General features: G+C 34.8%; 1 protein-coding gene across 1 annotated transcript; it reads left to right on the top strand.

The window, feature by feature from the left end:
* Window positions 1-19,606: 19,606 nt before the first annotated feature.
* Window positions 19,607-71,206, top strand: LOC150101088 (inactive dipeptidyl peptidase 10-like). The gene is made up of 16 exons (XM_090402162.1): window positions 19,607-19,699; window positions 33,288-33,402; window positions 39,170-39,268; window positions 41,854-41,963; window positions 42,187-42,261; window positions 47,135-47,187; window positions 47,283-47,361; window positions 48,905-49,048; window positions 57,356-57,505; window positions 57,709-57,782; window positions 58,021-58,305; window positions 63,460-63,654; window positions 63,973-64,130; window positions 68,232-68,369; window positions 68,845-68,918; window positions 71,066-71,206. The coding sequence occupies exons 1-16, from the start codon at window positions 19,607-19,609 to the stop codon at window positions 71,204-71,206; spliced, it is 1,983 nt and encodes a 660-aa protein (XP_090258288.1).
* The last annotated feature ends 883 nt before the right edge of the window (window positions 71,207-72,089 follow it).

Here is a 72,089-nt window from a genome sequence, read left to right as displayed (position 1 = left end):
TTCCTTTTGTAATAAAAAAAAATAATTTCCTTTACGGAAATCACTTTCTATGAAAGGAGGAAGACATTCAACCAATGTGTGATTTCGATAATACTTTCGGTTACAAACAAGAAGATAAAAATGTACTTAATTGTAATTTAATGTGCAAAGACCTGTAAAATTCATTTTATCCGTTTGTCAGGACACACATAAAACTGATTCTAATGAAATTCAATAGTAATAATCGCTAAAACAATATGTCGCGATTTTATTGTCTGCAACAACAAAAAAAAAAACTTTTTTTGTTGCAGACAACAATTCAATTGACTCTACAGTATGTAAACCAAAAGATGGTTCTCGATTCAATTGTTGTGGTAATCATGATAATGAATGACATCATAATACAAAATGATATTGCATTGTTAACGTACAATAGTGCAAACATTAAGTAACAAAAACAGTATATTTTTTATCATATTCACTCACGAAAGATGTTTGCAAAGCATTGTAGGCTTATCAGTCGTATGGGATTTATTACAACAATATCTTATGAATACTTTGTTACGACAATGGATTGATACTTTATTATGATAATCATTTAAACAATGCTTAATTTAATGCCTTATTTGGTTTCATGAGTTCGCATATGTTAAATGTCTTTTATGGTATGGCTTACATTCTTGGTTGATCGTTGTCATCAAACGCAATTAATTACTGAGACTGTATGCAGCTAGCAAATGGTGGTTTGCTAAATGTAAAATCAATTAGTTGGATTGAGTTGATTAATTTAGAGTTAAAACGAACATGGCAATAAATAGCCATGATTTTTTGAAACAATTAACGGCTAATGATAATTGTAAACGCAGATTATGCATTTCGAGGTTGCTCTCCAATTTCAATCAAAAAACAAAAAAAAAAGAAGAAAAAAAACACTGATTTTTCCCAAGTCTATTCTTACAAATTTAATAGAGTTAGTGTTGTATATATAAGAACAAAACAAGACATTTATTTACAGTGTTTGCTATTTGATCGATTGGTTCTCTGCAGGGAATTCTAAGCAATTTTAAGCGTCCTGATTTGTTACTGAGATGGAATAAATAGGACACCCAATCTGTAAATAATCCCTTATCGAACTGTGTAGTACACCACATCCCGCTATTCTGGGCATTTATATAAATTTTATGGAAAAATTTGTTGTCAAGGATATGTCAGATTCTTTACTGACTTATACTCTACGAGAATGTCAAACTCTTAAGATGTACAGTTTTTATTAGAAAATGTTAGAAATGCGTGTTATAGACAAGATTGTTCGTAATACTCTTTTCTAAAACTGTTTTAAACCTGTTTCTATTAATCCCATACAGTTCAAAGACTGATCACGAGGGGGGGGACCTAAACATAAATATTTAAATTAACATAGCACCAAATTTAGCCTTGACTTCGTTTAGAATACGATTTGATCTTCATGCAACCTCTCTCGTGAAAGTAATCTGTCATCCCTTGTGTCAACTTTATCTTTCATCTACGTCACTATCATAACAAGCTTTAGCGAAAAAAAAAACCCAACAAGAACGCATTATTTCTATCTCCGTAAGTATTTTACACATTTTTATCACCTTTTAATTCTATTCGCGAAGAGCTTTTCATTCTGCATATAATTTTTTTGGAGAAAGTTTTTGAATATTTCTTCCATGTCCTTAACACTTAGAAACTTGAGAAACCTAAAACGAACAAATTCATCGTGTAGATGAATCCGAATACGCTTTTGTGGTAATGACACGTCATAATCCACGCAGACTGCATTATAATCAAATTTCAAGATCCAACTCTATCCTGAAGTTCTGGTTCAACAAAAGTATACTGAATTTCGGGGCCCCCCTTATGAATTATAGCGAGTAGAGCCTACTAATTTCACCATAACTCCGCATAAAGAACCAGAAATACCCGTTTGGTCCGTGGTCGTCATGCATAGCCGTTTTTTCCCATCAGTGGCACAATTTCCCTTCTTTCCAACTAGAACGAATGCTACAAACTGCGAGATTTTCATCAAACAGAGAGATTGGCGATGGGTGCAGAGAATGGACTATTACTGATATCCTACTAAAGTGGCCTCTTTATTTTCTTACAAAATACTTATAACATTACTTGGGATTCTCTTTACCTTTCCCTGCTCTCTCTCTCTCTCTCTCTCTCTCTTCTTTTTTTTCTTAGCATTTTATCCGCGATCTAGTTCTTTATTACCACTTTCCTTTTGACTCCTGAGGACTTCTAGCTGACATCCATATCATTCCCTTTTCGTAACCATTGACATTTATCGCAGCATCTCAATGAAGTGGAGGATTCTTAATAAGCTCATGAACTGGTAGCCAAATAAACTTCAGTACTAGTTGCACTACTTAAAAGACACGACCTCCGATATAACGTATCGAAATACAAATGTAATTTTCCTGCTAGTGATATATAACAAATGATATCAATTTTTTTCACTTTTAATTTAAATAAGTATTTTTAATTAGTCAAGATTCAATGTACAGCATCGATGTTTCATGTCAGCTATTTTTCGGATATTGACCATTTGTGTGGAAAGACCCGGGTTCAACTCCATCTAGTTACGAGGAACAGTTATAAGGAAGCAACAGGAATTCTACTTGAAACTGGAAATTGTCCTCCCACAAAGCAGACGAAATGCATTCTCAGAGAGTTGCTTGAGCCTTAAGTTACTTGACCAGAGCGAATGATGTAGATTACGGGATTCAAGCTACTGCAATAGAGGCTGCTGAACTAACTGATCATCCAACATTTAGACGTAGGAAATGTGGCGATGTTTCATATAATACCAACGAATACGATTTTATAATTTTGTTCCCATTTTTTAAATCTTTTTTATCCATAAGGCTTCCTATGTTTAAAACAAATTAAATTTTTCCCCACGATTATAAAGCGAAGTTTATTATTCACATACTTGTCATACAAAAATGGAAGAATAGACAGAAGAATTTAAAAGAAGACGGATGCGGTGATACATAATAATATTCAACGGATGATTTATACTTTAAAAGAATACTTAGGTTAGTTGGATGACACGAGCTTTTCGAGTTTACGTACTGAAGACCACAATCGAGTCATTTACCAGAAGGCAGATGATTTCTTGGTTTATATATTTATTTTTTTTTTGGAGAAACTTGTCTCACATAAATAAGTAGGAACGGAGTTTCTGAGAACGGTATTGATAACCTGTTTATATTCACCTTACATTCTCTGCTAGAACACTGAAACTTATTTCCAGTGATGTATCACTAGAATGGCGAAACTTTTTATTTCTTTTCCGTGTTTGGCTGGAACAGATGATTAAACAACTTTCCACGTGACAGTCATCAAGTATCGCGTGGAGGGATGCAGCAATGTATTAAGATCCCAGGTTGCCTGCATAACCAAATAAAAATATTGCTAGCTAACTTACTGGGCAATTCTCATCGCATTGAGCTAATACAGAACTACGTCTTCATTCGTCCATTTTACGGCTTGTATAATTTTTTACGTTCTACTTTACCGACATCGTATTTTTGTTTGTACAATAAATCAACTCCAATTTTTGTACAGAAAAAGTCCATTTATTCAGAAAGGTTTTTGTAGCAGTAAAACCCGATATTCACCTGATCAAAAGTCAACCATTACAGGCTGATTTAGTCAGTCACTTTTTCCCAAACAGTGCACGTGATAAGGAAGTACAAATGAAGGTTGTAAGCATTGAGGGAAGACAGATTCAAGGATTCAACTCAAGAATGTAACAAAATAGACTTTGGTCGAACTTCAAATGTCAGTTTGTTAAAGTATTTAGCAAAACATTTGATTATTTTAGAACTTGAAGTTATTAAAATACTCATTCATATCTCTGCGATCTCAACTTTATAAAAATGCTTTGAAATTAATGCTTTTCTTATTGTAATAACTATATTCAGCATTCTGAGATGGAGTTTGTTCAGTTGTGGGATTAATCACTCCATTCGCTACCTGGAAAGGGAAAAAATATCCCCCTGGAGAGTGACAAGAATCGAAAGACTTCTGGAAATCCAGCATTACGTAATTGGCAGTAAGGCAACCTTATTCTAAAGGTCAAGATTGGTTGATTAAGAGCCTCTAAAATTCCTTGTTTCAGTTTGTTGAACTAAAGATTCCGATTTTACTTTGTTTCTTAGCATAAAATAGCTCCCGCTGTTACTCCATCTAACACGACCATAAGTACACAACTTCTACCGAAGTCTGATATGCAGCCTTCGTTCGCCTTAAAGTTCGTTTCCTTGAAGACAGAGCTAAATATATTCGTGGTCTCTATTACATACCCTTCCCCACATTCACCAGTTCAATAATGGCGATGTCTTCGTTGCATTTCCGTTTCTAGAAACACACAAAGTAGTGCCAAACCTGCAACATCTGTCAAACTGCTCCGTTTTAGTCATTGTGATTCCAATGTCATCACGTCGCTGATAGCTGTTAGTAGAACGGAATCGCTGAGAGAATCAATTAATGAGACTTTCAACTAAAATCTTTAGATGCTAACATTAGATATTCAGAATCTTCTGTAGGAGGGAAATGATCCAAAACAGCTGAAATACTGATTATAAAATGTACCATATTAAACGAATTTTCCGTTCATATTTATCAACAAAATACCCATAAAATAAATAAAAACAAATTGCAAATAGTTACTTCCGTATTTCTCAAACTCTTTTCTGATTCCTAGCACACTAGGATGATTTTAAGTGTTCTTCACGATGCGCATGCGTGGTCAATAGGATGACGTAATACCTTCCACGTTCACACCCCTTGTAAGCCAGACTCTAAGTAAACATGTCTGCTTATTTTCTACTTCTGATGTTGTTGGAGGAAGAACCGGACTCAAGTCGGTTACCAAGCAATTGTTAAAATTGAAACCTTCTGTGAGAAAAACCAAATGAATTTCGCAATGCTTTGCGTAATGTTTGATAAAATGGTACGGTGGATCGCATTACAGTGTCACCGTGGGAATCTCGTTTCCACGAGGGTCAGACAAGCATTAAAGACAGAGGATTCAAGAAGTGGCTGGTCATTGACAGCAACGGACGATACATACATCGGTGGTTACTGTCATCAACAGCCTGATAGAACAAAATCGGCTCAAAAATGTGATGAAGGAAACATTCTGGCTAGAGAAAGGTTTAAATTAAATAACAGAAAGTTGCAATTACGTTGCCCCCCCTCCCCCATTGCAGTTTAAAATAAGCAAATATAGGTTTTGAAGAGGGAACCTCAGTAGGAAGATATTGCAGTGATGGAGAGGTATCTATTCGGGAGATTTTAAAATATTTTAAAAGGATAAGTATTCACCTACAGCTTCCAAAGTTACCGCATCATAAAAATCCCCTTCCAGACACATTTCTGTTCCGATAAACACTACGAAATTTACTACACAAATATCTGAAGACTATTTAAACAAATACCCTAAAAATCTATTCTGGTTTTCTGGATTACTGCCATCATTAAAGATGAAAAAAAAAAGATTTTATCTATCAAGAGGTAAGAAAAGAAAAAGTACCGGATATAAAATAGATAAGTTATTTTCCCTGTTTTAAAAATATATAATGGTTTATTTTACTGCCCCTTGTGGTTTCCCAATGAGCACAGCGTAGCATCGAATTGAATTTTTCAAGTAATAAACTTCGACAGTTGATTCAGCGCTGTTGTTTCGGTCAAATCAATTGGATATTTGCATAAATATTCGATAATGTGGTTTTAATGCGTTTACTCAAAACCAGAGCGTCAACAGTGAGGAAAGCAAGCCTCAGGCTGTTGTCTTTACGTGGCGTTTTACTGATGAATTGTACATTGAACTAAGATAAGCAGTTGTGGTGCATTTAGGGCATTAATGTGTGCCTCTTCTATGAAATATTCAAGGAATTTGATCACAGAGAAATCTTGGTACGATGTTTCGAAACCTTCGATAGAATACTGATTCAACGTTAATTTATTACAAGCAATCTCTCTCTCTCTCTCTCTCTCTCTCTCTCTCACGTTATTAAGACAGATAAAAGCGAAATTTTGTTGAAGAGTTCTGAAAGTGACAATAATTAGAAGAAAATGAAATTCGAGTATGGTTTTAATTCTTCATTAACTTGACTATGTTTTTAACATTTTTAAAGAACTTGTTTAGTGCTACTGTCGTGATTATAAGTAATTGTTTCAGCCAATGTTATATAAATTACAAAAAAAAGAACACATTACATTCTTCTTTGCACAGTACTGTCAATATTGTCAATTCCTGTGTTCATCTCCAGTTTTTTTTTCCTGAGGCAATGTGTTTTTATTCTGATTATTTTACGTGGTTGAGATGTGTACTTTCGCTGTTGTGTAGTGAGCCGTGTCAATCTCTTTTGTGTCATTGCAGTAATTTTATCAAAACTGGGCGATTAACATCCATACGTTAAAAGATATGTTCTGGAAATGTCGACTGCAATTCAATGGTTTCTCCGAGCATGACGTTTCCATTGCACACAAATTCTTGTGACGATTTGTAAGTTGGCGAACGTTTCCATTATTTTGAAAGGATCGAGTGAAAGCAGTTAGATGATTCAATGGAAAATATTCGTTTAAAGAAATAGACTGTGAACGTGCAAGATATCGAGCAGATTCTATAGACAACGAGAAAATAAAAAAGGCAACACACGCAATAAGTATTCATTCTGGAGCGAGGTTATGAATAGAAGTGAACTCAGTGATATTTCCATCATGATTTGAAAACATTTGTAAACATCCAGGCTAGGTAAAGATTATTCTAGTCTTAAGGAAAAATGATGACAGGGATCAGGTATACCTTCCTGTTCTAATGTACAGGAAGTCCTCTTGATTTCAAAGGAACAGGAGAGAAAACTTGGGAAAATATGCAATTCTTCTGTATGAATCCAAAAGGCAGGACTACCTTAAATATTTTAGTCAATATTTATTATTATTATTATTATTATTCAAAATAATCGAATTTCGTTATAAATGTAAGATTATGATTTACTCGTTTTTAATTAAGTTGTAATTTGTAATATCAAGCAGTATCACTTGTCATACTCTCATCCACCTATTAAACTGTTATAACGTCCTTCTTTTATGTCATATTGTAAAAAAACGCCAGTGAAGTACTAAAGAAGCTCAGGAGGTTGGTTTCAGTTTAGAAGTGGCTACTATGATGAAATTATTTGTATTAATTAACGTTATTGTGATTGTTGTTGTTATGGCATTATGATCGAGTGCCAAGGCAAGAAGTCTGGAGGTGTTTGAGGGAAAAGAAGGTACCGGAGAAATATGTCAGGTTGGTGCAGGAGATGCACAGAAATGTGAAGACAAGAGTTCGAACCTGTCTGGGAGAGAAAAAGTTTTCTAGTGACAGTTGGCTTGCATCAAGGGTCAGCATTAAGTCCGTTCCTGTTTAACATTGTGATGGAGGTGAGAGAAGACGCGCCTTGGACTATGTTGTATGCAGGTATGCAGATGACATCGTGCTGTGTGAAGAATCAAGAGAAGTGGCAGCTAAACTGGAAAGTTGGAGGAAAGTACTGGAAGAGAGAGATATGAGACTGAGCAGAAGTAAGACAGACTATACAGGGTGTTCGGGATAAATTTGACAGTTTCGTAAGGAAAAAGAAAATCTTCTTTGTATCTATTAAATTTAATGAATTGACAAAAAAACATTACAGGCAGAGTTAATTACAATACTATCAACAAGATTTACTCAAAATAACCACCATTAGCATCGATCACAGCTTCAATTCTGCTTCGGAACCTCGAACAAGCTGATGCTACAGTCTCCCTGGGAAGGGCCGCAAAAACTGTTTTAATTTTATCCATTAACTGGGCTTTTGTATTACTGGAAGTGCGATTGGTGTCTTTTTCAACTGCGCCCCATACAAAATAATCCATGGGGTTAAGGTCTGGGGAGTTTGGAGGCCAAACATTTGGACTGGTGAAGTCGTAGAAATTTTCAGACAACCATTTTTGACTTTTCCCAGAGGTGTGGCAAGGGGCCGAATCCTGCTGCCATACATACGGCCTACCATTGGCTACCCTTGTTATCCAGGGCTTGACTACAGTTAGCAACTCTACGAACAAAGCCCGAATTCCAATGCCAGGGTTCTTCAACACCTGTTCCTGCAGATTTGCGAGGAATTCTGCTGTACGAACGCAATCAGATCGTCTGCTAGGGATCTTTCTTCTTGCTACATCCTCGTAGTCACCATTGCAAGTCTCTAGTTCATGCCTGATTGTTTTTACTGTATTCAGGGAGCATTGGGCAGCAGTCGTAATATCCTTATTTTGATGGCGGGCACGAATCATCATGATACAAGTTATTCTCTTCCATGATTCAGGTGGGTTCCAGCTATCCATCCTTTCTGACATCTTGTATATGAATGAAGAAGGGTCCAAACTTTTAAATGAAGAGAAGTGTGTGTTAATACATGTAACTTACGGAAAAATATAATTAATTATAAATATGTCAAATTTATCCCGAACACCCTGTATGTGTTACAAAGTGAATGGCAGCCAGGAGACAGATCTGCTGCTGGAAGGAAATGTCATTAGGAAGGTCAGCGACTTTAGATACTTAGGTTCAACAATGAAAGAGGATGGTGAGGCTGAGAAGGAAGTGGGATGCAGGATACAAACAGGATGGAAGAACTGGAGAGAGATGACTGGAGTCTATGCGATAAGAGGATGCCGATCAATCTAAAAAGCAAAATCTACAGGACAGTAGTGAGACCAGCTATGACGTATGTTATGGATACTGTGGCCCTGAGGAAAAATAACATCAGCAGGATGGAAGTAGCAGAGATGAGAATTGCGGTGTGACTAGAAAGGATCGTCTGAGAAATGACTATGTGAGGGGAACAGTGAAAGTTACGAACTTAGGAGCGAAGATACAGGAGGCAAGGTTGAGATAGTTTGGTCATGTGATGAGGAGGGAGGAAGAGTATGTGGGAAGAAGGTCATGCAGGTGGATGTGCAGGGGAGGAGGAAGCGCAGGTGACCAAAGAAAAGATGGTGGAGGAGGACTTCAGGATGAAGAACTCGAATGTGGCTAAAGCCCAAGACAGGAAGTTGTGGAAGAGACTCACCACAAACAGCGACCCTACTTAAGTGGGAAAAGCTGCACAAGAAGAAGTGGTTGTTCTTGTTGCCTCGAATATCAGAGGGAAATTTATCATCGCAGTTAAAACAAAAATGTCAGGAAAATAGCCGGATCTCAAATGGATCAACTTTCTGGTCTTATCATAGTTTATTTCTCTTTTGTTATATCGTATTCAGTATAAAAATATGAAATTTTGTTACTACTTATTTAATTTTTTGAAATGAGATGTCACTTATTGTCTTAAATTAAGCTGGCTGGTAAATTGCGACCAGTTGAACACACACACACACACACACACACACACACACACACACACACACACACACACACACACACACACACACACACACACACACACACACACACACACACACACACACACACACACACACACACACACACACACACACACACACACACACACACACACACACACACACACACACACACACTTGCCTGGAATCGCTCCTCTTTTTACCGTGATTTTGTGCGTTAACAAACAAGAAAAATGGATGTATAGAGTACCCACTAAAAGCTTGCACGGTTCTCTTTCTAACAGTGAGTAATTTACTCCATGGTTAATTTACTCCACCATTTTGCTTTTTATAGTTCTAAGCGCGTACTGCTGGTCAGACGGCATCTATTGTTTAGATACTCTTAAAGACATAACATAAATAGGATTAACTGCTATGGCAAGGGCTAGCACCCCTCCGTGCTGCAGCCGCTGGGAGGTACAAAGATCACACCTTCTGAAGTCTAATTCCATGGAAGCGTCACTTCTAGAAAAAATAAGTAAACTGTAAGTACATTTTCTTAAACTTTGTATCTTAGAAAGTGCAGCAGCCCTAGATTTGCTGCCTAACGTAGCCAAAGTAAGTGGCAATTTAAGGAACAATTAAAAAAGGACATTGGAACTGCAGTGAGTGAACTAACGAAGGTCATCCATAAAATGAAAAACGAAACCAAAGTATCAATAGAACTACAGACTATTATAAAAAACAACCAGGAACGGGCTAACCTATCTCAGGCTAATCAGCTATACTCGCAAGTCGTTAAAAACAAAGATAAATCTGAAAACAATCCTTGCTATAAATTAATAGCGAAACCGATATCACAACTAAATAATAAGGAAACTAAATCGACCCAAGAAAAATAAAAATTGGAATCACAAAAATGAAAAGTATTAATAACGGAGGAGTTTAATTGAATCAAAAGAAAAGACTGACATAGACTTGCTACATAACGAAATCTCTAAGGAATGCAAAAACGTTAGTGGCAAATCCCAGTAAGAAGCATTTTCCAAGGCTAATTATATATGATATTCCCAGTGAAATTGATACGAACAACGCATTTGACTCAATCCGCATGCAGAACGAAGAACTCTTCATTTGAGATACAAAGCTGACACAGAAATTCATCAGGACAAATAAACAAACACGAACGAGAGAAACTTAATTATAGAAGTTGATCCAACAGTGAAGACCAAATTGCAGAAAACCGGTGTTAAAATGTTGTGAACAATTTGCCATTGTGCAGACTACGTAAGTGTTCTGAGGTGTTTTAACTGCAATAAGTTTCACCATCATACACAAGACTGCAGGGGAAAAACCACTTGTCCATTCTGCTCTATGGAACACAAGTTCAGCGAGTGTCCACGAAATGAGTCCGAGATGAAGTACATAAATTGCCAAAATCAAAACGACTGCCAACCACGGCACTAAACAAAGACTGCCCGACATACAACAACTACAGACAGTAGCAGAAACAGCACTACATCCCTGATATGCCTTCAAATAAATCTTCAACACTCTATAAAGATTGTAAATAACTTAACAGAACTCATAAGTAGAACAAATATAGAACTGACATTAATACAAAAACCCTACAACATCAACAACAAAATATGCGGCTTTCCAAGTAATTTTAAAATATTTTCCAAAGGATCAGAAAGAAAAAGGGCTGCAATACTCGTGGTCAACTCTGAAGTCGAGGCAATATTAATTTCTCAGCACAGCAACGAGGACTCGGTACTTATCGAAATTACGTACAGAGGAATTAAAACTTTTGCTGAAAGTATGTATCTAAACCATCGCACCGACATAAAATACAACTTGAAAAAATGGGCAACATCGTGGATTTTACCACCAACCACGGCCTAATTCTAGGAATAGATAGCAACGCCCATTCGGTATTATGGTTTAACGAAAACACAAACAAAGAGGAAAAAATTTGGAAGAGTTCATAGCATCAAATTCCCTACAAATACTAAATGACGATTGCAACAGTCCATCATTTGAAAATACCAGAGGAAGCAGCTTCATCGATTTAACAATGGCAAACAACGCTATTTTATCCCGGGTTTCTGAATGGAAATGCGAAGAGGAAAGTTGTTCTCAACATCGCATATTAAGTTTCATTATCAGTATCAAAAATTTAAACGGAATACACCACACAAAATCGTGTTAACATCAAGTACTTCATTAATGAAACCAATCTAGAGATATTTGCTTAAGTATTAAAAACCAAATTTTCATGCCTAATCTCAGAACATCACTTTAATGGGATCAGCAAACAGCAGCTCAGCCTAGACAAGAACCTAGCCATCCGGGCATCAGCACAAACCGATTTAGACTTCCTCGCCTCTGCGCTTTCATCAGATCAGAAACAATCCAGCGGTCAAACACTCAGAACAGCCAAGAAGCTAAACATCGATGGAAGAATATCAGTACCTTGGTGGGAAGATGAACTAACAGTCCTAACAAAACGTGTTAACACACTCCGACGACTATACTAAAGAACATACAACAACCAAGATTTGAGAGAGAGAGAGAAGAACGCAGAACTACTATAAAGCCAAATACAGCTATCAGTCCAAAATTACAAATGCGAAAACAGAATCATGGAAAACATTCTGTACTGTTTCAACCGTATCGAATCCTTGGAATTGCATTTATAAATTAGCAGCAAGCAAGAATAAGACAACACCTATTTATCAACTATTAAGAAAAGAGATGACACCTACACTAAAAACTTAGTAGAAACTGCAGCTATTATGATCAACAAGTTTATTCCCGATGAATCATCAGATGAAGAAATCCACAAATCTTGTCTGTAAGTTTTGTGGATTTCTACAGACAAAGAATAAAAACGGATATAGGTAGATACGCCTAACGACGATTTATTTAAAACTAATGAAATCGAGTCAAGATCACTGGATCCAAGAAAAACTCCTGGAGAAGACGGAATAACCAGCGATATATTCCTAAGAGCGTTTGTCGAATTCCCCGAATTCATAACAACAGTTTACAACGAATGTCTAAAAAGAGGGCGATTTTTTTTATTATGGAAACGATCTAAAATTATATCCATAATCAAAGCAGGAAAAAAAACATCCGACGAAATTAGCAAATAGGCCAATTGGTCTCATAAACGTTGCTGGTAAGATGCTAGAAAAACGTCTGATAAACCGAATAATGCACTATGTCGACTCAAGAAACCTATTCATCAGCAATCAACACGCATTCCGACCTCAGTCCAGCACAGTAGATGCAATTATGCAAATAAAGAGTCTACAGAAAAAAAAAATGTACTACTGATCTCACTCGATGTGCAAAGAGCCTTGGATGCTGCGTTGTGGCCATCCATAATCAATCAATTAATAGATTTAAAATGCCTAAAAACTTACTCTACCTTACAAAACATATTTTTCAGACCGAAGAGCAACTGTGACACTAAAAACCACAACTGTAACGAAAACAGTCAAACGAGGCTGTCCGCAAGGTTCCTGCTAAGGGGCAGGTTTCTGGAACATCCAGTACGACTCGCTTTTAAGACTTCCTTTCACTACCGAAACAAAAGTCATAGCTTTCGCCGTTGATGCGATGATAATGATTCGGGGACACGATGACTTATAGTTAGCAGTAACGGGCAACGAAAAACTCTTTAAATTGCAGAGTGGGCACGCGAGCAAAAAAGTTACCTTCAGGTCTAAAGTGCTCCGCATCTCACAAAAAATCAAAACAACCTGTAACGGTCTTCCTAAACGGAGAAGTTCTCGAGGTAGCCAGTGAGCTAAAATACCTAGGAGTGATAATAGATGAAAGATTTACCTTCAACAAACACATCTGATATGTTGCTAAAAAAGCCTACAAACTGTAAACCTTCTAGCAAAGTCGGCAAGGATTAAGTGGGGATTAGGCCCAACGAGCGCAGAAAACAATATATACCGGAGCTATACTGCCATTGATATCTTATGCTGCACCTGCCTGGAAACATTCACTAAAATCAAAGATAAACCGACAAAAACTAAATAGAGTTGAACGCCTTATAGCCATACTAACAATTAAAGGATACAGGACAATACCTTGTGAGGCAGCTTGCGTTATTACAACTCTAACACCGATCTTCTCGAAAATACAAGAATTCTCTCTTATGTATGAAGTCACTTCCGGAAGATATAATGAAAATTACGACATCGATCCAAATTACTACGAACATCCGCTTCACTACAGTAGGTGGCCTCACAAAGCAAAGAAATATTTATTAAGGACAAGGAAAGCTCCGAAAGTGATGAATTCCATATATACGCTGACAGAGGCAAAACCGAAGGGAACGTTGCATACAACAGGCAGTCCAATATACAAGAACGCTGCTCTGGACTGCATCCTCTCTGTTCCAACAACCAAGCAAAACAACTTGCTATAGTTCAGCCCCTTACAAATTTCTGGGAATTAGAACTCAACACCTCTCAGCAAAAGACAGCAACAGTCTACAGCGATAGTAAAAGCACTACAGACGGCATAAAAAACCAAAACAACCATATAGCATTAATAGAACAGACAAGAAATCTGGTTCGGAATCTCACTCTAGAGGGATGGGAAATCAAGTTCTGCTGGGTAAACTCGCATGCTGGGGTAGCAGGGAACGAGAGAACGTATCAGCTAGCTAAAGAAGCAGCTAGATGGCTAGAAACAAATTACCAAAAATACTCAAAATCTGCTATAAAACACTTGCAGAAGAGAAAAGCCTAGACTTGTGGGAAGAAGAAGAATGGAAGACATCAAAAAACGGATGAACAACAAAAGAATCTTGTTAAGCATCAGAAGCAAACTCCGGCTGAAAAAACACACCATTTCCTCAGGTTTAATCACACTACTAACCGGACATGGAAAACTAACACACAACGTACACAGATTCCATATCCTGGAATCGCCATCATGCAGTTGTAGTCCACATCTTCAACAGACTATTGACCACATACTCTACGACTGTCAGCTACTAAACTCCATCCGGATGCCCCCCCCCTCTAATACTGCGTCATCACTTCCGGAGACAAGTGGCCAGAGACTTATCGAAAAGTATTACTCAGAATTAATAAAATTTGCCAATAAGATAAACTTCCAGTGCATGTAATCTAACATAAATTACTGATATTGTATGAATTATATAGTGTAAATATATGTATATATGAAAATATAAATGTAAATATGAAAATTGATACAAAAATGTAAATGTTAATCAGTACTTATAAGCTACATATAATATAAGCATTGTAATGCAATGGAGCATGTAGGAATAAATTACCTCCTGGTAGGGTTACTATTGGGAGGAAAACGCAAAACACACACACACACACACACACACACACACACACACTACTTCTGTACTCGTTTCAGATAGTGAACGCACATTCTTCAGTCTGAAATAATAAACGTAAGAAAGTAGCGCAATCAACAGTGAAGACACGATTACGTTAGAAACACCTGCGTTCGAATCTCGTCTACAGTGCGATGACCTTTAATGGCGTCTCTCAAAGTGACGCCATTTTTTCAGAATCGTATTTTCATTCCGTATAACATGCAAACAAGCCTAAGAACACACAAACTGTTAGCAGTCTATAATATTTCGCCTCATATTTGGAGATGCTTTAACATAATGTAACCTATCTTCGGGCTTATTCAATCCAGGAATGTGTACTTCGACTACATTTTCAAAGTTTATGGAGCCTGTTTTTTTTTTGAATTAATTATTTGTTCCAAAATAGTAAAGATTCGTTTTTAGTTCAGCTATTCCGCATTTACGTCTGATGTGACTGAAAAGTTTTCGTATGTCTTTGCTTGAGTCGTGGTCTATTTTTATCCCATAAGAGAATGGCGGTCCAATTCTCTTTCTTTTGTTTCTTTCTTTCTTTTTTCTCTTCAAAACAGACCAGTTTTCTTTAGTTTCGGTATGCTGCCAAGTGCGACTTGAGATTCTGCCAATACAAATAAGTCACTGATTAAATATTGGTGATTCCAATTTCTGTGATTTTTTTTTTTTATATTTAACGACTTTCAACATGAGTTTGAAACAATTAATTACTTGTTTGGAACACCAGACAGAGCCAGTAACTGTTTGCATTTCTTTTTTGGCTGAAGTCCACTGCATTCGTAGCAATGCATTTTTCTGAAAGAACTAAAAAACACCAGATGGATTTTCAAAGCAGGAACAGGTACAGAATTGTCGGAGGACATTGTCCCAAAATTACCATAGTTTAGTGTTCTAAGATAATAGATTACAATATTCACGTGAATTTGTACAGGGCTGTAAAAACCACAGGGCAGAACGAAAGACTTAGCACAAAATATTGAATTGATAGAATATGGAATTCAACTTAATGAAATAAAGATGTCAAAAGGGCTTTAAGCTTCGTAATGAAATATTAAAACAAAGGATTATAAATCTATTAGGCTCAGTCTCGTCATTAATTGTTATGTAAATATTTGCAACTAGACAGAAATTTTGAGTGTTATCCTTAACACATCGATAAATAGTGCATATACAGATTCTTAGGCAGAGTTCGTTTCTTTTTAGTAGTGCGATATCAAGACGACATAAGCTAAAATGCTAGACATTGACTAAATAGAGAAAATACTTAAATATTAATCTCCTTACGAACACACATCTTAATAAGTACGAAAATATACCACTGATAGACAATCTGGATCTTGAATGTCCTTCTCCTCTCAATAAATAGCCCAAACTGCTGATAAGATAAAGATTTCTTATTCCAACGAAAGAATGGGATCTTGTGAACCACGCGCATTTACTGAATTGGTGATCACGAGGCGTGGCTGTGCTCCACGAATTTAGGCCATAAAAAAAGCAAGCAATATTATTCCCTAGTAAGAACACAATTCTGTTTTGCTTACTCACAGTTAGGATTGGACAATTGCCCGAAGGCTACTGAAATCAATAAGCAGATTGATCGCTGTATTTGCAGATTTACTGACGAATATTTAGTATGTGGAACACGCAAAAACATTCCATTTGGAAATGTGCCATTGAAATACACTTTGCCTGTTGACTCCTAACATTCTCGGAAGTGCAAAATAAGTCAAAAGTGATTGGATCGCTGATGTTTCACAGCGAAAAGTTATCTGCATTATTCTAGATGGAACGACATCTGTCATGCAAGTGTAGAACAAAATTTAAAGAACAATACTCATATTTTATTTCATAAACAAAATTGACTAAATTTGGACTCATACTAAATAGCAGTAGCAAACCTGGTTGATAGATATTGTTTTAAATTATAAACACAAGTGAGTTAATCTCTTTCGTTTCGGTTTGTTTTTAGTTTCCTAAAATGTATTTATTTAAGCAATTTTTTAAAAAAGAACCTGGAAATTTGATGATAAAATGAGGTAGATAATTTTGTCAGTATTTTCCAAAGATTCGCTAGATAAATATGAAATGCCCTCACAAAGTTTTCATCGCGACCACCAGATGACACTACTGAAATTAATGCAGACATCCTCCGCTAGGTTTGAGTAGAATAACATTTGTCAGTCATTCAAGTTTATATCCAAGTTGTAGTTTACGTTATTGATAAGTAATACTTTGCAATATGATTGCATGCTTGGGGATGTGGTTTCATCAAATAACACGGTGTTTATATTACGAGCTCAAATTCTGTTTTAAAAGCGAAAAAAAAACTGCTTCTGAAACTGGGAAACGGCATTGTTTTCAACAGAAAATAATGACTGACTTCAAACATTTCTTTAGTTTTTTTTTAAGTTAAAAAAAGAAAGCCATCTGAAGCACGTTGCGACTTTTTTTTTCTGATAAATTCTTTCCCAGTGGGTAAAACTGTATCAGTATTTTTGTTCACTTATAATACATGTTCTACGGAAATACACAGTATATGTGCAGTGAAAGTAACTCAAATCGGGTAAAAAGGAGATTTCTACCATGACAATGCTCCTGCTCACTCTGATTTATCCGTACAGGAGTTGCTACACATTTTCCTTATTACTCAGATATTTTCCGATAAAAATGATTATTTTTATCGGAAAACTAAGCTAGCAGTTAGTACTGAACTTGAATTTTTGAACTTTCCGAAAAAAGAAAAAGAAAAAATGCAGGTCATACTGGCTCGTTCAAAAATTTATTTAAAGTTTATTCCTTTTTTTAATATTACCTACATTCTCTATTTTGTCATTTATATTACATGGAAACCCCTGAGCTGCAAATGTTTGATGGTTTAAATTGGGTACTCAATATTCATTGGGTACTCGCAACGGAGAGAGTAGTATTACGTATTTTAAAATATGCTTTTATGCAGTAAAATAGGCGTTTGAAAGATATTTATTGGTCTGTGGATCATTTCCATGCTTCGACGACCAATAAATATCTTTCAATCAAAACTGCCACCATTCTGATCGATCCATTTCGTACCGGATGACTGATGCAGCGTCAGGAGGAAAGTTTGTGTCTAAACGCAGATCATCAACCTCCGTCTTGAGATAGTCGATGAAGAAAAGTTGCCTTTGATGATATAGAAACCCACCGTTATTCATAGAGTAAGGATTATGACGGGGGGGGGGGGGAAAGACATTTTTATTGTTTCCATAGTTTCGTTTGATATTGAAGGAAAGGATATTAAACTTTCGTTCACTGAAAACGCGAACCTTAAAATGTCGAAAACGACACCAATGAGAAAATAACTTAAAAAATTGCATTGATATTGCACTACTTAAAAGACACGAACTGTTTCTATTATTGCTTTTTATTAGGGCTTCGAATATAAAGTTGTTTCATTGACCAAAAAGCAAATTAAATACATTTGGAAGCTAAATTTGAAGCCTTCTTCAACAAAACCTTTTTTTTATTGTGTGTAGTTGTTGGGAATTGTGGTAAAATCAAGTAAGGCTATGAGGCCAGTGCAGTATGACTACTCACTGCATGTGTCCTGTTCGATGGCTTCTTGAAAAATCCGAATTTTCGAATTAGCCAGTCTTATACTTCCGTATAAGACTGGCTAATTCATCTTCAGTTGAATACCTCTGGTAAAAGTTCCTCTCGTCCCATACGGGGATTCAAACTGCAGTTTTTCTAAACAAAGGACAAGGTCGATGGTGTACGGAGGCTCGTAAGAATCCCCGTAGTTTACAATACATAGTGACAACTCTTGGAAGAGTGTCTTTAATTTTAGTGCAATTAGCTTAACTCTCTCTCTCTCTCTCTCTCTCTCTCTCTCCAGCGATTTGGTCAGTTACCTTTCGTTATCCCACAGGAAAATTTTGTTATTTCTTAAGTCTCTTTTGCATCTTATCTGTTGCTTCTCAGGTAATTCTGAGATCGTCTACAAAGTAGCACTAGGAACACGGTAAAAGTAAGCATTAGTGGGGATCCTTAGTTACACTAACACCTGTCAGCGAACGCCACTTCGTGTATTTTGTGCTTTTTTACGTCGCAGACGAGGTTCATCGCCCTGCGTGAGTCCACCTTGTTTAGTGGGTGGTAGTGTGACGTGGATTGCAAACGTTTCATGTCCGATTTCTACAGTAGGGCCTCTGAATTATCTATCTATTAGTCCACCTAATCCTTTATGGATTAAAAATGTACTTGAATTACACGTTTACATGGTGCAGTAGGTTTACATTGCAACGTATTATTTACAATGGAAAAAGAAAAAAGTAAAAAAAATGATGAACACTACGAATGTATCCTACGCACATATCATATAATAATCTGGATTTATCCGAGAGAGGGTTTCTCTTTCTCTTTTTTTTAAATTCCTACTACACAACGTTTTAACAGATACTCCATCTTTTTTACTTGTCAACTAACAAGAGCAGCAAGATAGTTACAGTACAAGACATTAGATGGCACCACTAGCATCACTAAAAGATTTCGCATTTTATCGATTCCTTGTGGAGCATTTTCGTAGCATATTTCACAACCCCTATAGTTTATCTTCCAATGAGAATCTGTACTTTTGGCTTTAATCGGCCCACTTCTTCGTCAGTTTTTAAAGGAAACGGAAATACGTCATAGCGCGATCTCGGAGACATACCTTTACGTTAACAAGGGGTGGAATTCAGCACGTGAAAACAGGTATCCAGAAAAATTCCGTTAGTACCTCCCGGAATTGAGAGTAATGTCGGCTGCAAGTCGCTCCCTTTTAGTGCTACTGTTGCCGTTAGAGGTCAACGGATGGTTTCCGAGACTCTGAAAAGAGTTGTTCGACAAGGTTACCGGAGAGTTAACATGAAGGATAGATCCCAGACCATGGAAGAAGATGACAAGGTAGGTCAGACGATTTTCTTCCGTTAATGTTCGCTTAATTGATTGTAACGTGGCCTTGAAAGAACGGCGTATCGCTCGAGCCGTCACTCGATGTGTTGGCTACTGCCTTGTGAAAGCGCTCAACGAAAGGGCGTGCTTGACGGTTGTGCGGAGTTGGACCACCGTGTGATCTTTTCTGTTCCTTTTTTTTTTTTAATTTCTGCACGAACTAACGAACGCGTGAGCTAATTGTCGAAGCGTTACTGGGCGATGTTCGTTTGCACGTTGGGAAACGTCTCCCAAGGGGTTACGTGTCGAGGTCAAATTGAAATGACCAACCGTCAGCTATTCAATGCATCGCTCGCCTGTGTTTGAAGCAACATGTTGCGAGTGTTCGACTTACAATGTGCATCTTGGCAGATCTTTTACTCGACGACGGATAATCTGGAAAATGTTGACTGTAGTCACTTTCTTAACATTCGATAAACAATGCTTAATGAAGATTAGTCGGCAGTTGATCTCTTTGGCGCTACCGTTGCTCTAACGACTGAAATTTTGAGAGAAAAGTTTCATCATTCGTACAGAGAAGTCTTAAATTGATCTTGCAACAGGAATGCGTTTGAACAATTAATTTTTGAAAGAACGAATGATTAAATATAAAACAGAATGAATGTTCCAACTAGTATACATTTTCTATACGATTGAAAATACACGAGTTATATTAAGCCTTTCTTCCAAACATGAACTTTGATCTTAAAATTTCTCAAACTATATGGCTCGTATTAAGGATATCCTAAACATACACACGTACTTAAAACGTTATTTTTATCGTTCAAATTAAACTGACAAATTCGCATATACTTTCAGATTAAAACAGTGGTTGGCCATAAAACCAACAGTAAGTCTTACATGTGTTCATGCACTTATCTAAAAGTTTATTTTGATCTTTTTAATGCCATAAAAATTCAGGAAGACTTCGTATTCATGCAAGTGTTAATTCTACAGCCAGTTTTCGATTATTTGCATCCCGTTCGACCTTTATCCTTGCAATCGAGTGACCTAAACCTTCTCATAAGGTGTTGTAGGGGTTTAAGAATGAGATTCTGTTCAGGCTAGCATTACCTTTGTACTCTTTTCTTCTTAAACTATGTCACCATTTCTTTCAAGCAGTGCAACGATTTGTGCATTTCAATATAGTAATCGACTTAGTTATTTCCGTAGAACTTCCACAGAGCAGTCAACAGATTAATTTGAAGATAACATGTGGCCATTTTATTCTATGATTGCGATAAATAATTTCACTGGAAATCAGCCATTACAGCACCGCCATTACATTTCACAGATGGCTCAAAACACTCTGGGAAATAAGTTTCCCAGATGTTTGTTAAAATCGCCTCGTGGAAACTGAATAAACTGTAATGTTTCCTAAGGGTTTCGATATATGAATGAATCAAATAAAAAGACGAAATTGGGTTTTTCATGAATGTTTTCCAGGAAAAGCGTATCTTTCCAGTAGAAAATATTAATAAAATGAAGCTAGTTATGATATTGAAACCTTCACGGGTTCGGTCCAGTTCCAAGTATCAAATATAAAAGCATCAAATGTAATCTAATACACTGTACATACACACACACACACACACACACACACAGTTTTTTTTTCAGTTTTCCACTCTTCTAATTTTGCATGAAAGCAAACTGATAATCCCAGAAAGGTCTTTCGTTTTTTTTTTTTTTTTTTTGAATAAATTTAAGTACTCCAGAAAATCAATGTAAATTTTGTTATACCTCTGGAAATAACCAAATTAAACGAAATCAAATGATTGATCACTTCTATTCTAAACTTACTTTTCGATTGTAAATTCAGCAAATCAGAGTAGCTTAAATGGTGCTGAATGACAGACGTTTATTTAATTACTGACGACCCTTCCTGTACGACAACCAATCTTTTTCGTTCTTTGCACTAAAAGTTTTCGATTTTCATTTGATTAGAGTTTTACTTAGCTACTGTGTGTGTGTGTGTGTGTGTGTGTGTGCGTGTGTGCGTGCTTAGTTTCTGTTTAGGTTCCTTCTTCCACAGGTACAGTTTAATACACCACTCTGACTGAACATTTATTAAAACTAGGCATCTGTGCTGCATCCATGAAGATGCGGATTGTTATCAGGAAAGGATTTTAAGGTAGCTCACCAGAAAATTGAGAAAAGTATCAATCCCAAAGAATTCTATAATTTGAAAAATGAACATTGGCTGGAGAAAAACTAACACAGAGTAACGGTGATTACTGTTTTCGGTGTTACTTCAAGTGTACCAAAAATATACTTTGTATGTTTAAGTGAATGCTGGCTAGCCATTAAATTAGTAGCACGTGGTCTATGCCAGCCTTTGCTACAGCTCATTGTATACGTTGCAGAAGATGGAATGAGTGGAGAGTATTCCTGCTTGACATGTGCTGGTCATACCGAACATGATTTCTATGTTAAAGATGAGCATATGAATCGCCGAAGATAGGTTTGTTAATAGTTTGAGGAATATTTTTGATGACGTCGTTTATTTTCCCCTAGTTATCCACACACACCACTGAACTCACGAACTTAACGGGTTTTAAAATATCGAAGCAGGTGTCAGTTCCGAGAGAAAATATAATTGAAGCTGCATATTGTATTTAATCTATTATTCGGGTATGTGGAGGTGCTGCACAAAAATGTGTAGAGTCATCTCAGAACATAGGAAGGCCAATTAATATAGGATAGGAAGTTTTTCATACATGACAGGACTGCACTACACACTATCGACGCATTGATTATACTGGAATGATTGTCTATTCCAGTATAATCATTGATTATACTGGAATGGAAAGTCTATTAAGATAACTAGTGTATAACCACCACACTCTGCTCAATGAATGGACTAGTGTATCACATCTTCTTATACATGTATAGAGAGAGAGAGCAGTACGTCTCGTTCAGAGTTTAATTAGGGGACTCTACCCGTTCAAAGGGTCGGATGGGTTGAAGAAGATATATATATATATATATATATATATATATATATATATATATATATATATATATATACTGTATATGTTAAAAATACCAAGCAATTTTAAACCTGGTTTTACTCCATTTCCTAAGTAAGCAAACAGACAAACAAGTCAAGTTTGCGCCTGCAAGTGATGCAAGTCTAGCCGATCCTACAGGTAGTGCAAGACCAAGGCAACTCGTGGTAAAGGTGGCATAATCTCTGATCACTAATCTTAATATTTACCCTTAATGCCAAAACACATCTCCAAGAAGGGGATGTATGATGTTTTGTATTAAAGGCAAGGGGCCACTACTCAGACCGGTTTCGACCTTTACTGAAGTCTCATCAGTGGGAGCCAGGCTAGAAATACAGATTTTAGTAATACAGAGCTTATAAGTATTTTACCAGAACAAGTTACCATAAGTTGTTTTACCACCTTTACCACGAGTTGCCTTGGTCTTGCACTACCTGTAGGATCAGCTAGACTTGCATCACTTGCATATATATATATATATATATATATATATATATATATATATATATATATATATATATATATGCATTCTTGTTGTTATATCAGAGCGAGACCTAAATGTCAAGGTTGAATGCAGAAAGTGTATGGGGAGGTATAGACTTGATGTTAAATATCAGAAAAAGCGAAAAGCAAATAAATATTTGCATTGTGAATGAATTGCCTGTCATGAAAACATTTTCCCAGCAACATAATAGAATACTTTCTACCCGAAGGTACTCTGGAGACAGATTTAGAAATTAAATAAACTATATGAGGGGGTTGGAAAGTTCTGATAAACACCTAGAAGAAAAATGATATTAAAGCAACCGGTATAAACACACGAAAGAATATATGATATGTTCTTTCTGAAGATATTGAATACCAGTCGAGGATATGCTATTTCTTGTTGTTATATCAGTTGCTTTAATATATTTCTTCTAGATGTTTATCAGAACTTTTCAGATTGCCCCTCGTATAATAATTAGAAACAGATGAACAATTTGCTACAAACTCAAGAAGCAGATTGTGGATCAAACACCAAGTGTTAATTGCTAACTTGAGGACCCATTTAGAAACCATAAAGAAAAATCATGTAAATAGATCACGAGAATATCTGAAGTATACAAGAATGAAAGCGAAGAAAGATTACACGAGGTCTTACAAAATGCAAAAATGCCACATCAGATGAATTATGGAGACAAGTCACGATGATCTTGACCGAAAAAGTAACTCTTGATATCCCAAAGCAAGTGGGAAGCAAAATAACAAGACTATTTGAAGAGAAACACTTGATCTGATCCACGGGAAAGACATTAAATCCAATCCAGGGAAATGACAGTTGAAATCAACAGAAATTGTTACAGAGAGATCAATAAAGCAATAAAGAACTCTTGTAAGAAACATACAGAAGTGTACTTTAATAAAATGTGCGAGTTGATTTATTCTCATGAAGACAATACCAAAACAAAGCTTCTCGTTTCAAAACTCAAAGCAATCTTTAATAGTTTCGAGCAAAAAATCTACAAGAAAGAAAATAAAGAGTGAGAGGGAAAAACACTGCCAGAATCCATACAAAATTGAGATATAATTAGGAAATGAATGTCTGTCATTACGCGGGAAATGAACCTCCCATCATTGGAGAGGAGGCGGAACTATCAAAAATAGGAAAAGCAGCAGGTAATGATGGAATTAATACCGAGATGATAAAGAGCATGGGAAGAGCAGAGATTGTATTACTTCTGAGCTCATGGAATGGAATTTAGACTACTGGAATCTGGTCATTGAGCTTGGTGAAGACAATCTTTATACGAACCCATAAAAAAGGAAGCACCAAGGACTATAGAACAATAGCATTAATCTCAAAGTATGTAAAATCATGCTCTACATTATCAAGGAAAAGAATTCATCGCTTGAAAGTTCACATCCCTTTAGAATAGGCTCTTTTGGTGAAGGGAAGAGATAACAAAAACCAGATGTGAAATCTCAGACATCTTGCAGAGAAATCAAGAGAATTCAGTTGCCCTGCTTACTTATACTTTATTGACTACATCAAAATCTTCGACTGCATAAATTGGAAATTTATGCAGGAAATAATGTCTAAGTCTGGTTTCCCAAGTTACCTTTATTGGGTTATTAAATCCACATTACAACAATAACCAAACTGCAGTAAGAATTGATATCACGTTATAAGACTGGTTCTCTTTATTAAGAGGAGTAAAGTGTTGGCAGACTATCTCCTAGACTCTTCAATCTCTCTGGTGAGGAAATCATCAAAAAATCTCTGGATGACTGGAATGGAGGCATATAGACAGGTGGCTAAAGACATAGATAAGATTAACCTCTATCATAAGCGGTATGAACTTATGAACGAATTGAGGTAGAAGCATGTACGAGTAACTTACTCATTATTCTACATTTTCCCCACAAAGTGTTGTACATTTGTTACAACACTTCTGCATCATTTGTAATCCTCTGAGAAAAAAGTAAAAAGTCTTACCCTTATTCCAAATTGGTCTATTTTTGTTCTAGATGTTTATCAGATTTTCTGCGCCCCCCTCGTATATCTATTTCCAGCATTAATATATGTAAATATTTTTGGTGTGTTTTGGATGTCATTACAATTTTTAAAATTTTATTTTTTTTAAATTATTAGTGTCTAAAATCGGATAGAATTTTAAATAGACAGAAACTTTTGTAGTTTACGTTATCTATGGTATTATTTTTCTTTTGTTATTTGTTAAGCAAACACTTTTCGCCATTAAAAGTTTGGAAAGCAACGGGAACGTATTGAAAAAATTGAACAGTAATTTTCAATGAGTGCAATATCAAAGCAAAATGAAACTTTGAAGTCATCGAGAACTATTCAAATGATTACAAACCAAAGGTTTGAAACTGTATAACACACAGCCTTGGAAAGGCTATTACCTTATCTCTGCATCAGACTCTACAGATAAAATTTGAGATGCTTGTAGACAAAAAGCAATCTCATGAGATTTTCATGGCAGGGATCCAAGTGAATCCCTTTAGTGGATAAAAGCTCTCTTAAAACTACATGGTATGGCCATAGACTGTTTTTATTTCCTCGTGAGACACTACAAACTTGGAATATAGCAGAATAAATATCATTTGATGCTCATCAAGAAACAGAACCAAGTTGTTTACATTGTGTCACAACCATTAATACTACGAGGCGACTATAGAATATTTTAAAATTGCGTATATTCTATGAACAGTTTGAATGCAACGTAAGATGAAAATTCCCAGTTTCTGAATGAACCAGCCTTCTGCCCTGTATCATCCCTCTTGGTTAATTTACTTTGCTTTCAAAAGCGATAAATGTAACTCAATTAAACAGACACTCCTCGCTGCTAACTGAATTCCAGAAAGATATAGAAAAATTCGATAATACGATGCGGTACATTATAATGTACGATCACACTTTGGTTGACTAATTCTCAAACTGTCAATCTTTCCTGGTTCGTTCAACATCAGAGGTACTCCATGGGAAGGTTGAATAGGATATTTAAATATCGTATATCTTTATTTCTAATTTTTAAATAACAATATATGGAAATAGAAACAAAATAAGAACAATCGGAGTGCCTGGGAGCTATAAGAGAGAAAAAGGAAGAAATGAATAAAACAATATTAGTATACAAGGAAGTGTTTAAACCAATTTTATGAATCTGAGAACACGTGATCAAAGACTGGCTTTTGTGAATGTCTTTCGATAATTCTCATCATGCAGTGTGAGATCACTGCTCCGCTTACTGGAGTTCTGAATTGGGTTGAAAACAGTTCGATGTTTGGTCTGTAGACCAAGGTTTTCGGACAATGTAAAACTAAATTTTTAAATATAAAAATAATAAAAATAAAAAGAACAACAAACCTTACCCACCCATAGTATTAATGTATCATGACGTTTACAATGGGTGGAAGTTTGCTAAAAATGTGCAGTTACAGATTAAAAAGTTTCAACGAACAAGTTTTGAAGTCTGTACAAACCTGGTTGAGAATAAACTAGAATTTATAAACGTGTGGCCTGTCATACGTATATTGGAGATCTGTTGCACTGATAGACTTGAAATATTTGTGAATATTACTCCTGAAGGAATGGAAATTATGATTTAGAGTAGAGAATAAAAGAATCAATAACGATGTATTTAGTTGTAATCGAACAAACAATGAAAACACCAAAAATGATCATCATGACGTTCGTAGGAAAATGTAATCAAGGAATTTTATTTGAATTGATGAGATTCCTAAGCAGGAACTGTTATGATTGTGTTGAGACAAAATAAACATCGAAAATTCCGTTTTTCCAACCACAATTGGAAGTGTTCACTTCGAGCATCTGGTTTTAAGCAGTTCACAAAATGCGATGAAATCAATTTTTGATTAAAAACATATTTGCTTGGAAATATTTCATTTTGATGTCGGAATTCAGTTCAACAGTCCACGATATAATTCCAGTTGGCATCTAATAGTGGCTGTGATATAAACATACAAAACCACTAAGCACAAATTCCACTCTTCCCATAATTATAAATTCCTCTCCCAGACTCGATCGATTGTGTTTTCTGTCTGCACCGGCACACTCTGTTTCACTTGATCTGTCGCTCTTAGTTTTACTATTTCTCTTTTATTCCTGTGCGTTTGTTTTTCTCCGACTCTCTCCAACAAAAACTAGTTAGTAATTTATAAAAACAAACTCTGTTTTATTCAAACTAGTTACGTTCAAGTACTAACGTTTATTTTTGGAGCTTCGTGTTCTCCGACTGCTGAGTTATTTTCGAGACCTTTGCTAACTAATCGCAACAAAAAAGAATTTACTATGAAAATAATAATTAAGATTTCATAAAAATTTAAAAACAATTAATAAAAATAAATTAGTTTCTTAAAACATCGATTTTTACCTAATTAAATTGTACAACGTTATGCTTAACAAGTATATAAGTAGTACACCTATTATTTATTATAATAGAAATTATTTATCTGAAGGTACCATGTGCTATGCATTGTATAGTTTACGACTGACAATTCATCATTTGCCCGATCGTTTTGAGTGTTACTTCTTGGCAAACGCAGAAAGTTTCACCATGCATGGCGATACGGTGTACGATTGTGACGTTGATCGATTAACTTTATAGAAATCATTCTTTCAGGTGACGAAGATGAGGAAACCAGAGAAAAGAAAAATGTTTGATTTATTTTTGGTACAGTCTAAAAAAGTATTTCACTTCCGTGTCGATTTTCCTCTTTTTATCTTACTTTTAGAAACCTCTTTATTTCTGATTAAAACATTACATATACATACATAATATGTGTGCGCGCGCGTTTCGTTATGCTATTGTCTGTATGACATTTATAAAAAATACAGAAGGAAACTGGAATATTTGTAAGAATGAATATATTTATCTTCTCTTCATGTGCTAAGTTGAATGACCAAACCCTCGCCAACTAACTAGGCTTTATAGAAACTGAATTAATGTCTAATAGGGCTGTTAATTCCATCTACACCATAGGCTGTTTCTTTTATTGTTCTTCTGGCCGGTCTGCCTGCTTGGTGAGATACACACCTGTTTCCAGGAGGGATAAAAAAAAATCCTACCATCTCTGTACCTAACCGGTTGCCTAATTTCAACTGAAAAGCCTTTATAAAGGTATTAAATGGAGGATGTTATGGATCCATCCATATTTTCTAGCCAAATATAAAAATATATTTAATAATGGTTGGATCCATAATAACCCTAATTTTAATATGTTACTTATGCCAAATTGAAGTCTTTTGGCTATACAATTCATCCCTTCTAAAGGTTTTGCGAGACAGTGATGGTGACGTAATATTTGCGATGCCACGACAGCCACTCCAGTGTCGCCATCTGTCAGCTAATGAAATGAATAATACATCAAAAGGTTTTTAAGTTATATATCCGAAATGTTCACCATAAGATATTTCAGCTGTATCGACTAAGTGTTCAAATTCATTTATGAAATGATTGCCAAATATTTCTTCGTCATATTCCAATTTGTCTGTCTCTCATTCTATATTTCCTTTATGTTTCCACCTGCTACAACTATCGGTATCTTTGATAGATCGCATCTTGAAATAACGACGCTCGCTATATTTCATGCAAAAACGAGTTCGAAATAGAGATGAAACATAAAAAAATATTCATTCTCTTTTATAAATTCCTTTCTGTTCTGATTGAGTAACTCGCTGAATTACGATAGTTTCGGAAATGGCTTCACCATTTTGAACAGATGCAATCTACTCGGCCAAATATAGAAACTTTCTACCAAATGGCAGCGATCGTTGAACTTACCACGAAATAGAATGCATCTTGATCAAAAATTCATATCTTTAACTCGAAAAAGTAGAAAAACAGAGTAATGCTCGCTTAGAGGCCGAAATGGAAGAGTTTATTGAAATAGACATCTTTTTCGCATTCCTCTCGTGCTGGGTATAATTCTTTCCACTTCTCTGAGATATCTGGATTAAAGCCAACATGTAATTTCACGTTATGGTTGCGATAAAAATGGAAATAATTTTCTTAGTCATTAATATGTAGTTTTGAACTCGCTTATTCAATGCTAGATCATTTTGAATAATGAATTGACCAATCAGTTTTATCATAGCAAAGATAACCAAACAGATCAAAATGTGCGCCTGCCACTGGCATTACAAAATCACTTTTACAATGGTAATAGTTTCATTTTTTTTTTTTTTTCTGGCACGCGCGCCACTTGGAATAACAATGAACTTTGTCGTGACAGCAATTCTAAGCTCGAGAATTATGAATTATAGAGCGTGCATTCTATCACGGACAATGAAGATTCTCTAGTTAAATTTGCCATAGCGATATACGCCAAAGACAAGAACAATTTGGAAAAAAACACGCAAAGTTCGTATGTCATCTGAGAGAAACAAGAAAGTTAATCTAAGAGGGCAAACTACTTCAGAAATTATTTAAATGCATGCTAGTTGAGATATTTTTAAACACAAACAAGGGTGAAGAACCGAAATTATATACTAATTGCTATCATCTGTGGCTACTTTAATTTTTGTTTCATTATTTTTATCATTTGCAAGTTCTTGAAGTTCTTGAATATCGTAGTTACATTCAGCCCACCCTTTTTTTTCCTGGGGGCTTCTGATATTTATATAAAGTAAAGAACATTTGAAGAAATACCTTGGCTAACCCTCGTGAATTTTTTAATTCACAGACTTGCAAACATTTTACGAAATGCGACCGACGCACGAATTAAATCCTGAAACCACCATTTTCGATACGATCTTTTGAACTTTTGCCAACAAATGCGATTTTATTAGCTCATTTTCCCACTCTTTATGACTATGATTTCTAATAGTCCTCGCGCATCTATTTCTCACTCGAAGCACGCACTTTCTTATGAATATCAATCAGGGCGCCGAACGAACGAAGGGAGGTCCTACATATTTAACAGTTACCTTAATATTTATAAAGTTTATCAACTGCAATTTATATGGTAATTTTATTTGATGTCTGCTCATCTCTGGTGGTTAAAAAATTAAAAAAAAAAAGAATGAAGTAACATTCGAAGGAAATAGCCCAAAAGATTTCGGAGAATTAAAATAAACAAATAAACTTAGTTTTGTTTAAGTTAATTGTGTTGAACTTAAAAAAGTCCAAAAAATTTTATGACGTTTGATAATAAGGTGAGGGGATAGAACACGTTTTGCTTCTTAGATGCTAATATTTAGACATAGGGAATAAATAAAGGAATACAGCATCGTTAATAATACCGCGGTGATACCAACTTGCTACATGACAGATTGGTATCTCTATGAGATCATAAACCGCTATTAGATTTTTATCTTGCGGGTCGATGACCTCAAAAAGATCCTCAAGGACATTTTGTAAGAAGGGATGCCTACTCCAGGTATTTGGGATTACTATAGCAAAGAAAATGAGCCACTAAGGTGTTGAATTAATGCCATCTTTTCTTTTAGAAATAGAAGTTTGGAACCGTTTAATAAATGATAAATTCTTTTTCTTGTTTCTAGAAGCGCAAAAAAACGTTAAAATTGTTGCTCTCATGCGAAACGTTTCTATAATGTCAGTCGTTAATTCAATTTTTATTTAAATGTAAGAGGTATAAATTGAAATTTTAACTTAGAAAATAAATAGTAATTTTTACTTTATGTTCACGTTTGAATTGTACTTTGAAGTACTTTATTATTATCATCATCTTTCTGGTTTGCGTACTTTTATCAGTTCTTCACTTACATTTCCCACCCTTTATGCATAAATTCGAATCATTAATATGGCATTATCATGAATGATGATAACATTTGCATCACGTGAACAATTTCTTATTGTCAACATTGGCATCATTACTAGCAACAAATAATCCCACATTTATTGTTAACACTCAGCAACAGAGAGGGGTACGCCCCCCATTGAAAACATTCACCTCTCAAGGTTCAAGTTAATCATCTAATTATGAAATGTCTCAAATTGGACGGTTCACTTCCCCGATTGCGATATCAGTTTTATGTCCTAATTTGATGCTATATCAAAAATTTAATCCAAACACACGTTCCTTTTCTGAAATATTCGCATCAGTGACCAAAACAAGCTCTAAAGAGAATGCGCTGTAGATGAATGTCATTTTGTACAATCCTGGAAGCCTAGGAACAGGGCGTTACCCAAAGTAAACCCATTTCCAGCGAGCTGTTGCCAAAAGCTGTTATGTTAGTGATTAATCAGATAATGAGATTGCTCTTCAATCTCACTGCCTAATTAATCAGTTAGTGAGATTGCAGCCCAAACAGAGCATTCAAGATCAACTGTAGCTGCACATTAAAAGATGAGATGTAATGGTGGAAATGAATCCTAAGAATCAGTCTCGCTAATCCCATAAACTGAACGGGAATGGATATGTCTTGCATCAGTGGATTCTCTCAAACAGAATGCCCGAAGCCAAACAAGTGTGGGCCTGAAGTGCAATGAACTCCATGAAAGGATCGCTGCAGCTAAATATGATAGTGCTCACATGCGTGTTCCTGTTAAAATGTGGTGTGGAATGAAAACATATAGAAGTGTTATGCAAAGTGCTTGCTAGGAGAACGTTAGTTGCCAGACAGCATCATCACACCAGTTAAGTGTGAGGGTTTTGTAGTATGAAGATGTTTCTTTTTTGAGCTGGAACTCCTTATCTTACGCGAAAAAAAAGAACACGAAACATAATAGTTAATGAAAGAGTTTTTATTATTTGGTAATGTAAAGCTATTGATTGAAAAAATCCCACCTCAAAAGTATCGAAAATCACCAGAAAGTGATGAGAATATATATGATAGCTGAGATATTGCAAAAAAGAAACTTAACCCTTTTCTGTATGGGTCACCAATAAGAACCTACAGTTTGAAAAACAGCGGCTTGGTAAGGCGAGCGAAACGTTCATCCAAAGTACCAATAAAAAAGGTAAACATATGTACATGATGCTGGGCAGAGTTCGTGTCTTTTAAGTACTGCAATACTAAGACATCTCCGATGCCCAAGGTGCTCTTATGCTCTTATTAGCTCTTTGGTCATTTTCGTGATTTTTTTATGTTTCAGATATTTGGTTTTGAGAGAATAATAAACGTTTACTATTTTTAATTCGAAGAACGGCAATCTTTCCTTTGATATTCTGGACAATTCTGTTTTGCGTCTCTTTGGTGTAGCAGTTCCGTAGCAGCGCCTAATTAGGAAATGAAAAAAAAAAGAATGTTGCCAAATGTATACAGTTATTTTAAAAATTTATCTCATGACTTCAGTCGATGTCTCACTCAAAATAAACGATTTTTTTTCATTCAATAAATGTGATAGATCTTGTAGTGTATACGATACAAGAAAGAGGTTCTTTCGTCTCGACACAAATCTGCGTAGTATTATGCATAGCAAAATATTTTATAAAGATTTAGAGAGAGGAAAAGAAGCCTTGAAATATATTAGGAGAGTACGATGAGAAAATGACGCGACTACCGAGCAACTCCTAAAGTATGTCTCGAGCTTATGGCACGCGAGGAGAATAAAATAGTCGAAGGCCTAACATTGTCGCGTGAAGAAAGAACGACTTTCAATAGTATTGCGTGCATTACAAGTACTGTTAAAGAATTGTTTCCAGAGCAACTTTAGCTACCTGCATTGTATGGTAGAACTATGCGAGCCATTTTTCGACAAAGTAGAACATTTACAGATGTCAAAATACAAAAAAGAAAAAAATGACAATGCATTATTTAACGGAAAAAGTTTTACAGTGCAAAATCAATGCCCTCTGGAGATAAACTTAGCGTGGACAACGTAGTTAATAATTCATGAAGACAGTATAAGTTAATGAGTAATGTTTAGATTGAAGATAATCTTGTAGAAGGAATCGCTCCTTCAATTTAAAGATGAGAGAGATTTAAATTGTACATTTTTTTATTACAGTTTAAACATTTATATAAGTTTTATAACTTACATTTTTCCATAAGCTTAAAATTTCAGAGAATTTCTGTTTCAGTAAAACTGGCTAAATCGATTGATTGTTTTTATTATAATTTTCAGGATTTCGTTGGCTCTGGGGGAGATGAACAGAACTGGAGGGGAATTGGTATTGCACTCCTAGTAATCGCAGCTGTTTGTTCACTGATTGTAGCTGCTGTAGTTCTCTTAACACCGGGTAGGTAAAATATTTTAAAATAAGAGATTCTTTGATGTCACTCACCTTATTTGCTAATAAAATGTGTCTATTTCTAATCTGAGCATTGTGCGTGTGGTTTGGTACGAATGCTCAGAATAATGTTCACATTATTCTGAGCATTCCTACCAAACGACATACCTTGCAAGGGCTTGTGCCCTCAGAAGGAAAGTTGATTTATCTCTCTCCCATTTTGTGCTAAAGAGAAAAGACACAATTATCATTATTTAATTAACTTGGACTTTTTACTTTACCCTGTAAAAGTCGTTTTCCTGGATAGCACTGAAGCCATCCGTAGCACGAAACACGATGAGATACTTTGCAAGCAACTCTCAAATCGTTTTTGATTTACACATAAATTAATTAGAGTTCGTAAGCATAAAAAAAATCTTCATTTTCTACAAAACCTAAAGTAGACTGGCTTGCTTTCTCAGTACTACCTGAATTAAACTCGTACAACCTATAGAACTATGAAGATCGGCCTTTCTCAAGAGTTTTTTCATTCTCTTTATTGTTTACAAATGGAAGAATCCTGAATGCGATATTTGTTATATTTCTTTTATTTCCTTCTATAATATGGCATCACAGTAAATCTCTGTAGACTATATAGATAAGACAATATCAAGGAATTCAACCAAGAATGAATCAGAAGTTGAAGCCAACGTTTGTTTATTTTATCTTTGAAATCAAAAACAGTTATTGAGCGATAGTAGAAGTACCCAAAGTTGTCCGAGGATAAAATAAAGTGATTGAAATAGCACTAATTTCAGAAATAAATCAAAACCGATTTTCATCATCAGAGAAACTAAAAAATAAGTTTCGAAGTAGCGAAATTAAATCTTTGAATGGCATGGAGCCACTCGAACAACATCAGAGCTGTAAATTCTATTGATCATCTTATTGAGTGTTACACTGTTCACATATATTACGTTATGTTCGAGGCAGGTATTGTTTAATGGAGCATATTCATCAATCCTCAATAGAAACGATGAATGAACGTCTTTTCATTATTCAATGAAAAGATGCTAGTTTACTCAAACACCTTTTCATTGAAAAGATGCTTCTGAGTAAACTAGAAGCCACAAATCCCTTAATTTAAACAATGGCACAGATTTAACCTCCTCGATCTTGTCTTCGATCTTGACAGCTTATTCAGGAATAAATGAATAAATGAATAATAAATGTCAACAACGCGATGCTTACATAGACTAAGCAAAAGTTAAGCTATTATATTGGAATTTAGAATTTTCATAATAATAGATTAAACGCCTGCTTTTCTTTTGTTCAAAATGTCATTATCCGATAAGATTTTTTAATGTAAATAGTTAATTTTTTTAGAAAATGATAGAGGGGTCTGGGTACGGAATCTAATAAGTATGTCTGTAGGTCGGTCAGAGCAACTACATATAATTGTTGCTTCCACTGACAAAAAGTTGCAAACCTCTCGTATAGGATCCAGGAATAACGTGCAAGTTAGCAATCAGAAAATCACAAAAATCAACAGAAAGAAGATAAAGGGATGTTGAAAAGAGTTGCGCATCTCTCTCATTGTATATCAATCGGTTGTCTCTCTTCAAAAAGGAGTTCACGAAGTCTGCATTTGTAGAGTTTTTGTGCCGGAACAATTCATACTAAACTCTGGAGATTCTCGTCATAAATTAATATACAGATTCGACTTGAACGCTGCTGTTAGGTTTTTTAAAACTTACGACCAAAGGCAACTAATCCCAAAGGCTAGTGTGTTAGCTTTGTTAACTGCATGTGTTCGCATTGCGATTCACCCGTGTTAAGGATGAAAAACTCATTTCCGGAGGGACAAACTTTGCAACGTCTTCTTAAGAGAATGACTCGTCCTCTGATGAAAAAACGCTTAGTTCTTCTCGTGTTAGACGGGATTCGAACCCAGATATTGACCACCCATGGATATCTTCGATACCTAATATGTCATTCAATTGTTCAGGGCAAGTTGTTATTGGACAGTATCACGACTATAGCCTGGAACTCATGATACGTTAACTATCATGTGTTCAATTCAGATTGCCGTATTTTTGTGCTTGATGGCTTTTCTAAATAACGGAGTATAAACGTTATAGGATAACGCTGTTTACCCAGCTAAATAAATTTTAAATAAATAAATATAGAGGATGGTTCAAAATTCCACCTACAAACTTTGAGGGGAGGTAGAGAACATCAAAATCAACCATATTCACATGGGAAAGCATGACTGGAAACGCCACCCGAAATTGATAGGTGGCGCTGTTCGCCAGCGCTCCAGGTGAGCAATTGGGACTTCCTCATTCAAGCTTTCGAGGTCGTACGAAGAACATGCGTCGTTTTCCGAACGCGGAGATGGCAAACATGCACCTCGTTTACCATATTATGTATCCAACTACTATCGAACTGTTCAGTTACGCCTAATAAAGTTTTTTACACTATTTCCTGCCTTGTGTTATTTCTGTATCTTCGTGTCCCTGTTAGCACCTTCCGGAGGCGTTTCCGGTCATGCTTTCCTATGTGAATAGGGTTGATTTTGATGTTCTCTCCTTCCCCTCAAAGTTTGTTCGTGGAATTTTGAACCACCCTGTGTATATGAAGAAATACGAAGAAACTGATTATATAGAAATAGAAGGCATTCGATTTTAATCCACCAAGATGGAATTAAAATGGTACATCTGGATATCAAAGAAAAAAATAATCTTGTGATGGATAATTTGTTCTTAACTGTAGTATTCTCCATTTTAGATCAATCCTTCCTCAATGAAATGATATCACCTCCTTTGGGAGGTGAAATCATTTCACCTCCCAAAGGCTAGTGTGTTAGAACATCAATATCGCAATCTTTGGATACCTGATGTTTTATTTATGCAATTTGTTTATTGTAGCTGATTTATTTAATACTTTTAGTAACGACTCTTCTATTGCATTATGCCTCAGAAATCATATCTCGTTCATTCTATTATCGCTTAAAGCCACGCTCATCTACAAACTCTCAGTCACATATAGAACATGAGTTTTTGAATGAGATTCTTCAGATTTGTGATTTATTTTGTGCTGTATCTTAAATCTACCTGTATTGAGCAAACATCTGTTTGGTTTAGAAAGCTCAATGAAAATGATTCCTAGAAATATGTTCTATTTTAGACAATAAAAAGCAGGAAGAGCGCCTACCTAGAATTTAAAGTACATTAAACGACCTAAAAATGATGTTTAGTTATCCGTAACTTATTCACTAAGTCGGTATTCACAGTACAAAATGATAAGAAATACTTGAATTCATACATTAACATGTACACGCTTCATGAAATTTAACCATAAATGAACACTTTGAACACAGTTTTAATAATATTCATTTGGAGAAAGGCAAGAGCTCAACCAAAATTATCTTGAAAGAGAGATTAGTGTTGCCTTGGGGTCTCGTAAGGATAATAAAAAAATCTAACTTTCTGTTTCTCTAGAAATTAACTCCTTTCTGATAGAGTCATTCGTTTTTTTTCCTCCAGAAATACATGACCGCTTAAGTAATTTGCAATCTAAATGATCATCAAGCATCCTTAGTTGCCTATAGACTAAACCAAAACTGTAACTATTTGCTATGCTAGATTTTCACCATTCAGGATTTTTTCCAATAATAACAATAACCGAAGAACATTCTGACACAAACCATTGATGCCTCCTAAAGTTTTACACCTTTCGTATTAAACTTTAAAAAACAGCTTAAATATGAAATTAAATTTAAATGTAGACTATTGTTTTACTTATCAGCAAGCACCAGTGGTCCCAAGAAGGACAAATAAACGTGGAATTAAGATCCCATGAATTTTATTTTATCATTTCTTTCGTCGGTTTTGTGCTTTAACGATGCGATGAACCGTAATAATCGATACCATCCAGTAGTGTGCTGCACTGAGAGATAAAAATAGTCTCTAATGACACACACATACATAAAAAAATCCAGACTGTTAGTCGGAAGTTGTTTATAAGCCGACAAAATGATCTAATTAAACGGTAGCCGGTGTCCGAGTATCCCATTAAAATTACTTCATGTTTGTTAGTTAACTCTCGAAAGATATCCGATTCCTCAAAATCAAATCCATGGAGACACAGAAAAGCGCAGGATAAGAATAACCCTCACGGGGTAATTTAATCTTGCTCATTACCACTTTTTTGGCAAAGTTCTGTCACAAGCACAGCCGACTGTCGACACGAGAAGGTCGGGTTTAATACTTCAGATGAAGAGAGTTTCATCAATTACTCGCATGGGATGCATGGCAGAAAAAAAAAGAGAATCGCTTTTAGTTTTTTGTAAAACGTTTATAAAGTCATTTGAATAAAATGCGGTAATAAATGAGGAAGAGAAAATTGGACTCATGAGAACAAACATAAAATAAATGTCTGATGGATGACCGAATGCCTTTATAAAGTACAAGAGTGTGGGAAAAACGTGTTCAAATTATACAGAATATTATGTAGGTGTTTTGAATAAATAGAACAACAAAAAAAATTTAAAACATTCACGTGTGCACTTTACGCGATGTTGTTGTAGGTGAATGATTGTTAATTGTTTCCACTGACGTCACAAAGCACATGACACGACCACTTCTAATATGTAGACAGGAATAGACTTACTTTTTTAAATAGATGTATGGGAATTAAATATACATTGACTATAATTTAATAACGTTTGATTCATTCTATTTAAATATTTACGTTATTCAAATAAAAAAAAAACCGTTTAATATATTTTCCGAAACAAATTCATTCTTTGTTTATTTTATCATCATTGAAAAGTAAAATAAGCCCCGATTCCGGTTTAGTTCGATTCTAATGAATGTTCTCTTGCACTTCCTCTACTAAGACTCCTCCTTCTGGCTAAATCTTCTGTATTGAGAAAAGGATTTCATTATAAGAGAAATTTATCTACTTAAGATCTCCTAAGGTGATTGTAGTCGCTAGTAACGGATAAAAGTCATGCGAATGTTAATGAAACGACCAATAAATTTCTGTTCAGGAAAAAGAATAATCTACTATGCTTGTTCACAATTCATTTCACTCCCAGACCCCGAGGGTTCTGTGCGTTATATCAGTCAATGGACACGACAGAAACACACAATAAGGCGACCGTACGGACCGCCTCATTAAAGGTTCCTGCAGTCAAATAAAGTCACGGCCATAATTAGCGTGCTTCCAAATGAGCTCAGCTGCATGGCTGATTTTGTCCTCTCTCTTTTTTTCTCTCTCTCTCTCCCTCTACATTCCTGGACGGAAAAGACAGGAACAGTAATTGTGGTTTTCATTATTGATGACATGCAGACGTCAGGAACAGTGCCCGTACTTGGAAACCTTCCCCCCTCTTCATATGCTTCTAAACTGATTAATCTGTCGGATCCCGTGCAAAAGTTGGGCTTCGTTTTATTTCATTTTTTTTTAAATATTTGATTTTAATTTTGCACGTGGGAAATATAACAGATTGTTCAAGGAAATCAAAACTTTTAAATGTAAAACCTATTTTACATATAATCTAAAAAACGTCAATAGCTACTTTGCCTCATTAGTCAACAGGATAGTTTGAAAGAACCATTTTATTTAGCTATTTAAAATTGCCAGATCCGGATTGTGTATTTTTCTCTAAGTCTCCCTTTTGAAAGAGAAAACCTGTTTCATATTGATTTGAAATTCAATATTGAGCTAATCATTGTTTAGTGAAATAGATTACCACCGATAGTGTTTTCATCTTTATTTATATTTCTAGCTGATACGGGTCCGAGGGTAAAAAATCCTCGACTAAATGCTGAAGAAATCATTTCAGGGATGTTTGAACCACGTAGATTCAATGGCTCCTGGATTTCAGGTAAATTCCATTTTATGTCTTTTTTTGTTTTCAATAATAGTCATTAGAAATGTTTCTAGAAAAATAATTTTCCAGTTTGAATTTAATAAATAAATATAAATATAACTTCAAGATGTACTAATGAGTTAACGCATATAGCAATAAAGTATTATTATTTTGAGATTTTCAGTTAAATTGCACGTGTAGAAATTAGAAACCACAATAAAGCTAGAGGGCGCGCATGTACTAATGTAATACGTCATTTTCTACTGCTTCAAATACAACAATACAGATTTTTGTCCATAAAAGCACGTAACATACAAGTGCTGATTAAAAAAATAACATTATTAATTGGTCAAAGTTACGCATGCTTATAAAGACAGAACAAATACGCAAGTCAAGATTACATTATATTTAACTTCATGCACGCAAACTGAAGAATCAGTAACAGTCTTTCTCAGTTCATACAAAATAATAATCGAATTGGTTTGTAAGTGAATGCCAATTTATTTTTGTGATTTTTCTATAAGTGAACACGTGTGTGTTATCCACTGAATACCAGTACAGCACCGAAATAGGTGATACGACAAGAATCGATAAAAGTGTCTCAGAGCCCGCACAACCCCGACATTTTCTAAAAGCAGAAACTTATGCAGATAGCGCTGCATGCTATCGTAGCGTGTGCTTTAACATCTAAGGCTTGTCACGTGCTGTGATAGCAAGGAAGGGAACAGAAGCAAAAATGGGGGGGGGGAAGCGACAAAACCAAGCTTAAATGCTTTTACCTGGGCGCCGAGATTCTTACTACACCACCGGTCACGTGTATCGAGTTAAACAGAAATTATGATGCATTAATAATACGTTTGCGTGCGCGGAATGTGAGAGCTGGTGACAAATTTTATTCACTAACTGATAATTTAAATCGCTGATAAACAAGAACATCCATTTTTATTATTTTAATTCTAAAATAAAAATTAAATTCAAATTATAATCTTTACTATCTTTAACTAGCTAGAATAAAAATAGATAGAGGCTATTTAACAATAATTGGTTTATATGCCCCGGAAGAAGGAAGAGAACAGGATAATATTGATTTTCATAATCAGCTACAAAACATATATAATAAAATAAATAAACATTATCATATAATATTAGCAGGAGACTTAAATGCAAGAATTGGAAACACGAAAATTAATAGTAATATAGGAATATATGGAGAACATGCTCTAAACAGGAATGGTAAAAAATTGATCGACTTTGTAGTTTATAATAACCTAAAAATAATGAATTCCTTCTATAAACATAAAGACATACATAAATATACTTGGGTAGCAAGAGGATGGAAATCAATATTAGATTACTTCATATTAAATGAAAAGGTTCTCTTTAGATGTTAGATTTCAAAGAGGATATGAAATAAGCAGTGACCACTTCCTCGTTAAAATAAAATTAAGATTACCACCTAAATGGCTACAAGTAACAAGAACAGAAAGAAAATTTGAAACATTTGTTTATAAAACTAGACTATTGAATGACACAAATGTACAATGGCTATATTGAATTAACCAATATCTAGATAAAATAAAACAAAATGAAGAAATAGAAATAGAATGGCTTAATACAAAAACGATACTAAATACAGCAGCAAATGAAAACTTAGGAAAGACCAAGAAATTCAATAAAAAGAAAATACTGAAGATATGGGACGATACAATAAAAGAAATAATCGAAATGAAAAACGAAGCCTATCATAGATGATTAAGCAATAAAAGATTATAAGATGAAATAGAATATAAAGGAATAAGAGCTATAGCTAAAAGAGAAGTCAGAAAAAGACAGAGAATCATGGAACAAATTTGTTTCTAATTTAGAACATGACCCAAAGATTATGGAATGATAATATCAACAGAAAAATCAAAAACTATGGCCTTTAAAGGACAAGATCCAGCAGGAACTAAAATAGTAATAGATAACAAGATCTTAGAATAGGTGAATTCATTTAACTACCTAGGATGTACGATCACATATGAAAATGAAAAATATATAAACGTAAAAATTGCAAAATATTTAAAAATAACAGGTGTAATTAACTCTATATTTAAACCGAACCTAGTTCAAAAACAAACCAGGCTAAAAGTATACAATACATTAGCCCTACCGGTCTTAATGTATGGAAGCGAAATCTGGACAATAAAACAAAAAGACAAACGAAGATTAACAACAGCAGAAATGAAGCTTATGAGAAAAACCGCAAAGTATACCCTATTTGATCACAAAAGAAACGAAGATATTATGAAAGAATTAAACCGAGAACCAGTAATAGAAAAATTAAAAAATATAAACATAAATGGATGGAATACGTTCAAAGAATGAAAACAGAAAGATTACCAAAACAAGCCTTGAAATACGAGCCATTAGGAAAAAGAAAACCAGGACATTCAACGATGACGGCTAAGGCCGGAACAGACACTCTAGGACTAAATCCTTGGAAGGTATGATGATGATGATGACTATCTTTAACTTTTTAGATAATTTTGAAATATTAAATTTTATAAGCAATTTCCACATCATTTCTTTATTTGTATTTCTTTTCTATATTAAAATAGAAAGCGAGTTCCTCTACCAAGATCCAGATGGCGCTCTTATAATTTATAACGCTGATATAATTTACAATGTGGAGAATCATAAAAGAACAGTCATGTCTAATATCACTTACGTAAGTAATAGAACTTGATTGAGGTTTTCTTATCAAGAGTTTTTAACACAGAAATCCATCTTTTAATTAATTAAAGTTAAAAATACAAATTAATTTAAACCCATATTTTAATTAATTAAATTTCAGATTAATTAATTTAAAAGATCCATCTTTCACGTAATTGAAATGCCTTCCAATAATTAGTTCTTAATTTTATTTTATTTATTTATTTATTTTTTTACAGCGACAATACAACGTTCAACATTACAGCATATCAGCTGACAGAAGGTATCTGCTCATAGCTACCGATGTCACACAAGTAAGTACACGAAACAAGAAATTATTTTGTAAGAATATATTTTTAAAGCTACTATGCATAATTTAAATACATGTTTTCCACATTAATCACACAGGATTATTAAAATTAAAATTGGTTTCATATTTTCTTTCTTTAAATGCAATACTGATAAATACTGATAATCAGATTTCTATATTCCATAATCATATTATTTTCCCGGTTCTGGTTGAAAAGATATTATTCAATTGACAAGAATAGTTGTGAAACGGATCATTTTATGATTGATAGGGCAAATATCTCCTTAGACGTTTAGCATCACCAATTTTTATGCAATGGATTTTGTTGTTCACATACCATATTTTTTTATTCATATACAGGGGGGTTCAAGAACAAAAATACTTGTTCTTGAATTCACACAAAACATCCAATTGCAATCCATTCCAATCACACACCACCCTATGAGAGAAAAATCTAGCCGTCATCCCCTTCTTGACAACATTTATTCTCAGCTTCCAAGGATGCCCTCTTGTCCTTTCTCAACCATCCAAAAATTGAAATATACCATCAATTGAAATCTTGGATGACCCTTTCAGAAGTTTGTAAGTATCAATCCCATCATCCCTCGTTCTCCTGTCTGCAGTCTACAAATTCTCAATCTGACTTCATAATCAGGATTCCTCAATCTTGATATCATTTTTAACACTCTCCTTTGCACTCTCTCCAATATATCAGAATCACAACGGAAACCTGAACTGTGAGGTCTTATCAAGGCTTTTGTGAAGAGGCAAAATGACATCCTTATCTTTACACATGAAAGTTCGTTTCAGCATTGCAATTATCTTTTGAATTATATTTGCAATCTTTTCCACATGGCTCCTAAACTTCAACTTCCTATCTATTAACACTCCATGATCCCTAGCCTCATCAGTTTCTTCTAGCCTAATCCCACCAATATAATATGACACTGGATATCTAATCACGCCGAGAATGACTTTACATTTACTGTCATTGAACTGACATCCATTTTCCCATGCCCACAATTCCAGCCTATTCAAATAATTCTGCAAAGACTGCACATCAGCAGCATTCTTGATTGCCTTACCTGCCTTTGCATCATCAGCAAATAGCTGTAGACTCCCTCTCAAATCCTTCCCAATATCATTAATGTACAGATTGAATAACAGCGGACCAATGACTGATCCTTGAGGCACACTGCTGGTTACCTTGAATCTTGTAGATTACCCCCCCCCCCAATATCCCACTTTTCGATATCTGTCAGTTAGCCATTCTGTTATTCATGCCAATATTTTGTATCCCATATCCTGCAATTTATGCAGGCGTCTTGCATTCTGTATTTTGTCAAAAGCCTTTAGCAAAATCCAAAAATATCATGGTGTATCCATTCCCCTTGTCTAGCTCAGTGGTATCATTATTATAGAATGTGACACGTTACTAAAACATGACCTTCCTTTAGTAAACCCTCTGCTGTTCATTACAAAGTAGAGATTCTCTGTCAAGCTAATTCTAATGCGAGCCCTAACCAACTTTTACAAAATCTTTACCAACACTCCTGAGATATTGATTAGTCGATAGTTGGAATACATCGATCTTTGCACCACCCTTGTGCAATGTGTACATTCTTTACACTCCTGTGGAATCTTCCCTGATATGATCTGAGACGTAAATACACAGCCTGCTCAAAGGAACAGTGAACACTGAACACTCTTTTTGCCATCCGTGCAGATATCGCATCAATCCCCTCCTTTTCATAATTTTCATAACGGATATCATCCTAATGCACGCGATATTCCTTCCACATCATCTTTTTCTTACGAATTCTTTGCTTAATTAGATTACACATCCATTTCACTCCTACTCTATTTATTCTTGGAACTTTAAGGATACATTCTGATATCATATCATTTAAGTATTTTTTAAAACGCTTCCCACGCACTGTCGAATCCTTCCGATCCAATACACGATACTATGGTGCAGAACCAAGCATTCTCCTCAATTTCCCGCTTTGTAGTTCAGCTTGTAACATTCATAAACTTAGCCACTTCCCAAGTGAGTACCGCATAATAACTCTCCCCAACCTGGCGCGAATGATCATGAGGAGATAGAACAGTTACGCCTTTAACGGAAATCCCCTCTGACACTATAATCAGATCTAACACTCTTTGACCCCGAGTTCCTTCTGACACATACTGCTTGAGGAAGTTGAATCGCAATAGCTTGATAATTTCGATTTCATGACATTTCACAACTATCCAATCAATTTTTGGGTAATTAGCATTATGATTATCCATTTCGCACTCATCATCTTTATCTGGTGACGCATTTCTTCGTCACCAGCAACTGATCCAACAGGTATGTAACAACACCTCACTATGTATTTGATATTGTGAGACCCCCACCTCACATCAGAGGGCCTCAAACTCACTGCCACAACAGGAAACCAAGTATAATAGGAAAATATCATCATTTTCCTAAAGAATAGACTGCAAAAGATAAAATTATAACGAAAGATACCCATTGAGTTAATGAAGAATGGTTGTTTTTGATGTGTAGTTCTGGTAGACCCAAGTTAATAAATATTATAAACGACTATTTCAATAAAATACTGAAATTCTGTTTTGCTGAGTATATTTGTTACAGGAACTGAGTATGTGAAAAACATCACATACTCAGTTGTCATTCAAGCAACTGAGTATGTGATGCCAATGTGTGCGCACTTCTAACGGTTTGTCTATTTGGCGGGATTGAAAATAGAACTTTTCGGAAGGAAAAGACCCTCCACTTCCATCTAAGACCTATTAGCTCACTTCCGGATGAAATTAAACATTTTATTTAAAGATCATGCTAGAAATTGTCATTTTCAATTCGATATTATGTTAAAATATTTGATTGCGAGATTATTTGGTTTCTATTAGTGGTTATTAGAGCTTGTTTCACAGAACATGGTAAATCTGTGAACTTCATGTCTAATTCTCGCATCTGATGGATGTATTAAATAGATCAGACTTGATACAACGAAAAACGATTTGAAACGTTGATGGACGAAAAACCACTACGATTGTTTCTTTGAAATCAGGACATAAAGCTTTTAATTGGCTATAATTCACGTTTTTTTAGATCTCCAATTTTAAGCATATTTTCTGCAAGTTTATATATAATACAGGAAAGGAAGTGCAAAATAGTGTTAGATATATTACTAGCCCTTCCTTGGTAAAATGGGCTGCATGTGTTCCTTGTTTGAAATATCCAGACTGAAATTTCTGTCAGAAAAAAAACCTTTTTAGTGGATCGATCTTGGGAGCAGGCTACTAACAAGCAAGTAGTATTTTCCAGATCGGAACCACAACGCAGGCAAATCAACTGTAAAGCTAATAATATTCTAGATAATAATGTTAATTAGTGTTTAGGATCTTGAGGTGGCAGCAATTGTCTACAGTACTGTAATATAGTGATTACAACCGTTTGGTTTGATAAATGCTATCGTGAGATAAAAAGCTAATACTAATTTGGAAGATTTAAGTTCAGTTCAATCCAACTACAACACCGTCAAAAAGTGAAAGATGTATTCTTCCTGTAACAAAAATATACATAATATGATGACCTTTACATTTATTAGACTGTGTACTATTAGCCACGGTGTTATCACAAGGACATCTGAGTAGGGATCCACAGTTTAATGAGGAATATACTAGGTTCAGTGTGACTCTAAACAGAGTCACATTGAAGCTGGTATATGTAAACTAGGTAATTTATAATTTACTTGGAAAAATACAGGAATACTCACTAAGCACGGATCTGCAAATAAATTGATAGCAGTAGTCACCTGTAATACACGTCATTAATGGTCGTTAGTTTAGAGTTGAGTATCTCGTACAATCTGGATTATAACAGTTTTCGGACCATTATCAGCAGAGATACATCGTTCGACGACAGAATAACTACCCGATGCTAATTAACAAAGTGCATTACTGTTATAATTAGTGTTATTATATAATAATATGGTACATCCAGTAAACAATATTGCGATGATTTGTCATCAAAATAACTCTAGCTAACATTAAACAGACTACATATTTGCAAATGATGGATGTAGGGAACTGTGAGCCAAAAGCAGCGCCACTATTAGTTCGACTTTTTTGTCTTTCATAGGCAAATGTTTTATAACCTGTCAAAATAACTAATTATCTTTTGATTGTTGAGAAACAATGAAAGCGCCCTCTCACCCAAATCGCTGTGAAAAATGTTAGAAAATTCAATAAAAATACTAGCGCCACTCTTTGTAGTGCTAATTATATAATACATTTTATACTGAGCATTTTGTTTTATAAGGAAATAATAACATACTTTTAGTGTTTTCGGATTTAAGGTTGTTGTATCAGGAATATTTAGTATTCTCTGAATACTTTTGAAATTATTTATTTATTTATTGTTTAATTATTTATACAAAAATTTTCACATTTAAGTACTGAGTTTCTTTTTTTTTTGTTCTTCGATTGTTTTTTAGTTTTAACTTTTTTTTTTGAACTATCATATAATTCTTCCTCTTTTTCATTAGCAGTGTTATTATTCTTTTATTATAATTTTATCATTCTCTATTAATTGATGTCTTAGACGTTTATTTGATCTGTGTTCAGTTTTTGTATAAGTTGTTTGCGTAGACGTTGAAATTCAAAGAAATGTAACATGAAATCAAGCGATTTATTTTCCTTTTTTGAAGTGTTTGAAGTTAGCAAATAAGAATCCTATTATCTTCAAGGAGCAATAAATACCCTTCCGATGTAAGGAAGTAAAAACTTTCTGTTTGTATATCTAATTGAAGTCAATTTTTTTATGTAGCTAAAGAACAGTAATTTTTTTTTATTTGTATTTTTTCTAGCTATGGAAACATTCCTTTCGGGCAAAATACAGAATTTTTAACATAAGCAACGAGTAAGTTTTTTCTTTAGTTTCATTTATACTTAGATATGTTTTATATTTTCTTTCGTCTAGTTGTATTAATTTATTATTGAAATGCTTGCCTTTAGGTATGTGTTTCCTCTTCTATCGAATTCGTCATTCGATGAATTACAGTATGCAATGTGGGGTCCGAATGGTGCTCAGCTGGTAAGTTTTATGTTTTTGATTTAAAAAAAAATAAAAATGCTGCATAATGAAAGGTTTTACAATCTTTAATCATGTTGGAATTCTCTATCTTCTTAAAGATTATACATATCGTAGTAATGACTCTTCAACCAAGTATCTTAACAAATCACTGGCTACGCATCATAAAAAACTTTAGGACGAAATTCGATCTTTTATAACTCAAGTTAAGTTGAATATTAGCTTTTCACCAGTTTTATTCAACAGAGACAATCAACACGAACAATGCATGATAAATGTGAAACGTTAAATCCAATGAATTAAAAAATCCTCTAAAACTTGGAAAAATAAAACACATTCACAAATAGAATGTGTTTCATCTTTCTTCTCCTCCATTTAGTTGCGTTATTCAATCAATTTCGAATAATATTGGATTTAAGATATTTACACAAATATTTTAACTATGTCCCCTGAAAATGATATTTCATGAAAAAAAAAGATTTCATATGTGAAAAAAATGAGCAGGCACTTATAGCTAAGTTCGCGAGATTCACTTCAATTTAGAGCTGTTACTTGAATAAATTTATTCTTTTGATTGCTGAGAATGTAACTTGTGGAAGCCGAACTTAGTCATAACAGCAGCAACAACAATACTAATAAGTATTGCTCTTTCCATTACTAAGGTAGAAATACTGGGTCACTATGTGATGATTTTTATGGGATAGCAACTGTACATTATTCTGAGGGTTAGCTGTAGGAGAACAGAACTATTTAAGAAAAAAAATTACTAAATGTTATTAAAAATACGCTGTGGAAAAAGACTACATTTTTTATGTTTCAGATAACGAGGCTATTATGATAGTTTAAGAAAGAGTCCAATAAGGTTTTATATAGCTATTAAAAATTCACTAAAATAATCTCAATAATATCAGTGAATATTCATCATACCCGAAGCAAATATATCTTAAAATAGCACGCACTAATGAACAAGCTATTCTAATAATGGTTCTGCTTTGAAACAGTTGAAAGTCAAGTGTTCAAGGACAGACATTTCCTATTGCGAGAGCTGGAGATTGTAGTGTCATCATTTTTTGGCATCTCTCCCTCTCAACCCTATCCTTCATAGCGCCATGGCATTTATAGGTATACCTGCAAGTTAATTTAGAACAGCAGCACTGTTACACTGCTCGAAAGCATCAGAAGTCGATCTATAATCCGCTGTTCTGTTGGATGCACTTCATCTGCATTACGTGGATTTATATCACGGCCATAAAATTTAGAATTTTCCATAGCTTGTGATTTATCCATGTACAAATCAAATCCTCTAATATTTATTTATTTAATTAAAATAAAAATTAAATTTAGATAAGTTGCGATGTTTATTTAAATAAAGTACAAATCAATTAATTATCGATACAATTAATTATTATCAATTAATATGTTTCAGATTTGTGATTTAGATTTATGAAAGATTTTAAATCTTTTAAGAAACATTTAACGTGTTAAATGCTTTCGGTGCAATTAACTACAAAATTTGTAAACTGAATATTATCTTTCGATTCAATAGGTGTACGCTTTCAAAAACAACTTGTATTACATCCCCCAAGTGAGCACATCAGTGGATCCTGTGCCTTTAACAACATCTGGAGTTGAAGGAGTTATCTTCAACGGAGTTCCAGATTGGCTTTATGAAGGTAGAAATTCACTTCAGGTACTCGTATTGCTTATTACGACATTAAAGCGATCAGAGATAAGAATATCATTAGTATATAAAATATTCTATCAGATTCAAATCAGCTCTGCCTTCTTGTGTATTCAAGTTTAAAACTACAAATATATTTGAATCGAAAAATAATAATTAAAACAGCTGCTATTTTATCCAACTTTTCAGAAGAGATTCTTCATAGTAACAACGCCATCTGGTGGTCGGCGGACGGAAGTAAATTATGTTTCATGACGCTCAACGATTCGGAAGTGGAGTCAGTTTTTACGCTACGTTATGGGATGATAGCGGATATCAGCAATCAGTATCCTCTGGTTGAAGAACAGAAGTATCCTAAGGTAAAAAGAAATTTATTGAATTGCGTTTTTAAAATTCGATTAGCACGATTATTATCCGAATGATTCTATTATTATGATAGATAAGTAATTAGATGGAAAAACATTATAAATACAATCGCTTTTTATTTTTTTTATAAAAGACTTAATTCAATTTAAAAACACTAAAGTTTAAAATAAAGTATTATATCTAAAAACTGTTATATATAATCGCAAATATTGTAGTTTGGGATATAATAATGCAAATTTCCTTTGTAAATATTTATTCATGTGTTTATAATGGAAGTAATAATTCTAAGCATGTATTTCCAGTCTGGTACAACCAACCCATCGGTGAGCTTATGGACAGTTGATCTCACGGACCCGACACCTGTTCTCCAAGCTGTTCAACCTCCAAGGACGTATGAAGACTTGTAAGCAAGGTTTACAATTTAATATTTATTGTGTTCTGTTTCATTAAATTATTCTTATTAATTTTAAGTAGACTAAAAATTTCTTCTTATTTTAAATATGCAATTCGTAAAGCAGAATTTATTTACCAATTTATGACAATTATCTTTTTTGATTGATAACTAAAGAATTTTGTCTCCATAGTGTTTGCTGAATTCGTATGGATTATATTTCTTACCTAGGTACTTCTATTATCCGAATAATTCCTGTAAATATTCTAAACAAACAATTGTTTTGAACCTTTGAAAGAAACCAATTTCTTTGAGGCTCGATTTAAAGTTAGAAAAATTAGAAAAAAACAAATAAACACAAGAACCACTGCAATCGGATAATTTCTTAAACATTTTGGAATAGTAAGCTTAATTTCCTTAAAACGTAATAAAAACATAATCATTACCAGAGCTGATAAAAGAAATACCACTGTGGTTCTTGATACAAACTCATATGACCGAAAAATGAATTTACTTCTTCAAGATCGTAATACTTACGCCAAATTGGATTATGATCCTACAAAACTCAGAAAATTAAATAAGCTGCTTAATGAAACTTCCTCCTTAGACGAAGAAACAATCAAAAAACTTAAGACATACCATGCAAGACCTCCTAGAATTTATGGCTTACCTAAGCTACACAAAACTAATGTTCCACTTAGACCCGTCGTAGACTGTATCAGCTGTCCAACGTACAAGTTATCAAGATTCTTATCTAACCTTCTCCGCACTCACATAGGCCACTCAGTCTATTCAATCAAAAATTCTACAGAGTTTCACACAAAAATTAAAGACATTCAACTATCAAAAACTGACTTGTTAATCAGCTTCGACATTGTCTCCCTCTTCACAAACATTCCCCATAAAGAAACAATAGAATTACTAACTCCAAAATTTCCGTCTGATATAGTTGAATTGTTCAAATTTGTTATTGCATCAGGTTACTTCACCTGGAGGGTTAAATTTACAAGCAAGAAGAAGGAACAGCAATGAGATCTCCTTTATCACCAAACCTTACAAACTTGTTTCTAGAACACCTTGAAGAAAAAATATTCACTTTTGAACCCAAACCAAAAATTTGGCTAAGATATGTCGATGACGTATTTGCAGTCTGGAATCATCCCGAACCTGAATTACAACTGTTTCTAGATAAAATTAACCTTCTTCATCATCGCATCAACTTTACGTTAGAAAAAGAATCTCCACTGGGTATCTCTTTTTTGGATTTACACATCCAAAGAAAAGAAGACGGTTCCATTGCCACGTCTGTCTTTCGCAAACCTACATTCTCAGGTCGCTACATTCACAATTCTTCTGCTCATCATCCATCTCAGAAATCTGGCATTATTAAATCACTAGTTTCCAGAGCACACAAATTCTGCTCCTCTGAAGAATCTTTAACCCAGGAATTAGAAGTAATCAAAAATACAGCCATCCTTAATGGATATAATCCGAAAACAACTCAAAAAATCATCAGTCACTTCTTCACACATCAAACCAGAAAGGAAGAAGTCCATAGGATTCCCATACCTTACGTCAAAGGCATCTCAGAACGTCTTTCTAAAATTATGAAGAAATACAATTTTGCTACTACTTACAAACCTATCAACCAAATTTGCAACTTGTTACCTTCTCCTAAGGACAAACTCTCACCTTTGATGTTGCCTGGCGTTTATGAAATTCCATGCTCATGCAAATTATCTTACTTTGGACAGACAGGTAGGTCTGTTCAGAAACGCATCTCGGAACATCAAGACCACATTCGTCTTTTTAAACCGCAGAAATCTGGCCTCTCTCAACACGGAATTGAAATTCCAAACCATAGGATCCATTGGGAAAAGTCTTAACTTTTACATAGATCTTTATTTAAACATGAACGCTTATACAAAGAAAGTTCTGAAGCCCTACTACACAGACCCAACTTAAACCGCAACGACGTTCTTACTATTCCTAAAGTTGTCATACAAAATTGTGTTAAATAATTTTTTGTTGTTGTTGTTGTAACACGTTACGCACGTTTAATGAGATTCTATTGTAATCATGCGCCCTAACTGTATGTTATTCCTATTATTACTACTGTACTGATGATGTCCTAAGATATTTAGGATGAAATATTTACAATTAAATAACTTTCACTGTGGTTTATACGTGTGTTTCTTTTAATTATATTTAGCTTAGTAATTAAATCAACTATGGAGTTCTTATTTCACACACCATAGATTAAAACATTAATGTAAATAAATGTATTGCTATTTTAATTATACATTTATAACAACAATAACCAACAGACACTCTTGATGACAATTTCAGTTTCTACAGAAAACAACTGATTTTTTTTCTTATTTTCTTTAGAGATTATTACATTACTTCCGTTAGTTGGATGGACAGCCACTCCCTGTCTGTGATATGGGTACGGAGAATGCAGAATTCATCGATCGTCAGCATATGTCGTGAGTCCGTTAACTGGATGTGTGAAAAGGTAAGTCTATGCGAACAGTGCGATTGTAGTTTGGGAGAAAAGGGTAGAGTGCCAGATGTAGAAGACCGCTGGTAAATGTAACGTGTCTGCTAATAATTTATCCTTCATCTATTGCTTTAAGTATTATTATATGCATCCATTACAAATAAAAGAAAAAAATCTCTTATTTTTCAAGTTAAAATTGCAAATACGTCGATAAATGCATAAAATAATTCAAACCAAAACTCACCTCGTTGTTTATAAGAGAGTTCTGCTTCTTGTATTATTTGTTACAATTTGTTATCATTTGTGGAACAAACATTTGTTCTCACCAGGTTTCACTGTAGTGAAACGAAAATAATTTCCCAACACATTTTGCATTCGGATAAAAGAAGCCTTCCAGAAGAATGCATAACTCGGGTACTTTTATTTGTGTTCCGTAAATCGCAGCGCATTAAAAATAATAATAAAAAAATTAACTGAATAAAAAGATATGAATACAGTTAATACATTTTTACGTATATTATAAAATACGTAGGTGGTCTGAAAAGTTCTCGGTCTCGACAACAGATGGCAACACTATCGGCAAGATTTTTTTTGTCTAAGGTGGTACACCTGTCATAAGTATCCATGTGAAATTGCAAGTCATTCTATCGAGTAGTTTGTTTTATAGAGCTGTCTGAAGCAAAAGTGTTGTCTGAATCCCTTGAAATGGATAAGATTGAGTATCGTGCGGTTATAAAATTCTTTGTAAGAGAAGGTTTAACGCCAAAAGAAATTCATTCGAAGTTCATAAAAGTTTATGGGCACTCTTCTCCTTCATTTTCGACAATTAAGAAATGGGCTGCCGAGTTTAAACGCGGCCGTACCAGCCTTGAAGATGATCTACGTGAAGGACGTCCAAAAAGTGTAACAACACCAGAAATCATCGATCAAGTGCACGATATGCTATTAGATGACCAACGAATCAAAGTGCGTGAAATTGCTGAGACCATAGCATTTCAAAAGAACGTGTAGGATATGTTTTGCATGAAGAATTGCAAATGCAAAAGCTTTGCGCAAGATGGGTGCCGCGCATGCTCACAACAGATCAAAAACGCGCACTCGCATGAAAATCTCTGAACAGTGCTTGGAGCGTTTTAACTATTTGTGCGTCAATTTATTACTATGGATGAGACTTGAATTCACCATTACACACCAGAATCCAAACAGTGGACAGAAGCCGATTGTTCAGCGCCAAAGAAGACAAAGTCGGTTCCATCAGCAGGAAAGGTCATGGCATCGATGTTTTGGGATGCTAAAGGCATTTTGTTTATTAATTATCTTGAAAATGGTATAACAATAACCGGGAAATATTATCTGATCGTTTAACCAGATTAGATGAAAACATTCGTGAGAAAAGACCCGGTTTGCAGAAGAAAAAAAAATCATCTTTTATCAGGACAATGCACCTGCCCACAAAGGTGTTTTGGCAATGGGAAAATTAAGGGATCTGCACTATGAATTGTTGGAACATCCACCTATTCCCCAGAATTGAATCCCTCTGACTTCTGTTTCTTCCCAAAGTTAAAACTTTTCCTCGCTGGTCAGCGTTTTTCTTCGAATCAATTGCCGCTGTAGAGGGGTATTTTACAGATCTTACTGAGTACCACTACAGGGACGGGATAATGGCGCTGGAGCATCGCTGGAATAAATGTATTAGTCTTAAGGGAGATTAGGTTGAAAAAAAATTGAAATTATAAATTCATTTTTCATTCTTAGGCAAAAAACGTTTCTCAGCACCCACGTGTATTAACTAGAATTTAACTAGATCATTAAATTGAATTTCTGTGCTTACCATTCATCACTGTTTTAAAATTTAGGAATAACATTAAAGGAAAATGTTAAATATCAAGCGCTTATTTTTGTACAATTATATCAGTTTACATGAAATATGTTTGCGCATACCCACAAAATATTCCGGGACTTCCTACTTGTATTATTATACGTGCAAGATGCGACAGTATTATCAGATACTTTATGAAGGATAAGTCCGTCATCATTATTAAAGCTATATTTAAAAACTTAGAAATACATTGGATGAAAAGCAGTTGGCGATTTATAAAGACTATCATCACACTTTCTTCAGTATGTAGAGAGCAAGGTGACGTCCTGCACAAACATTATTTGGAACACGTAGCACATTTGGACAAATGAGCGAAAGATGAAATCTGTTGATCTGTTTATTGAACAAATGGAGGTCATTGCTCTTTGGAAAGGCAACATAAGGCTGTTACAAAATGAAGAGGCAGATAGAAGGAATGAGGAAAGAAATCGCATAATTGGGATTGATATAATGTTAACATTTATACACAGATAAGAATTAGTGTCTTCAATGAAAATGGACAACCAAGGTATTTTGAAGCATGAAGAAGTTATGGGTGTGTTGTGTTTGTGACAGGTCAGGGCAGATGTAAGTAACATCAAGAAGAGCAGACTGATACTGTCTTGCGGTGTCATTAAAAGTAAAGGGAAGGAGAAGTGAGGCTACCTTATGAGAAGTAGCGCAGGAGTTTGTGCTGAGAGCATCGACACTCTCAGGTGTCGATGCTCTCATCGAATGAGATCCCCATCCCATTGAAGAATGGCAAGGAGAGAGAAAGAGAGAATAGGAGAAACAGTTTAAGGCATTGGTTACAGAAGATATTGAATCTTGAAACAAGACTACTCCATTCTTTTTCTCAGTTTGAGAAGGATTGCCAAAAGGAGAAGAGAGTAGATGGTATGGTACGTAATCAGGAATGTTGTTGAAAGAATTTCAGGTAAGTGAAATAACGTAATTTACGTATAGGAGGAAAGACTGAGTGAAAGTATCGTGGTCATTATCAAATCCACAAATCCATATTGGTGAAGAAATCCAAGAACAGGAAGCCATCTAACATGACACGCAGAGAGAAAGATGGTCATCTAATTTCAAAGAGTAGAAGATAGGCAATAAGATGATCCATTGCTAACTAGTCTTCTAAGATAGCTCGCTTAAATGCATGAAATATCATAGCGACCACACACACGTTTCTGCAAACAATTCTATGGCTTGTATCTAAATTAGTTTGTGGTTTAATTATTTGGTAGTTGTGGTGTGGAGAAGGGCAATGTGATAATAGTACGATGACTGACTTTATTCTTAATTTTTTTCGATGATTATAGCCGTGCTTCCTTGCTGTAGGGCAGATGCCAAACTCTCAAAATTGTAAAGAATACGAATGGTAGTTCTGGACTATAATTTTGAACAATTTGGGGGAATAAGAAAGACAAGTAGGCGAAGAGTGAAATGAATTGCTTCAGGTGTAGAGTGGGGAATGATTTACCTTGGTTATCTTAGCAAGAGTTGAAGGAAATAATGATGTCTAGAGTGAAGCCTTTTGTTGAGAGTTTATAAGGATCACGTGATTTTCGATGTCTGGTTTTAGATCTCTCATATCCAATGTGCTGAATCAGAGAGCTGAACTTTTCTTACGGAAAGATGGATGCATTTATATCTTTTAAACCTTGGAGGGGATCAGTTAAACATACCTCAGTTTTATGGCGTATAAATGCAAAAAAAAAAAAAAAAAAATGTTAAAGTTGTTGAGATTGCAGTATCTCCTTGCAATGGCTTTACTGCTTGAAGGGTTAATAGAAATCAAGTGAAACTCATTTGATTTTCATGGATTTGCCGAAATTTATAAAAATCAAGTAAATATTAAATCCAGCATTATTTCAAATGCTGGAAAGCTAAATGTGGAAACTATAAAAGTTTCGTATGAAATTTGACCAGATAGCTTACGGAAACACACTCGCCGGTGTTTACGAGTTGCCCTAACTGGACCTTATAGAAGACATGCCTACTATGAGAGCATCCACATATTCGCCTCCTATTGGTCCATTTTGATAAAGTTTCACTGGCCTGACAGCTGTTTCAAACTGATTGGTTTTTGTCAGAGACCAGGAAGAAACATTAAGACAGTAAAAACTTTCCTACTAAGGAACTTGAAACATTGGAGAGGTGTATTTTTAAGCGAATTCTCGGTCGGTGCGTCAAGTATTTACTAAAATAGAGAGCCAAAAGGCTTCAGTTCTTCAAAATCTCTGGTCAAATGTCATACGAAACTTTTATAGTTTCTGTATTCGGCTTTGAAAAAATGCTGGATTTAATATCCACTTGATATTTATAAATTCTGCATCGCCGAAGTGAAGCCTTTTGGCTCTTTATTTTAGTAAAAAAAAGATTTGCTGATAGTTGTTTTCCTTGGTAAATTTGTTGAGACTAAGGGTTGGATGACGGTTGAGATTTTAGGCACAATGAAGGATTGAGCTCTTCGTTCCATTAGTTATTAGGACACAGTAATTGTTTGGATCAGGAGAGAGAAAAAATAATCATGAAAAGAAGAACATAAATTAAGGAGAATGATGAGGATTATCTGGTATCGTGGTTCATAGACAGAAAGGTGTAATAGATAATTAACAGCAAACACCTTAGATTATAGACAATTAACAGCGCGCGCGCACGCACGCACGCACACACACACACACACACACACACACACACACACACACACACACACACACACACACACACACACACACACACACACACACAGGAATAATTTCTTCAACGCATTCAGCCATATTATTCTCAAAGTGATTCAATCTTTCATCTTAATGTATTAATGTATTTGCGTGTCTAAAGTAAAAGTTTTGTACTTTGCGCCAACAAAGCTTGCAATATTTAAGCGGCAGCAACTATAAACACAGCCCAATAAAATTTTCATTTTCAGAGGTTTTAATTCAAGTTAATTGTATAAATCCTCATTTGGCCTGAAGGTCAACATTGATTTAATTTAGAAGACGGCCTCGTTGCTTAGGCAACAGATAAAAACATTCGTTTAATTTCCGAAGCATGAAAAGTCTATTTTAACATCACGAATGCCACTGGAATTTCTTGTACATTTACAATGCCGATGTTAGTTTTCTTTTGTAAAAACTGGTTTGGTTCCGATGGTTTTGATTACAAAGTAATTAATTATTATGTTGCTATTTCCAGAATATCGAAGAGAGTTCCTCTGGTGGCGGATGGGTGGAAATGTTCGAATCTCCGTTGTTCTCTTATGATAAGCGTTATTACTTCCTTAGGCTTCCAGTGGCCAATGGGAAGACGGGTCACTTCCGTCACATTGCAATGGTTTACGAGAAGGTACGGTAAGCCTTTAAAGAATGCAAACGTTGAAATACAAGCACGCTGTTTCAATCAGTATAGTTTAAATCTATTTAAGTACTGTTTAAATCAAATTTCAGGTTTATTTTGCTAGTTTCTCGTTAGAGATGTTCTTTAAAATTTTTTTCCCTGGAATTCTATCAAATATAACTTCATTTAATTTAATTTTGTTTTTATCATAGAAAAACAGAAGTGTCTTCCTAACCAACGGACCCTACGATGTAGTGAAAATCCTCTGTCATTACCATCATCTTGTGTAAGTAAGCAAAGCAGATGATATTTTGCATGTGATGAAGTCAAAACTTTATATTTTTTTTTTGTAAACTAAAATAGATGCAAGATGAACTCAACTGTCCGGTCTGACTCCATCTCATTTGTAGGAAATTCTTTCCTTTGATAAGACTTTTACATAAATTCCTCAAATATTTATGGCTCTTATAAGTTACTCTGTATTTCTATCTACCACTTATTTAAAGGCTTCGATGTACTTGCAGGTATTTCTTGTCGTCTATAGAAGGCAAACCAAGCACCCGACACTTGTTTACAGTAAGCGATATGGAATCTCCCATGCCAAGAAAAGTCCACTGTTTAACATGTGATCTGTCAGAGGAGTGTCAGTACTACAACGCCATCTTTAGCCCGGATAATCGATTTTATATATTGGAATGTTTAGGCCCAGGAATTCCAAGGATTGAATTGAGATCATCCGATAAAAATAAATTAGGTGTGTATATATGGATTCATAATCGGAGATATCGTAATGCTGCAATGACAGAGGCGTAGCTAGAGGGGGGGGGGGGAGATCCGCCCCGGACGGCACTTTGAACATTTTTGAATTTTTGCAGTTAATTCTAAAATACAGTCTCGAGAACTCAGCTCCAAATATTGTAATACTACTGCGAATTTTGCTCACAATTACTGTAAGTGTTGTTAGTTGTGAGAGGAGTTTTTCTAAATAAAATAGATTAAGAATTACCACCATTACTACGAAATAGACTTCGACAATGTCATCGACGATTTTGCTAACAGAAAAGCAAGAAAAATTACATTTTATAATGTTGAAATTAAAGTTTTACTTCAAAAATAAACATAGTGGTTTAATTTATTTCCCTATACGTTGTTTTGACTTTTTGTAATATTTTTCGTGTGTATTGAGAGGGGCGACAAACTCAGGGACTGCCCCGGGCGGCAAAAGCTCTAGCTACACCACTGTGCAATGAATTCATATTAATATTAGTAAATACCGGACATGTTTAATTGTTCATTTTTATGTGATTTTTATTGTCTTTGTTTTTGCAGTGAAATTGCTTGACGCAAATGATGACCTTAAAACCTTGGTGGAACAAAGGGCTCTCCCACAGATTGAGACGTTTTCCTTTCCACTTGAGCAGGGCTATCGTAAGTATTGCAGCCTAGAAAAAAAAGTAGAACCTACATTTACGAACATGTAACTGATTATTGGCCAATGTAGTTGACATTTTCGTTCCGCGCGGTTAGCCTAGTGGCTTTGCGCTTCGCAACTATCTGCCTGGGGGAAGGAGTGTCCCAGGATCATTTCCTGTCGAAGACTTGAGGATCTACATGTTTCTTGCTTACATCTCGTTGAACTGATGTTGGTGAGCAATTTAGTGATAATCAGAAAGCTTGCTGTTGATATTATAAAAGCATTCGTTCAGGTCTTCTTTCTTTCTTTTTTCTCTCCTGTTTTATTTACTCACAGTGTTTGATAGTGGGTGGTCCTTTACTATTAAAGTTTTCTACTAATTCTGATAGAAAATTCTGCACAGCCATAGAAACAAGACTACCTGACAGGGCACTGAACATACCTAAAGAGCTGTTTATATTTAATTGTTTATTTTTAAGTTATTTTTATTGTCTTTGTTCTTGCAGTGAAATTACTTGACACAAATGATGACCTTAAAACCTCAGCGGAACAAAAGGGCTCTTCCACAGATTCGTTTTTGTTACAATTATTATCAGCCTGTTTATAGATTTTGAGTTACTGCATAGTATATTTCTTCCAATACTTTGTATTATATTTTTCTCATCATAATTTTATAACATAAAAATATGGTGAATATCACCAAATCTTTTTTAGTTTATCTCGGTGTGTGTCAAATGAATATTAGCATTTCCTATGTGTTTATGACGTGAAAAAGGTTATAACGCTTTTCCATTGTATCCTCTCCTATTGTGTGGAGAGAGAGAGAGAGAGAGAGAGGTTGAAAGCGAAGCATTCTCATTTATTCAATTACCCAATCAGAGTGGATGATGGCGACTATATGCAGTCGCGCCATCTACCATTTCGTTTTTCAGCCGTTTTGAATAATGCAAGCGAATAACTGAAATTGCATATAATCTGCTGCCCTCTAGTGTCGCTGTTTGAAATTATAATAATAATAATATCACCCTTGGAAATTCAGTGTCAGTTGGTATATTATATTAAAATAAATAATAATAAATTAAATAATTTCATCTATACCTCGCCAATATTATTCATTAATTAATTCCTTTTACAAGGATAATTATAATATAATATAAGAGTGTGTTGTGTACACACACACACACACACACATATATATATATATATTCAGAATGATTAAAATAATTTTATAAGTACAAAACACACGCAATTTACAGATAAAAAATACTAGTTGTGGTGGTGGGCAGTAGATGGCGTTGATGTAGATGATTGGTAGTAGAGATTCTGTGTAGTAGTGGAAACGAAGAGTTGTACAGTAGGTATCCTCCCGCGACGAGTCTTCAGACTCCTTGGAGATGTCACGAATAATAATAATAATAATAATAATAATAAATACCCTGAAATATATGAGCAGTTCTACTCTCTACAGAGTGACGCATATTATTATGCAGAAAATATGTGATGTAAAAAAGCAATAAAACATAATGAATTTTCAGGATTTTATATTTACTTTTACAACCCTTTTCATTTTAGCATCCTACTAGCTATAGAAAGGTATTCTGTTATAAATATTTGATTTTGTCCAGTTCTGCCAAATTGTATATCGTTTACTTTTTTTAGATGCAAATATCCGACTCTTGTTGCCTCCCGATCTACATCGAGAAGAAATTATTAAATACCCCTTAGTGATACACATGTAAGTATACATAGTACTTATTTTCCACCTTTCTAGAATTTTAAGTGTGTACCTTTGTTGCCTACTTTCGGTTAAACTGGCTTTCTACACAAAAATACTTTGTCTTTCGTGAATAGGTTTGCTATAAAATACACAAATATTTTCTAAGGGAACGATTTCTTAAAAACATTATTACTTATTGACATACGAACATCGTGTGTTATATTACTAAAACGTTATTTCGATATCAACAGTCACTTACTCAATAAAATATCATCACATAATTGACTAAGCAGATAATCACTTAATATCAGACAATAAGAGTGCAAACACGTGCTTCCGATCAATAGCCAAGGCGTGGGTCATTACTACTTCCTTTTTGGGCCATCCACAAATAAAGCTTCAAGATATAAACATTGGCTCCTTTCCAAAACAACGCGTTTTCTTTGCCAAACTGCTTTTTGATGACCCTCCAAATGCCACTGACTTTCTCTAAAAGATTTTCTGTGTCGCAATTACCTGGAGGGTTGAATGACCACCCGTGGTCGACCGAGCAATTGTGTAACTGCCTAAACATTTCGTGTGAATGTAAACCGATTACAAAGGACTGTTTATCCATGAATATAATTTCTTGTAATGATTGCACCGAGACTTATGTCTTTTAAGTGTGCGGCTGGAACGTTGATTATTATTTTCATATAATACCTTATATGTGGAAGATATTGCAATTTTACCGATCCACCGATCGCTTCATGTTCCCTACAGGTGTTTAAAGAAACTCAGATAAAACACATTGTAATTAGTTTCGAAAGTTGAACCCCTCAGTCTCGCCTACAAAACAGGCGGGCTGACCAGAACAGACACAGTTGACAGACATAATACGCTGGCCTCATAATGTTAGTTGGGTCTGCCTTAATTCAAACAATTCAACTCAAGCCTCCAAAATGTAGTAACGAAACACAATGATGTTTACTCTTACGTTAGAAGACCTGGATTCGAACAATCCCTTCTATGATGGGAAAATCTTTACAAAGAATTTTTTTAACCAAATGTGAATTAGCCGGTTTTATATGGAGGCGGCATTTTTTCTCTTCCAAAAAACTCGGTTTTTCATCAGCAAAGCAGACAAACTGGATCGTAGCCTTGACTCTTTGCCAGTCATTCCACGTAACTTATCCTTCAACTTCGCCAAAACAAAGAACTGAACTCCCGACATCTGATGCTAAGTGGGCACTGTTGCTACGCCCAATTCTTTGCATTTAGCACCAATCACGAACATCTTAATTTTATTGATACTGGACTACTAACACAACTTCTAGTCTTCAAAAGATCCTCAAATCACGTTCTCCAAATCTTAATCCAACTTTGTATCATTCCTATTTTACAGATGTACATCTCATTGCTTTGAAATAAATCTAGATCGAATCCACCGATCCATAAGTTCTTAACATTAATATGAATTCCTTGACTACTGTTATCCATAATATCTTCCAGTTACGTCGCCACGTTTGAACAAACGTTGCGAAAAGGTTTGGAGATATCCAAATGTTGATATTTCCCAAGCATGTGATCGAGTTGGGTACAAAAGTCTCCTGAGCCGACACCCCCTTCCTCTTGGCATTTTGTAACTGGGAGTCTAGTTATCCTTCAACTTCTTTGTTCTCCAAGAAGCTTAGCGTTTACTTGTGAGATTAGATCGGTTATCTTCCAACTGAGCCTCCGCAGCTCACCTTGTTTTGACATTGCCTTTTGGTTGGAGTGACCTGGGTTCGATTTCCATCTAGAACGTTTTAAGGGACCTTTATCAGGGCTTTTCACGCGAATATGGTGAGGGTTACGCAATCATAAAACTGAAGGAGGAGGATCTGCCAGCTTTCAAGAACATTCAAGGTAAGACGCTTAACTGTAGGTCCCAATGAAGATAATTTTAATCTTTCTAAAACCCAATCCGGTTGTTATTTTAATAAAAACAGAAATCACCAAGCACTGGTAATATCTTCTTAACAGATATTAATACGTCATCTAGATATTCTCTATTTAGTGCAATGATAATACTTTGTTAACATTTATTACGAACACCAGTTCAATCTGTCATCGTACGTTTGCAGTAAGCGTTACTAATAGTAATATATATCCTCACCTCCATACAGTGCGCAGTGATATTGGCAGGATAATGAAGTAGTATATTAAAAAAAGTGATTCATTATCATACTGTGCATCGTCCTTGATGATGGAGTAACTTCCCAAGCTAATTAAAAATCTTCACTGCTCCCGGTGTAGAATACAAGACATGTGTACAGGTTTTTATTCAGTGAAAGTAGGCACACAATTGAACACAGAAATGTGAATTCTTGTGAAAAACTGTTACACTAAATAATCTCTGTTTATTGCGCTGAAAACATTGCAATACTTGAAACACCTAAAATAAAATTTAAGTTATATAACCCATAAAAAAAGTATTAATGGTACCTTTGACTGTAGTGCGCATGATCTCATATGTTGCAACAGCAGTGCATGTGCACTCAAAAAATAAAATAAATAAAAAATCAACCGACAATTTTTGACAAAATGAAATTAAAAACAGTGCTCAAGATATTAAAAAATTTACGATTTGAATTATGAGCATTTCTTTTTAATTATACTAAAAGAATACGGGAATCTACATAATCCACCAAACTGTTTTTTCGATAACACTAAATTTAATGTCATTTTTAGACTAAATGTTGATTATTAAGTAGCAGCTTTTGATAAGTGAATTGGAAGCGTTGATTTACACCACAATTATCTAATTGAAGCCTTTGGCTCTTCACATATCTAACAATTATCTATTTTTAGGGATGGAAAACCTGGAGAACAACTTGTAACGGATCAGTTCAAAGTGCATTGGGGAACTTACTTAGCTAGTAAATACAATTACATATACGGTGTGATCGATGGACGCGGAAGTGGAAATCAAGGAGATAAGTTCCTGCATGAAATTTATCGTAGATTAGGAACAGCAGACGTCGAGGATCAACTTACTGTTACACGGTACGTTTCAAGTCATCTTCATGTGTAATTACCTCCTTAGTGATCTTCGTTATTCATTTGTAATTGCTAGCATAGTGGTTTTGTGCCTTCTTTGTACTATTTAATGGTGTATCTAAAGAGAGAAGCGACGCATTTCTAATTTCTGTCTCATTAAACGAAATGTATTGAGAACATCATTGAATTCGTAAATGATTCAAAGTGGAAGTGATCAGTATTACTTCTTCGTTTATTTCCTTCAGTTGATTTAGAGTGAATCATTTTAGTTTTTACTGAGTGCATCATATCGAACTAACTGATGCTTTTTTTTTAATTTTTCAGATATCTAAGGGATGATCTCCCATTTGTTGACCCTAATCACATTGCTGTTTGGGGATGGTCTTATGGCGGTTTCTTGTCGGCTATGGCATTGGCAGTTGATAACGAGCTGTTCCGCTGTGGGATTTCCGTTTCGCCGATAACGAACTGGTGGTACTACAGTAAGTGGAAAAATCATATTTTGCGCGTATTTAGATAGTAAAACACGAAATTTATACAAGTGAAATTTTACCAGCGGGAAAAAACTATTAATTACAAAGTATTTCGGTTGAGTTTTGGTCAAAGAAACAATGCTATGAAGCTGGTGGTTAATTGTGTGTTCCTCGACTGGTTTGTCTGTTATTCCTGAAGAAAAACTTTTCCACTCCCTATATGAGACTTTCTAGCTGACCTGCACTTGAAAAGTCCTTAGAAAATACTTTTTTTTCTTTCGTTCTTTTCTTTTCTTTACGTTCATGAAGAAGCCCAACATTTCGTCGTCCCTAGGTCTGTGTAGTAGTAGTAGTACATGTGGGTCTCGGGGGGGGGGGGAGCATTGCCGAGGCTACGATTCAGAGGAGTTGGGTGAAGGTTTCCTAATGCTACCAACTATCCAGAGGTTTTTTTGTTCATTTACTTTCTTTAAACGTTGATTTTATCCTCCAAGCTTTTGTAATGTTATCATAATTGTAAAGTTAGTGATGTTATCTTCCTTTTAGATTTTCAAGTTCACAATTCGAACTTTTCTGATCTTTCAGGTTGAGATGTTCAGGTATTGCCATAAAAACAAGCAAACCGATCAGGAAAACACAAGAAATTGGCAGCCATAATACGCTATGCAGATAGGATTAACCATCCTAATAGAGTAGTAATTATTTGATAGTTGATATACATGCATTGTCAACAGATACAAATGATTTTATATTACGAACTAATATCAATCCAAACAAATCACATCATGTCCAAATCGCAGTCGAATTTCTTAATCGCTTTCCACACCTACTGACTGCGATGTTTGTCCAACGGATCAGTTCAGAGCTTCTGCCTCATACGGTTGTTGCAAATGTTTAAAGCAAATGTCCTTCTTTTATAATAGAGTTTGGTCCTGATAGCATTTCTCTAGATTGCTGTGAACATCTGTGCTCGATTTTCTTGAGTTTATGAGACAAAAAAAAAGCAGTTTTGTTTTTCTCTGAGGCAATAGAAAAACCCCATTAACATTCATCGTCGAAGCAGCCTTGAAGCCCATCAATAAATACATAATCGCCGACATGGTTTCTTCATTGTCAATTACCAGGAGATCTTGCCTTATATCATCCGCTTTAGATAAATGCCAAGGGGATACTTTTAGGAATCTCAAGGGGATGTTCATAATATCCTTAAGGTTTTGATAGAATTTTGGCACAAGATTATCAAGGAAATATATATTCAACGAAGCATACTTTGCAGATTTTTCTAAATCTGCAAAGAAGTTTGCGAGTATTTGTTTCTTCTACGATTCCATTCCAAACTCAGAATGAATTTTATTCACGGATTCAATTGGCGAAGCCACAATTACTGCTATCTTCGTTGGTAACTTTTATTTTCTTAACTAATTCTTAATTAAATTAAGAATTAAATTGACTTTATTTTCAGGAATACCGATGTTGGCGTTAAATATTTGTTATGACGTCCTTATGATTATGAACCTGTTATAGAAGGAGAGATATTTTCCCTCATTATTTGCTTTTATCTTTTCCTCACAAACGAAGTAAAGCATGCTAGGTCTTCTCATGTTAGCCAACTGATTTTATGCGTGATTTGGTTTTGATGTGGAAAGTTTCTGAAAAGAAATCATTGTGATGATTTCTTTTCTGTTAGGTACTCGTAAAATATGGACTGTTCCAAATAATGCAACTTTTTTTTTTTTTGTTTTTGTAAACCATATGTGGTCACTTCGTTGATGTTTAATTCTTGTAAATAGTTGGACAGCTTCTTTGATATTGCACCAAGTGCACCGATAACTATTGGGATGACTTTGGTGTGTTTAAGCCACAATCGGCCAACTTCGATTGCCAGATCTCGATATTTAATGTTCCCCCTCCCCCAGTTCTTTGTTGTTAATGTTGTTATCGGTGGGTACTGCGATATCAATAATCCAAACCTGTCGATGTTCCATAATTGTGATGTCAGGTCTGTTGTGGTCCAAATGCCGATTAGTTTGGTTTGTATTCTAAAGTCCCAAGAGAATTTTGGCTGTTTCGTTTTCCAATACTGTCTCTATTTGATGCTGCTACCACTTATCATATATAGAAAAAAAAACATATATTTTGCATGATATGCCAATAAATTATTTTGATCCCTTGATCATAGCGGAATTTATAATCAGTTTGAGCTATCTTGCTGAAGGCAGTAATTTAGATAGATCTTTTGATTTTTGATGTATTCAGTTGTTATTTGTTGTTTAACTTTCGAGTAGAGAATATCACTGGCTTCTATTATTCCTAGGTGTTTATAATGTTCGTCAGCTGAAATTGCTTTTATATATTTCTCTTGATCAAGATTAAAATTGCTGGTGTCATTAAGTTGTCCTCGTTTAATAGATAAAATTGCGCATTTATTTAAACCAAATTCCATTTTGATGTCCTGACTGAAAATACGAACTGTGTTCAGTAAAGAGTCTATTTGCTGGGCCGATTTTCCATATAGCTTCAAGTCATCCATATACAACAGATGGGAAATTTTAATATTACATTTAAGAATTTCATATCCAAGATTTGTTTTGTTCAGAATCGTAGATAAAGGTATCAAAGAAATGTTGAAGAGCAATGGTGACAAGGAATCACCTTGGAAAATTCCACGTTTAATACTGATATCTCCTAATCGTTCATTATTCACTATTAAAGTTGTTTTCCATGATTTCATAGCAACAACCAGAAAGGAACATATGTTTTTGCTAATTCCAAATATTTGTAGTGAGGTTAGAATCCACGAGTGTGGGAGGGAATCGAATGCTTTCTTATAGTCTATCCATCATCTTTAAGTTAGTTTTTCGTCTCTTTGAATTTCTGAATTAATTTTATCAAAAAGAATCTGATCCTTTATTCATCTACCTTTTTGTTTTAATTGCCCTTTTGTTCATTCGAATAAATGTGATTATCCGATAAGTAGTGGTATATACAGTTTTTTATGATTGCCGCGTATTTGATCCATGAGACATCTTTATTAGGTTCAATAGGATTATCCCAGATTGACTTCCAAAATTCGAGTGTTTCTTCTTTTTCTGGTGAATGATTGTTTGCATTTGCATTTCTCTGGAGAGACTGAAAGAAGTGGCAAAGGTTCAGTCGAAATTGGATATTTTGTACATGTTGATTGATTCTTGCTTCATATCTTTTAATTTTCTGTGCAGTTACGTCACAATAATTATTTGTTTTAGCTCTTCAGCAATTGCTTGTTGGTCAAATTCGATGTATTTATTAGTTTGTTTCTAATGCTGTTATTTTTCACCTGTCCTTCGTTAAGACTCTTTAAGTTGCTCACATCAGCTCGAAGTTTATTGACTTTCGTTCTAACTAGATTTTCGATGGTGTAGATTGTTTCATATTCATTTTTCGCTCTTGCAATTTGCAACCAAGCTTCATCATAATGATGTAAGCTATGCAGTATAAGAACTGAGTTTTTCTTTTAAAGCATTTGCGTCTAAAAGGAGCTGTTTTAGCCTACATGTACTGTATGTATGGCTTTTAATGGTGATGGCCTTAGACGCTCATTTATTGAGTTCGGTGTTCTAATATGAGTACGTTCAGTTCACACTACATTTTTGTAAGCACATTCTGGGATATGTCATGAGCTTGATGACTTACTGAGTTAAATTTTGAAGTCGGATGCGACAACCGCTTGATGATTTGTTGCTACCGGAGTTATTGATTTGTTACGTAACTTTTGCAGCTCAAGTTCCGTAAATATTTTGTTTCATAAAAACAAAATTCTTTTGGCGCATACGTTTTTGTTCTGTTGTAGAAGATTCTGGAAAGTTGTGTTTCCAAATCACGTGCATACATTTTCTAAAACCTTTTTTCAGGTGGTGATTTGTAAAAACAGTGATCAATGTTATTATTATTATTTTGTTAATGAAAGTATTTGGAGAAACCCTGTTAAAGATTTACAAACTGGTTTATCTCGAACCTATGAGTTTAGCATATTGGGAAACTATTAGTAGAAAAAAAAATTCGCTGTCTATAAAATCATAACGAACAGATCCAGTAAAGCAGTCTGATAGCTTATATTTATTTTGCTTGCAGATTCGGCTTACACGGAGAGATACATGCGCACTCCAAGACAAGATGATAACTACATTGGATACGAAAAGTCTGAACTCATAAGAAAGGCAGCAAATCTCTTAGGAAAAAAGTTGCTTTTAATACATGGGACTGCAGATAGTGAGTATAATTCATTTATTTGGAATAATTTATTTTTAAATGAGGCGTGCACAGTGGATTGCGTAGTCCCGTAATGATAGATTGGTGAAATAAAGACGTAAGTTCGATTCTAGCCACCGACCACACACACACACACACACATCCTCATGCGATATTAAGATGATTTTGGACCGTGATATAAGCCATCATTTGAGGATCACAAAAATGAACTTACTGCTCAAATACGCAATCCTAATGAAGATGATGATGATGATGCACATGATCATCTGTCTCCTGAAAGAATGGATTCGATCCTCTTTGTCTCCAAAACAGTAGGGGGGTTGTGGATAATTATGACAAAATATTTCCTTCACTCTACTCCAAGGAATTTATTCAGATATTATGAATTAAGATGTAATTTACTTTCTTAATTCTTTAAATGGTAAGTTATTATGAACGCTAAGCACAGTCTGATGCTTCTTTTTTTTGTTTTTAGCTGTGGTTCACATACAGCACACCATGATGTACGCAATGGCTTTAACAGACGCTGGAGTCACTTTTCGGCAGCAAGTGAGTAGACCTTTCCCTTCTTCCTTATTCTTAAGATTTATACGCTGTATGTACGCATGCATAATCATGGTATGGACATTTTGTCGTCTGTATAGGTCGAAATTTACAATTTTAAAATGAAAAGGATGTTTAAAATGCGATCCTAAAATGATGTTAACGTTGATGTTGTTTCATTTGCAAAAAAACCCAAAACACTTTATTGTGTTTCGTCACACGATCTTGGCTGACCTATATTAAATGCTCTTTTGATTATTTGAAGTAAATTATTATTATTATTATTATAAAAAGTTGAAAAGTACAGTCTCAAAAGCATCCATCTTAGCGCCATTGCAGTCTACACATACCTGTCAACTTTAGGAAATTATTTTTAATATATTAAGGAAAAGTTCAAACTTTTATGACATCGCTTTTAATAACCTGACAGTTTAGATTATTATTATTATCAATAACAACAAACTTAGGTTGTGTAGTTAGCTATGATAGGCATATTATAATTTCAACCTTATTCATATTCGTCACAGACACTTCAAAGTTTGTGCTTGGAGCTACGAGTGTGTTCGAAAACCTTTGATTAATTTAATGTCGCTGATAAAAGATACTTGACAATATAACAGATTAAGACTGTTTCACAGTATTTAACAATATTACACTTATAAAAAATCAAGAGAAAAAATAATATTGATTTAGACAGGCGGAACCTGCATAAGAACAATGACAATTGATTTAGATATTCTTTTGCAATCAAGCGGTAAGAAACAGATAGCTAATCCGCAGAAATGAATACGCAAGTTTAAATTTAAATACAGATCTATTTAAATCTTCGGACATCCTAGCAAGTTTAGATGTCTTTTCAACAATGTACCCAAGGATGACATAGTCGATCTGCTTGTAAATTTGAATAGTCAATGACCTTTTGTCATTGACTATTCAAACGCTGTATGAAAAGCACTTTTTTCATATTTCAGGACAAATATTGGGAACAAAACAAGGATCTGCCATGGGTTCCCTATTTATCCAGTCCTGGCCAACCTCTATATGGAAAATGTCGAAACAAATTCTGTTAAACTACCGCAAGAAACCAAAAATTTGGTTACATTACATTGATGATATTTTCATTATTTGGTCAGGAACCATGGATGACTTAATACATTTCAAAGACTATATGAAGAGCTAGCATTCCAATATAAAATTCACTCTCGAAGTGGAAGATGACAAAAATTTTCTGAAAAGAAAGGCATGACTGAAACATTACCAGATAGAGCATGCAATTTATGAAGCACGCCAATTAATAGGAACGAAGAACTGCACTACTCGAGGCATAACCTCTCTCTCAATGGCTATGAATCCAAGGCGATCAACAAAAGTTTTAATACACCATCGACAGCTCCTTTGCTTAAACAAGATTTCAAGAATGTATTCACGCTATCTTAGACCAAAAATGTTAAAGACAAAGTGGCTACGCGGCTCCGTGAGTATAACATGAAAGTGGCTTTTTTTGCCATTGCATAAAATCTCCAGATTCTTACATCCACCAAAAACCTCCACACCATCTCGTTATGAGATTGATTGTTCTTCTGGCATGTGCTGTATAGGCCAAAATATTTGAAAGCGTTTAAACAATGGAAAGCGTGCATTGTTATCACGCTACTATTGGTTCGTGGGGTGTTGTATACTACTGGTAGATACGAGTGTGTCGTGATGGATTAAGGAGGACCAGACGATGTAAAATCATCCATTGTTTTTTGTGTTGTTTTTGTGTTGCCATTGTTCGATGTAAAATTATCCATTGTTTGCTACTGGTAAACAATGGATGAATTAAGGAGGACCAGACGATGTAAAATCATCCATTGTTTTTTGTTAAACTGTAGAGGACGTTTCATCATTTCTACTGATTCTTTGAAGGCTTTTGAGTAAAAGCGGTAATCAATGTGGAGCATTTCAGTTTGATTGCATTTTACTTGACGTCATCTGGTTTTTTTGAGTGGCTGTAAATTCTGAACATTTTGCAAATCACATCTTCTCTGAAAAAATATTATTTTGAACAATACATTGAAAGGGGAGAACACGGTAATATAAACATTGTATCGTTTTCAAGTATCATATTTTTTTAACATTATTTAAATCTTTTTTTTTTTTTTTCCTTTTAGATCTATCCAGATGAAGGGCACGAATTATCCAACGTCAAGTATCATCTTCATAACACAATGGAGGAATTTCTTCAAGAATGTTTTTCTGTTCCGGGAGAGAATAATGAACTCTACAATGTTATAATTCAGGAGGGAAGATAGTAGAATCAAAAACAGTATTAAAAAAAATAAGCGAGTTTCCATCCATTTATTTTTTTGAAGAGAATGAGAAAGGCCTTACATTTGTTGACATTTCCTACAGGCCAACAAATAAAAGAAAATAATAAAAAAAATAAACATTCGAAGCACATTGTAAATATTATCAGAGGTTCTATGCTTTTTGTCAATAAGCGACATCTAGTGGAACGTTAGTTAACTAAGATTTTTTTTCTCTTTTTTCTGGGAAATCAATGTAACTCAATTCAACATAATGTGAGTTTTTTGTTGATCGTTGGCAATTAAATATTTGTCTAAAGTGACACGAAAATCACTTCGATGCATTAAATTCTAGGAATAAAAAAAGTATACGTTTTTGAGGGTAATTTAAGCGCTGAAAATAGTTACTGCATTTGCTCACTTTGTATTCATCGCTCAGTATCACAAGTGCTAATAATATCCATTGTTGCAGCGCATTTGACAACACACATGCACGAGGAATGACGACAATCTAGAATTTTGATATCAGCAAATCCTGTAAATGACGAATATCGCTTTTTTCAGTCTCTTTTCACGAGGCAAAAAAAAAAAAAAAACCTTGTCAGCACCTTTGTATGTGACGCTGCTTTATTTTTGCTAAATATACCCAAGCAAGGTAATTCGCAAGAAGTGCCTCGAATTTGAACAAGAATTGAATTGATCAAGACTTTCCATATCTCGTGATAGTGTCTTTCCAACACACAGTTCGTTTTACGTATATAATGCTAAACATGTTAAAAAAAACGTTTGAACAAACAGCTGTTTTTTTTTTTTAACAGCTGTTTGTTCAAACGTTAGACTAGTGCAAAGGTTACAAATTATTACATTGTTTTTGAAGAATTAACATGCG

Source organism: Typopeltis vanoorti, chromosome 12, assembly GCF_054136105.1.
Source record: "Typopeltis vanoorti isolate ZY-2024b chromosome 12, IOZ_Tvanoo_1.0, whole genome shotgun sequence".
Lineage (NCBI taxonomy): Eukaryota > Metazoa > Arthropoda > Arachnida > Uropygi > Thelyphonidae > Typopeltis > Typopeltis vanoorti.
Note: the sequence above shows the minus strand (reverse complement) of the source record. Positions and strands in the feature narration are given on the sequence as shown.

Coding starts and splice junctions, on each gene's coding strand:
- LOC150101088 (XM_090402162.1), top strand. CDS start 19,607: ATGGTTTCCGAGACTCTGAAAAGAGTTGTTCGACAAGGTTACCGGAGA. Junction 41,964..42,186: donor TCATGTCTAATATCACTTAC/GTAAGTAATAGA, acceptor ATTTTTTTACAG/CGACAATACAACGTTCAACA. Junction 49,049..57,355: donor AAGGTAGAAATTCACTTCAG/GTACTCGTATTG, acceptor TGCTATTTCCAG/AATATCGAAGAGAGTTCCTC.